The 71284-nt window shown below is 36.4% G+C and overlaps 6 protein-coding genes, 1 long non-coding RNA gene and 2 other non-coding genes across 9 annotated transcripts; 3 read left to right on the forward strand and 6 right to left on the reverse strand.

The window, feature by feature from the left end:
• Positions 1 to 677: 677 nt before the first annotated feature.
• On the reverse strand, positions 678 to 1540 carry LOC142609941 (uncharacterized). The gene is made up of 2 exons (XM_075781667.1): positions 1137 to 1540; positions 678 to 858 (listed from the first exon to the last, which is right to left on the reverse strand). Exons 1-2 carry the CDS (start codon positions 1474 to 1476, stop codon positions 842 to 844), a joined length of 357 nt encoding a protein of 118 aa, XP_075637782.1. The 5' UTR covers positions 1477 to 1540; the 3' UTR covers positions 678 to 841.
• A 2854-nt stretch (positions 1541 to 4394) lies between these two features.
• On the reverse strand, positions 4395 to 7159 carry LOC142608894 (uncharacterized). Its single transcript, XM_075780553.1, has 3 exons — positions 6731 to 7159; positions 6305 to 6565; positions 4395 to 5651 (listed from the first exon to the last, which is right to left on the reverse strand). Exons 1-3 carry the CDS (start codon positions 7157 to 7159, stop codon positions 4395 to 4397), a joined length of 1947 nt encoding a protein of 648 aa, XP_075636668.1.
• Positions 7160 to 11295: 4136 nt separating this feature from the next.
• On the reverse strand, positions 11296 to 11367 carry TRNAD-GUC (transfer RNA aspartic acid (anticodon GUC)). Its single transcript has one exon. It is a non-coding gene; the product is annotated as a tRNA-Asp (tRNA).
• A 6725-nt stretch (positions 11368 to 18092) lies between these two features.
• On the forward strand, positions 18093 to 18164 carry TRNAP-AGG (transfer RNA proline (anticodon AGG)). Its single transcript has one exon. It is a non-coding gene; the product is annotated as a tRNA-Pro (tRNA).
• A 531-nt stretch (positions 18165 to 18695) lies between these two features.
• On the reverse strand, positions 18696 to 22168 carry LOC142609939 (rop guanine nucleotide exchange factor 7-like). Its single transcript, XM_075781664.1, has 7 exons — positions 21428 to 22168; positions 21216 to 21332; positions 20905 to 21059; positions 20307 to 20381; positions 19932 to 20222; positions 19496 to 19852; positions 18696 to 19405 (listed from the first exon to the last, which is right to left on the reverse strand). The coding sequence occupies exons 1-7, from the start codon at positions 22047 to 22049 to the stop codon at positions 18905 to 18907; spliced, it is 2118 nt and encodes a 705-aa protein (XP_075637779.1). The 5' UTR covers positions 22050 to 22168; the 3' UTR covers positions 18696 to 18904.
• A 4660-nt stretch (positions 22169 to 26828) lies between these two features.
• LOC142609530 (uncharacterized) lies at positions 26829 to 30199 on the reverse strand. The gene is made up of 2 exons (XR_012839622.1): positions 29925 to 30199; positions 26829 to 27073 (listed from the first exon to the last, which is right to left on the reverse strand). It is a non-coding gene; the product is annotated as an uncharacterized LOC142609530 (long non-coding RNA).
• Positions 30200 to 30875: 676 nt separating this feature from the next.
• LOC142609529 (putative glutathione S-transferase) lies at positions 30876 to 32577 on the forward strand. The gene is made up of 2 exons (XM_075781132.1): positions 30876 to 31345; positions 31944 to 32577. Exons 1-2 carry the CDS (start codon positions 31034 to 31036, stop codon positions 32295 to 32297), a joined length of 666 nt encoding a protein of 221 aa, XP_075637247.1. The 5' UTR covers positions 30876 to 31033; the 3' UTR covers positions 32298 to 32577.
• Positions 32578 to 44701: 12124 nt separating this feature from the next.
• LOC142608895 (uncharacterized) lies at positions 44702 to 45262 on the reverse strand. The gene has a single exon (XM_075780554.1). It carries the CDS (start codon positions 45260 to 45262, stop codon positions 44702 to 44704), a length of 561 nt encoding a protein of 186 aa, XP_075636669.1.
• A 5113-nt stretch (positions 45263 to 50375) lies between these two features.
• On the forward strand, positions 50376 to 55122 carry LOC142609534 (glutathione S-transferase U8-like). Its single transcript, XM_075781135.1, has 2 exons — positions 50376 to 50811; positions 54507 to 55122. Exons 1-2 carry the CDS (start codon positions 50500 to 50502, stop codon positions 54891 to 54893), a joined length of 699 nt encoding a protein of 232 aa, XP_075637250.1. The 5' UTR covers positions 50376 to 50499; the 3' UTR covers positions 54894 to 55122.
• The last annotated feature ends 16162 nt before the right edge of the window (positions 55123 to 71284 follow it).

A 71284-nucleotide genomic window follows, 5' to 3' on the forward strand; every position in this document is an offset into this window, starting at 1 on the left:
AGATAGGACCTTGGATGCTTTCTTAAATCTCTACGTGTATCCTCAATTATCTCCCATTTGCCCTCTTTTACTACAATTATTGGACGGTGATGATTTAGACTTTAATGTTCAAACTTCAAACAAGCAATCCAATATTCCTTTTAATGGTCAAAACCTTTTAGTTGATGATGCTCTATGCAAACTTTTCTACCCTCAGAACTAAGATTTCGTTCAAGTGCCAAGCACAGCTAACTTTTAAATCATCCTTCAAAAGGTGTGGCCCAGTGAGCACAATTATCTTGCAATCTGTTTCATAGTTTTGTCTCCTAACTGTTCTCTTTATATCTTATCTGAGCTTAAGATTTTGATTGGAGGCTATTCCCTATCCAATTGTGACCCACCAATTAAAGCAGTACTTATCCGTGAGTGGTGGGACATTGCTTTTTTGGTCGTTAAGTAAGTTATGTTTGTCAAAGAGATTTTAGGTTGCAGACTGCAGACAAAAGATTTCTGCAGCCACATTTTCGCAAAGTTAAAAGCGGATTTGATGTTTGGATGCCCCGACTTTTCTGTTATATCAACTTTTTGACACTGGTATAGGTACTTGAAGTTTCTTTGTAGCAACAACTTTTGTTTGGTTCTAAATTGAGAAAAGTCTAGAAGCAACAAGCATAAGACAATCATTTTAAACCCAGATCTTACACTAAACGGATATATATCATTAGATATCGAGGCATATAAGTTGGTAGGTTTTATTGCCTAAATACACAAGCCAAAGCAACAGCCATTATTACACCAGCAGCTACCAGCTTTTTCAGTACCTTTTGCCTCAATCCGCAGTCTTCAATACCTTCTGTTCCCTTTAAGGCACTGTGTATGCTGCAATGTTACCAATAGTGATCTTAGAAGTGATTAGATAGAAGGGAAAAAAAAAAAAGGTTTGAAATAAAACTTTCATCTCTGAAATTTGGATTAAGTTTGATTTTTGTCCTCCAATATAAATAGTTGCAATTTTTAACTTCAAAAATTATACCACAAGATAGCATCTACCCTGAAATTTATTTTAGACTACTCTAACCTTTTACATGTAAATCTTTTAACAACGCAAATAGAGAGCAAAACTCAATGAAAAGTGTAAAATAATGAACTATACTCACATCCACATTTGTATCCCACTGGTCGATTAGCAATGTTGCAGCGCTTGGGGATGGTGATAGCAATCTCAGGCTTGATTCCTGCGCTTTTGGCAGTATTAGAAAGCATGACCGCACATAGACAAGCCGGGGTTTGGCCTAGTATCTTCACCTGTTGGCAGCAACTGTCAGAAACAGCTGCGTTCATATCTTGTGCCGCAGTTGCACAAGGAGCAAGTTTCATAGCCTCATTGTCTGGAGTAGATTTTCCACATGCGCCTGCCCCATCAACCCTTTCCAGACCAGCCATGCTGACAAGCACAAGCAAGCCCAGAAGGCAAATGAACTTAATTGGAGCCTCCATTCCTGCAATATATCTCACAATGTACAAGTTTTCTGCTATCTCACAATGCTGCAATGCTTTCCTTAGGGACAGGTTTTATACTGCAATTCGGTGCTTCCTCCAATCACCCACTTAGTCCTAATGGAGCTTGCACTAAAACAATTTTCTTATTGCACCACTTTCCTTTAAATAAACTAGTTTGAGCATTATCTAGAACCACTTCATTGTCTAATCAACTGAATTAAAGTTGGTGAATCCAATATCTGCATAATCCCTGCTTGACAATCCTTCCAGGAGCAACCATTAGTGATGGTAGATTACATGATAAGCCAGTTACCAGCCACCAAGGATCTGTTTGTTCGTGGTCGCCTTTCGGCAATTTTTGCACACCTAGTTTGGAAAAAGCCAAATAATGCAACCATTAGAGCACTTCTAGACAATCCTTCCAGGTGTAACCATTAGTGATGGTGGATTACATGATAAGCCAGTTACCAACCACCAAGGATCTGTTTGTTCGTGGTCGCCTGTTGGTAATGTTTGCACACCTAGTTAAGCATCAATGTTTGCACACCTAGTTTGGAAAAAGCCAAATAATGCAACCATTAGAGCACTTGCATATGTAAAACGGCATAATTGCAAAATTTAGGCCAACCAATCCAAAAAATCACGTGCATCAGTTTGTCTAAAATTATGTAAAGATATATTTTATTCATTTCTCAATTTACTTTTTCAATTGGTGTTTGTGTGTGAGTGACATGAGTGTTTTAAAAAAGTGGTTATGTGAATGAAAAAAAAATTATTGGAATAACTTTCAAACTAGATAATTTGATATGGGTGTTTTGCAAAAGTAGTCATATAAAATAGAAAAGGGTTGTGTTAATGGGCACCATAAGGTGCCCGTTAACAATACAGTTTTGGGTAATTTTTTAGTAAATTTTTCAACTTTTTAGCAGCTTTTCAGTTTTTGGCAATTATTCTGACAACTTTTTTTTCCTTTTTTTGAGTAAAACACAAAAAAAGAAATGTTAACAAACACCGGGCAGTGCTTGTTAACTTTTCCCAATAAAAAAAATAGATTCTTATGCTATAGTAGACAAATAATAATAATAATAATGAGCAAATGCTCGGTTAATAGTCCTAGGAGTTCTAGTGATAGCCCAATAGTGATACAATCCTTGTGGTAATTATAGTTTGAACCCCACCTCCCTCTTCCCACCATCTACCTATCAAAACAACAAAATGGTTAATAGTCTTTCCCGACACTATTTATTTTTTGGAAAATAACAAGAAAAGGCCCAAATTTTATATTATATTTCATATTAAGTTTTAATTTTATAATTTTGCCAATTGAAGTTCCAAATTTATGAAATCATTTCGATTTGAAGCCTTTATTCATTTTCGTTATTTTGGAGAGTAATGGATTTAGAAAAGCGAAAAATTACTGATTAAAATTTACGTTTCATCTAAAGCTTATTCATAAATCAATTTGACAGCTATTGAACAGAGAGGATAGAGATAGGAAATTCATTTGAGAAGAGAAAGCTCTGCCTTAAAAAAAGAAAGTGATTGTTAGAAATGCAACAAGTTACCTAGCTAGATGAAACACGGTTTTGTTAATGATTTCTCTATTTAGTCTACTCCATTATTGCCTAGAATTACAAAAATTAATTTCTGAAATGGACAAAGTATTCAAATTGGATTTGTTCCATAAGTTTGATTCTTTAATTGTCAACATCTAAAATCTTGAACCTAATTTTTAATTAGGGTTTAAAATTTTGGGTCTTTTATTTAATTTTTCCCTTTATTTGTTTTCTCTTTTTATTCCAATGACCCATTAAAAGGTGTATATAGAATATTAAATCTTAGTTTAACCATTTGCACTATAAGCATGACCAACTTGATACAGTTTAAGACTTCAAGTGATAACTTGAAGGTCATGTTTGGTGTTAAGAACCCGCTAATTTCTAGAGGGGATGGATGAGAAGTGTATGGAAAAGGGTGAGAATTGTATGGGATTTGACTAGACTCGAGGTAGAGGTTAAGAGGGAGAAATGCAATAAGGCTACAATTTGCAATATTATTCAATGATCCGATTACAATTAGGTATTTAAAGATGCATGAAGCTATTCTATTGTTCACATGGCCTTATCCTATTGTAACTAATTAACTAAGAGCATCCACAGCAGTGAAGCTAAAAATTTAGTTTTTTAGCTCCACCAAAAGTTACTTTATCTATTTTACCTATTCACTTTACAAAACATGCTGCAGCAGTGGATCTATTTTAGCTTTTAACACAATAAAATAATATAAACATCACAATAAAATAATATATCCACTACAATAAAATAATATATTCATTACAATAAACAACCATCACAACTACCCGCAACCACTACCATCGACTCTTCCACCGCCACCGCAATCGCTACCGCCACCGCTACCGCTGCCACCTCCGCCGCTGCTGCCACCACCGCCGCCGATTCTTCCACCACCGCAACTGCCACCGCCACCGCAGTCGCTACCGCCGCAGCCACCACCACCACTACCACCAACACCGATTCTTCCACCACCGCGGCTGCCACCGCCACCGCAGTCGCTACCGCCACAACCACCGCCACCACTACCACCAACACCGATTCTTCCACCACCGCGGCTGCCGCCGCCACCGACCCTTCCACCACCGCCCAAATTATACTTATACATTTTTTTTTTTTTACTAAAACAATTTCTCAATCATCATGATAACGTAACAATAATATTTTATTTTAACTCCAAATTATATATATACAAAACTCAAACTAAATTATGAAATAGAGGAACTTTATAATAAAACATATAAAATAAAACACATATTATAGCTGGAACAATGTAGTCCATAGATTACTCACATACATAAATCAAACTAAATTACAATAAAACTCACACACTCGCACAAGTTCCTATGACTCGCCATGCAATTGCCATAAATGTTCAACAAGGTCCTTCTGGAGTTGAAAATGAATGTCTCGGTCTCTAATGCGTCCATACCTCTCAATGCATGACAAAAATTCATCATTTTGTTCATGTAACACTTGCATAGGAGGATTATCCACTCCATCAATTTGTTCATAATCCAAATTTACCACTTCATTATCATCCCGTTCATCTTCAACAATCATGTTATGGAGAATTATACACGCTTTCATGATCTTTTGGAGTGTTTCAAGATGGAAAAAGCGTGCAGGTCCACGGACAATTGCGAAACGTGCTTGAAGCACTCCAAATGCACGCTCAACATCCTTCCTATGCGCCTCTTGGGTTGCTGCAAATAATTTTCGCTTAGGTCCTTGTGTAGATGGGATTGTTTTCACAAATGTTGCCCACTTTGGATATATGCCATCAGCAAGGTAATATCCCATTGTGTAGTCATGACCATTGATTGAGTAATGTACTGCAGGACCACGTCCTTCAGCAAGTTCATTAAATACATGAGACCGCTCTAACACATTAATATCATTATTTGACCCAGGTAACCCAAAAAATGCATGCCATATCCAAAGATCATATGATGCTACTGCCTCCAAAACAATAGTAGGCTCACGAATATGACCACAATATTGACCTTTCCATGCAGATGGACAATTTTTCCACTTCCAATGCATGCAATCAATTGAACCTAACATACCTGGAAAACCTCGGCGTTCGCCATGAGCTAACAGTCTAGCAATGTCTTCATTGTTTGGCTTTCTTAAGTATTCCTCAGAGAAAACATCAATTACCGCAGTAACAAATTTTTTCAAACTTTCTAATGCAGTAGTTTCTCCAATCCGCACATATTCATCTAGCAAATCCCCCGATACTCCATACGCAAGCATTCTAAGTGCAGCAGTTATCTTTTGTAATGAAGATAAACCAAGTTTGTTGGCACTATTTCTTTTTTGGACAAAGTAAGAGTCATGAGCTTCTACCTTAGATTGAATACGGAGAAAAAGATAACGCTTCATCCGAAATCTCCTACGAAATAAAGCGGGTGGATATACTGGCGTGGGAGCAAAGTAATCAAGAAAAAGCCTCTCATGGCCTGCCAAATGATTACGTCGAATAGAGCAACGACGTTTAGGTTGTGATGTTTCCATAACATGTTCTTCAATTACCTCATCCTCATCTGAGTCATCAAGAAGCAACTTGTACAACAAAGAGCGATTCATGGATGCAACCTTCAAGACAATTGAAAAACAATTATTACTATAGATCCAAGATTAAAAAGTCAAGTGACATATTGAATATAACAAATTTACGCATAAGCCACAACAAATTGAATATAACCAAAATACTATAAAATACTTTAAATTTTACTTGCTCTAATTTCTATCAAAGCATCAGCAGCAACAACAACAATTCAGCAAAACAACAACAACTTGCTCTCATTTCTATCAAAGCAAAACAAGATAAACAATAAATTTAAAAGTTTACTACCAAAATACTATAAATTTTAAGGCACTACAAAATACTACCAAAATACCATAAATTTAAAAGTTTACTACCAAAATACTTAAAGGCCTACAACCAAAATACTTAAAGGCTTACATAAGCCACTACAAAATACATAAAGGCCTAAGCTACATCCAAAATACAATCAAACCCATTAATTACGTGAACTTCGTTTTGCCATGATTTCCTCTTGGAGTTGTTCATAAAAAGCTTTTTGTGCTCCGGTCAAGCCACTTGTATCTTTCATCATGATTCTCTCCTCCTCTAACATATATTGCATCTCAAATTTTTTCTTCTCAATCATGACTTTTTCCTTCTCAATCTTAAGTTTTTCTTCACTTCTTTCCTTCTCAATTGTAAGTTTTTCCCTCTCAATAACCATTTTTTCCTCTTCCAATCGAGTTGCATCCTCAATAAATTTCATTTTCTTAATCAAATATTCCCCTACATCTTTTCCGGTGGCTTTGTTCCTTCGGTTGGCTTTTTCGGCCTTCTTACCAATTGGCCTCTCAAGATTGTAACCATCACCAAGTCCGGACCCACAATCCCCTTCGCCCCCTTCGCCAATAGATGTTGACTCTGGAGTTGGAGGCACGGATGCTCTTGATCTTCCATTAAGATTGGCAAACTTTGGTTGGTCCTTTAACATGAGCCAACAATGCTCAAGAAGAAAGGGTTTTTGGTGTATCTCCAAAAACAAAGCCTTCGCATTGATAATCTAAAAAAATATATATATATAACATGATTAGAATCTTCAAACTATTGATAAATGTGTATATTAACACTAATGCAATATAATTTATACCTGATCTTGTTCGGTTATACCACGTTTATGAAGTGCGTTAACTTTAGCCATGCACCCTGCAAACTTATTTGTCCTTTCACTGATCAATCCCCAACGACTTAACAAGGAGGTAATAGTACGTGTGTTATCGGATTTATTGTACTGCATGAAGTATTCCCAAACTTTTTGACGAAATGTAGCTTGTGTTTGTTCATTACTGCTTACGGGATCAACACTAGTATTAAGCCATGCTGACACTAAGAGTTGATCTTCCTCTACACTAAAGTTAGCGCCCCGTTTTCCTTTTGTAGAAGAGGCATTCTCAATTTCAGGTGGAGAATCAGAAACTGACACAGGAGTATTTTGAGATGTTCCTAAAATTTGTGAGTCAATTTCTATATCCCCATTCATGATACCCGTGTAATATAGTAGGTCCCTACATGACTCCATGTCTCTACGTGACTACATAAAATTAGACCAAAAAAAAAAATGTAAAGTTCCTTTCACACAAAAATTTTCCAATCGAATAATTATATCAAAACTTAAAATACTTAGAATCATAACAATAGAATATGATTATGCATAAATACTTAATTTGACAGTAGCTTAATCCCACTAATAAAGAAAACCACACCACAAATTCCTGCAAATAGAAAAATCCCACAACATTCCAATACAAATATATTTTGTCTATTCATAGATGCTCTGAATCAAAAGCCCAAAAAAAAAAATTTGGCTAAAATTCCCTGTACACAGACAATTCCCAATCTAAACTTAAATTCTTTATTTGAAAAAAAAATTGGCTAAAGTTCCCTGCACACAGACAATTCCCAATCTAAACTTTATATCAAAACTTAAATTCTTTTTTAGTACTAGTTGATGGACAGAGATGAAATCAGTCAACCAACATTGTACACACAGAAAATTCCATACACACAAAATTCCATGTGGTTCTTTTTACAAACTTCATTTTGGTTCTTTTTTTAGTAATATCATGGTTATGAAATCCATATGAAATCCATAAATTCCTGCAAACAGAAAAATTCCAATCCATTCAGTACACACAGAAAATTCAGTCCAATACATTCTGTACACACAGAAAATTCCATACACACATAAAATTACCCTGCACACAGAAAATTCCCAATACAGTCTGTCCAATACAAATACGTTCTGCCAATTCACAAATGTTCAACTGACTTGAATATGTACACACAGAAAATTACCCTGCACACAGAAAATTCCCAAATACATTCTGTCCCATACAAATTCGTTTTGCCAATTCACAAATGTTCAACTGACCTGAAGTGAAACAGATGGCTGATCGGCGGTGAGCTGAGAGGGCTGATCGGCGGTGAGCTGAGAGGGCTGATCGGCGTGGGTCTGAGGCCGAGAGGGTTGATCGGCGTGGGTCTCAGTTGATCGGCGGTGGAACGGTGACGTTGAAGACGGTAAGGGCCGGCGGCGGCGAGCTTGAGAGAGTTGAGAGCTTCGACAGCGTGGGCTGAGGTTGATCGGCGGTGAGCTTGAGAGAGTTGAGACGGCGTCGGCGTGGGTCAGCGGTGAGCTTCAGAGAGCGACTGTGAAGAGAAAGTGAAGGAGAGAGTGAAATGGAGAGACTTCCAGAGTGACTGAAGAGAGAAGACGGCGTCGGCGGCGGTGGCGGTGAGCTTCAGAGAGGGCTGTGAAGAGAAAGACGGCGTCGGCGGTGAGCTTCAGAGAGGGCGGTGAGCTTCAGAGAAGGAGAGACTGAAATGGATGAGCTTTCCGGAGTGACTGAAGCGAGGAGAGAGAGCGTGAAATGAAAGAGGGAGTCTGTGATATGTGTTTTTTAATCAAACCCGAATAAAATAGTTTTTTTTTTTTATAACTTTCAGCTACAGTGCTCATGTATTGATACATGAGCACTGTAGCGCAAAGCTAAAAAAATTTAGCTTTGCCTCCACTGCTGTGTATGGGATTTTGTGGTTTGAGTGAAGCTAAAATAGCAATATAGCTATTTAGCTCCACTGCTGTGAATGCTCTAATTCATCCTATCTCAACATGTGTAACTAACTAACTACTAATTGAAGGGATGAAACTATAATTATTAGGATATTAAGATAAACATTTGGCATGTGGAAAGATTATTCACGTTTAATAATTATTTGGTTATTTGGTTGTATCTTCATTATAAGGAATAATTATTCATTAGGAATAGCTATTCCTTAATTTGAGGAATGGTTATTCCTCAATTTGAGGGATGGTTATTCCTCACTAAAAGTGCTCTAATAACATTTCCTTCGTAGGTATAAAAAAAAAAAAAACTTTTGTAATTAATATATTTTCAAAAAATAAAAATTTTCTATATACATCATTTACAAAATTTTCAAGTGTAACAACTAATTTACAACTAATCAAATGAATAATAATAGTTATTCAATACAATATTTTCTGTTCCCAGTGTTTAAGATTACTATTTCTATTGTAATCTCTGTTCAGCATACAAAAATGTGCCCTAAGTGTGAGTTTTTTTATAAAAAAAATTTAAATATAAATTAAAGAATATTTATTTAACTCCATATATTATTATTTTTATTTTAAAATACATTAATCTTATTTTTTTAGATGCAAAATTGTTGATTAAGCTTTGTATTCAAGTTTTTGCTAACATTATTTTTAATCGATAATATAACTAATACACTTAGTCTTTTTGTAACATAATCAATCTTAAGTAGGATTTTTAAATTTTGAAAAAAATTCATTATTTATAAAAACATTATAACGTGTATTGTTAGTAAAATCTTATAAATGAATACATGAATTTGAAACTAAATTTAATCTTTTTATATTATAAGAAATTTTATTTAACATTTTTTAATATTAATATGCTTATATTTATTTGTTAGATTTCCATTGTATTATTTCATTCTTCATTAAATTTTTTTAACTCTTTAATTTTTTGGATTTTTTGTTCATGCGTAAGATTTCCATCTATATTTTGTAGTTTTTTTAGTACCGAATTTATGAAGAGATCTTATTTGATATTCAATTAAACTCTCTCTCTCTCTCTCTCTAAAATTCAATATTAGAAATTAGATTTTAGTTTTCAATGCATTGCCTTATCCAAGGTAAAGTAATTTAAAAAAAAGTTTTCATCTCTTTTTATTAAATTTTACACCTAAATCATATAAAATTAATTTTGGTTTGGTTACTATTGAATTTGTATTTACCTATGCATGTTTAAAGTTAATGAGTGATACCATTGCTAAAATGAAGTTGCAATAGTGTCTTTTGCTAACTTAAATTCTACTTTGTATGCTTAAAATTTTTTTTTTATTCTTTTCATATTTTAAATATATTGTAGATAGTGTTTCTTTTATTTGTAAATATTTTTAATTATACATATCTATAAGTAAATAATAATCTTTTTTTATGAGAAAGAAATAAATATCAATCTAAATGTGAAAAACTTAGAGAATTACCATTAACTAATAAATCATAAAATGTCATAATAATATCTTCATTTCACTTTATTTAGGTTTATAGACTTTTTACAATAAAACTATCCTTTAATGGAAACATCTTTTGGATGTGTCTAGCACTGCTAAAAAATGCTTTAAGAACCAACAGGACAGGTAGTCTAAAGGCCAGGCCTTGGGCCAATAAAACTTTGGTTTTGGATGTGAGTTCTCTTCTTGATTTTCACTAGTGAGCGCGTTAGTATATATCTTTTTTTATTGTTGCACTGGATGTGTAGAAGTTGCCACCCTTCCCCTTCTACACTTTCTTTCACATAAAACAAGAATAATATTAATAATAAAGAAGGAAAAAAGAAGCCGCTAAGCTGAGGCTTAAAACTGTTTTAAAGAAAATTGTTAAACGTTTGGTAAGTTCATTAAAGAGTTTTAAAAGAGCCCTTAAAGCTAAAAACAATTTTGAGGTTAAAAGTGAAATTTTGACCGTATAGGGAAAAATGTTATAATTCATTATCATAATTTATTAGTCCAAAAATTTAAATCATTATTCATTGTAATTTGCTAAACATTCAGAGACAAAATTTAAATTGCAAAAACTAATCTGGTATTGTTCTACTTACTACAGCAACACCAAATGAGAAATAACAAACTTTGGGCCTTCTAAAAATAAACTTTGGGCCAACTATTGTAGACCTCCTAGAGGCTCATACACTAGAACACTAACATACCCTACCTCCTGATAAATTGACTAACTTAAACTCTAGAAGAGAAGAGACATCTTCAAACATAACTTACATAAGTACATAACACATCCAAACAAACCATAATTAGCTGCAGTGAATTTTTACTACAAATAAACCTAGCCACCATTGCAAAATGCTGCAAGATACCATACAAGTTCTTGAGAGCCTAATCTTGCAACTCATGTCCCAGAAAAGCCATGTAGCAGATTGTGCATCTCAACAAAACTAATTAAATAAAGAGATAATTAAAGGTTAAGTTGTCTTGTAGTTGTAGGCATCGTTTTCAACCATCTGATGCCAACTAAAGACGGCCTATAACTATGAGCGAGCATGAGGTATTGAAATTACGGAAGTCTCAGCCGAATTTAATCAAAAAAAAAAAAAACGCCGTTGCCGGGGATCGAACCCGGGTCACCCGCGTGACAGGCGGGAATACTCACCACTATACTACAACGACTTGGATGTTCAATCTAGGCTTTACATCCTTGTTACCTCTTTAAACTACGCTGGACTTTATTATTATTATTTTTATTATGAAAATCATGATTATATTTCTGCTGAATATTTGACAAATATTTGATTCGGGTGCAACTCAAGTAAATGGAAACAAAAAACAAAAAGAAGTACTTACTACCAAAAGGGTGAGCTTTTATCTAGTGTGTTGAAGTAACGGTCAATGGATAGGACAAAACATGCCACTAAAATCTGGACCTTTTTATACCTTGTGTCATGTTTGTTTCGTATCTACTCCAAAACACTATATACAACCCAAAAAAATGAATTTCAAAAGTTATATATAAATAAATAAATTGAATAAGCTTTAAAAAAAGGGACTAAATATGATGATGCAAAAAATTGTCAGTGAGCCGAACGGTCCTCACGTGCTCTTGACGGAACTTGCAAAACACATACACAGAGAAGACCTTACAGAGAGTACCGGTGTTGTACCGGTCAAAGACCCTCCGAAGGTTAAGTTAAGAAGAGAATCTTTACAACTCTAGAGTGCCAGAGTTGAGGAATTATGCATACCTCCTTTTGCGAGAGACTTTAGGGTTTTTATAGTTGTGTAGAGCAGACATTTATTCCTTGGTAAGGAATGTCTTTCCTTATAGAGAAGATTTTCATTAATGCCCATATTTTATGGGATCCTTTCCTTATAGGGAATTCCAGATTTATGGCTATACGTATGGCGCAAGGTCTCTCCATATTGGGGTTCTTGGAAGCTAAGCATGTTACGTAGGCGCCACGTGGTTCTAGCTAGGCCCATTCGTCTACCCTGGGTCCATCTTCCTTAGAGTAAGAAACTCGTCCGAGTAATGAGTCCGTCTGTGTGGTAAGTCCGTCCGAGAGGTAAGCCTGTCTAAGTAGTAGCCTGTTTATTTACTTCGTGGTTAGTATATCAACTAGTCTGTTACCTTTGTTTGGCTTCGTTGACTTTGGGATTTATTCCTATCAAAACTAACCTAACCAAACCAAATCCATTGGTGGGAAAAAATCATCTAGTTGTGGGTAAAAGAAACTTTGTCACACTCATTGCAAGGCACATTTCTACTTTACTAGAATAAATTTTTTTTTAAAATTCCACCTGACTGAGGTCGATCGAACTTGATAAACAATCTTCCTCTTTGGGTTACCTGAATTGAGACGTGGCTAATGGACTCATTCATATAGTGTGTAATGGGTGGCGGTTTAGTTGGTTTAAATTGCATTTTGGGGCTTGGCCCTTGGGAGATGGGTCAACAATTGGCCCAAGAAAAGGGAATACCCCCAATTTAGAATTAGGAACAAAAGCCCAACTGATTCTTGATTACACTCTAATAAATAAAAAAAAGGAGTTTTTTTTTTTTTTTTTTCAAGGGGTGGCCTTATTTGTTTGAAAATGATGTTGAGACTCGCTCCACTTTGTGAGAGTATTAGTATTGGTGGTGCTAAAAAAATCAAGTTATTTTTAGCATCGCCCATATTAAAAAGCATGCTGCAATGGTAGAGGGAAAGTCAGAAAATTTGGCACCAAAGATGGTTGTGCACTATAGCTAAGATGGTAAAAAAAAAAACAATATTTTTTTAAAAGTTATATTATTTTATTAAAACAATACTGTGTTGTACATATTATTTTATTGTGTTGAATGTTAAAATAAAATCACTAATATTGGGTATTTTGTAAAGTGAAGTGGTAAAATAGATAAGACAGCTTTTTATGGTGCTAAATTGATAAATTTTTGGCACCATCAATGCTAATGCTCTAAGAAATGCAACTATTACTACCCAAACCTCTGCCCAAGCTTTTGGTGGTTTGCACCCTTATACTTGTGTTGTTCAAGTGTTGGAAGACTCGAGTTATGAAAATTGTTAAAATGACAGTTATGGACTCATAATTATGAAATCTGTTTATAAATGATTTTGCAAATAGAATATGAATTTCATCAAATAGTTTGGTTGGTTATATGGAAAAGGAAGACTACTAAAAACTAGTTAAATTTTGATATTTGATTGTTTGAATTCCCTACAAGAAATGTAGACTAATATTTTAATTGGATAATTTTTTCATTTTTTTTTATTTACATATTGATACTCTATATGATCATTAATTATAAAAATGTTAAAAAAACCTTTCTTATTTAATCTTGGGGGGCCTTTGTCAAGTTTAATAAACATTTTTTAATGGATTACAAAATAATTTATTTGTGTATTACATTGCGTTTATAATATTTTGTGTGTAGTAGAAACATAATTTGCAATCATATATTTAAACAAAATAGGAAAAATTATAAAAACTGTTGTAAATGTATGAAGTTATAAGAGTGTATGATGTTAATTTTATAAAGAGATGGAGTTATATTCTTTAATGCATGGCGTTGCATTCTTAAGAGTTCTCTCCATTTGATTCTTAACATGTATATATATGTGAGCTAATTACAAAGGAAGACACTTGTATTTAAGATTGACAACAATTTATGTGGATGACCACTTAAAGCATAAAGTTCATATACTATCTTCTCTATACATTTCTTTATCTTCTTAGTATTCCTTTTAATTTATAACACGTTATCAGTACGACTCTTTACCCAATTTCAAAAAGGAAGTTATATTTCTAATTTTCTTTAAACAACAAAGGTTATTTGTGTAGTTCTCTCAAGTCTCAATTAACTATGACTAGTGAAGATTTTTGTCTAGCAGACAGCAACAACTCGTACGATTCTTAAAGATAAGAAATATTTTCAAAATTTAATATTATGCAAAGCCAATGTCAATACCATATCAGGTTCATCGAACTTAATTGAAGGCTTTGGTAGAGCGATTATTATGTTGCCAAATGGTACAAAACTTTGTATTAACGATACTTTGTATTCTTCTAAATCTAGAAGAAAATTACTTAGCTTTAAGGATATATGTTATAATGGTTATAATATTAGAACCAATAATGAAGGCAATGAATAATTTTTATATATTACAATAATAGTATCTAGATAGAAACTCATATTGGGAAAACTGCATATTTTCTCTATTGGGTTATATTATACTACAATGAGAACACTCCAATGGTAAGTTGGTCACTTAATGTTAAGAAAGACCGATTTAGATCACAAGAAGATGATGAAGAAACTTTTAGTCCTAAATTACCATATTTTAGTGCAATTGGTATTTTGATATATCTTGCAAATTACACACGACCTGATATAGCATTTGCAGTTTACTTACTAGCAAGGTTGGTTCTGCACAAACTCAAAGACATTGGAATGGAATTAAGCATATATTATGTTATCTTCGTGGGACGACTAATTTGAGATTATTTTATCCAAATAGATCAAATCCACAGTTAGTTTGATATGCTGATACAGGTTATCTTTTTAATCCACACAAAGGCCAATCACAAACATGATATATATTTACTTATGGAAATATTGCTATTTCATGGAAATCTGTTAAGCAAACAATTTTTACTACTTCCTTAAATCATGCAGAGATTATTGCAATTCATGAAGCGATTTGTGAATGTGTTTGGTTGAGATCGGTAATTCAACATATTCGTGAGAATTGTGGATTATCACCAATAAAAAATAGTCTAATGATATTATACGAAAATAATACCACTTGTATCACTAAAAAATAGAGGAGGCTATATCAAGGGTGATAGAACCAAGCATATTGCACCAAAATTCTTTTATACACATGAGCTCCAAAAGAGTGGCGATATTGATGTTTTGCAGATACAATCATGTGATAATTTGACCGATATGTTCACTAAGCCATTACCAACTGTGATTTTTAAGAAGATGGTGCACAATATTGGCATGCGTTGACTTAAGGATATTTTTACCATGAACAATGAAAGTTCTATGTACTCATGAGGGAGAGTAAATTTTTTAAAGGATGTGTGCTAATTGTACTCTTCTTCCTTCGCTAAGGTTTTTTCTCACTGGATTTTTATTTGCAAGGTTTTAATGAGGCAATCCTAAGACACTCAAAGTGGCACAAGAATACTGTACTCTTTTTCTTTCGCTTTTGGTTTTTTTCCCATGGGGTTTTTCTTTGGTAAGGTTTTAATGAGGCACATTCTTAGTGAGTGGTCATCGAAGGGGGAGTGTTGTAAATGTATGAAGTTACAAGAGTGTGTGATGTTACTTTCATAAAGGGATGGAGTTATATTCTTTAATGCATGGCATTCCATCTGATTCTTTAATGCATGGCATTCCATATAATTCTTTAATGGGATGGAGTTATACTCTTAAGAGTTCTCTCCATCTGATTCTTAGCATACATACATACATACATACATACATACATATATATATATATATATATATATATATATATATATATATATAAAAGCTAATTATAAAGGAAGACACACTTATATTCAAGATTGATAATAATTTATGTGGATGACCACTTAATGAATGAAGTTCATATACTATCTTCTCTATACATTTCTTTATCTTCTTAGTATTCCTTTCAATTTATAACAAAAACTACTTAAGGTTTATTGAAACCTACACTTTGACCTTTCTATTATGAACACCTACAATTTAATTTCTATCAAATTGAGATGTCAACAAAAATTGCAACTACAAAATAGAAAGACACAAGTAACCCATGCATTTTCCAAGAGCCTTAACTCAATGACATCTCCTGGTGTTTCCAATGAAGATATCTAAGATTCAAATTTCCCCACCCCAAATATTGTCATATAAAAAATAAAAAAAATTAATCCATGCATTTTTTTTGGAAAGGGGGGAGGACGGGGAGAGTAAAGTTTAAGTCTTTTAACTTCAGGTTTACTCTTCTTTTGATTCTCTAAATAAATAAAGAAAGAAAAATTGGTTTATTCCTTTTGTTAGTTTTGCTGTTAAGTTTAACAAAATTTAGTATTAAAAAACAAATTTACCCTCTAATTTTGTTTTGGAGAAAGAGGTAAATTGTAAAATGTGTATGGTTTAGGGTGGAAAAGTGTAATTTTTTAGATAGATGTTTGGTGTCAGTTAAATACAAATTTACGGAAAACTAGACCTCACTTGGCCAGTAATTATTTGCAAAGAAATAAAAAAGTTGTCATTGGGTTATTTTAGGCAATTATCATTTGCTCCAGAATTGATTAGGTCCATATCTTGGTTCTACCACATGGAAATGTCTTGTATTTCCTTTATATTAAGTAGGAAATTTACTTCCTCCAAAAAAAAAAAAAGTAGGAAATTTAATTTCAATGCATATGTTTAATGTTAGATTATTATTATTATCATCCAATTTATTTTTAATTGCCAAAAATATGAGTTGGCTATGTTATTACTAATAATTCCATTTTTTTTTAGAAGAAAAAACTTGTTGCTTATTATTCAGGAATAGGTAAATTAGACAAAATACTAATAATTGTCAAGTGAATATAAAGAATATTACAAGCAATATTACTATCTAATGAAACTTACATTTATACTATTGAAGGTAATTTGGGATTTTTAATTAAATTATTAATTCAAAAAATAAAATAAGATATTAGTATTTTGTAATAAAAATTAAATTATTAGTTTTTCTTAGAAACAATTAAATTATTAGTTAGGTAATGGTGTAAACTAACAGTTTCTAAACGGATGGTTATTGGAAGGACTAAAGTTTAAAGAATCATATCTCTTTTTGGAAAAAAACTAATGTATTTTGAAATTACAATGACTAATGTAGTAATGTGTAAGTTTTAATAAACTGAACGAGAATTTTGTAATTTTCCCAAAAATTTAAATACGTTTTAAACTTTTAGTTTGATACTTTGAGGTAAATTATATGGACTCTACCACTCAAAGCACACAAAAAGAGGAATTATGAAAAAAATTAGGGCCTGCTCCACTATAGGCTGTTGAGGCAATTGTTTAAGGTCCCAATGAAGAAAACCCCATAAATTTTGGTCTTATGATACAATGTTATACTTAAAAAAGGAAGAAACACATATTGCATCTCAATTTTGGTCTCATGGCACAAAATTATACTTAAAAAGGAGGAAAAACATATTGCATCTCACAATATTATACTTAAAGAGGAGGAAAAATATATTGCATCTCTCTCTCTCTCTCTCTCATTCTTATCTTGAATTTATTGTCATAAGTCATATTTAAAGTAAATAATTTTATTTTATTTTTTGACTCTAAGAAAATTTATTATTATTTTATATATATTACTGTATAATTTACATACAATTGATGTGAATTTTTTTAGTGTTAATTTAAAATTGGGTAATTTAATATTCAATGAAGTCTCAATATTGCATTTGATTAATTAGATTTCATTGTTTCATGGTTTAAAATTTAGGTAAAAATGAAAATTGCACTGTTTAAGTTTGACGGAAATTCGTTTCAATCCTCTATCTTTACCTTTGTTTAATTAAGTTTTCTAAGTTTCAAATTTATTCAATTATAACTTTTTGTCCAATTTTTTATTTTATTTTTAAAGACTCAAAAATTAAAATTGGGTTTGGGTAAGGTCTAGGTATCCATGGGTACTACTTTTACTCCACCACTCTTGTCATGTAAGTAAGTTGCGGTTTTAGCATTACTCCTTAGTAAAAAAAAAAAAAAAAAGGATAAAAAAGAGGTGGTAGAAATCTGATGTTTGTGGATCTATGTAAAGAGTAAAGATTATGACAGTCAGTCATAAATGTTATGTGTTAATAATATAGTTATTTATCCGGTTGTCAAATGCGGGCATTTGGTCTAGTGGTATGATTCTCGCTTAGGGTGCGAGAGGTCCCGAGTTCAATTCTCGGAATGCCCCCATCTATTTTTTATTTACGCAGAGGACTTCTGACTTTCGTGTGGCTTCCTGTGAATATGGTAGGATTTCTTTGAGTCTGAAAAACCAAACTTGTTTTGTTCGTATGGATATCAAAAAGTCAATGTGAACTACAAAATCCTCATTTAAATGTTTTTTTGTTTTAGGCAGAGGAGCTTCAGGCCTTGAGAAAAACCACCTCCTTACTGTGCTAACATGTCAGGCTACGAAGACAAGTTACATTTTGTAGAAACGATATGTGAACTACAAAATCCTCATTCCATGTTTTTTAGTTTTAGGCAGAGGAGCTTCAGTCCTTGAGAAAAACCACCTCCTTACTGTGCTAACATGTCAGGCTACGAAGACAATTTACATTTTGTAGAAATCTATAGCACGAAGTGTCAGTGTGTCACAAAGAATTTGTCGATTTGAGTGCGTGATATACGAGTGAAAATTCATCTATTTCACCCAAAGGATCATATAGTTCAGTTATTTCTTTCTGTTTACTTTCACAGTTTGAGTTGGGTCAGTCGGGAAAAAAAAAAATTCAACTTTAGAATAATAAATGCCTATGAGAACATGAAGCATTTAACTTGTCACTATTACACATCTTGTTACTACAAGCACTAAACATAACAAACATTCCCAATATCGTATATACCTTCTTGTCTACGGAAAAAAAAACATAAAAGAGCTGGTTTACAAGCATTCAAGATTGGTTTCTAAAGGCCCAAACTCAAGTGTCATTTTTCCAAAATTGAGTCCTTTGCTGGTGGGTTTACTAGGTCTCTCATACAGCCAGCAGACTCTATTCCAGTATGAGATGCTGACACTTCTCTTATTGTGTCTGATATTGTATCTGACTTCTCAATAGCATTCTCATAGTCTTTTGTATCAATACTAAGATAATCTGTCAGAACCTTTTTCACGCCTAGCCCGCGGTGTGGAATCTTGCTGCTAGTTATGAATGGCGATCTTTCACCCTTTGCTGGGCTAACTAGCTGTGATGGTGAAAAGCTTGGCGTGGCGAAAGCTGATTTATATGGAGTGCTTGAGATGGGCACTGAAAATGATATTGGAACACTCTTGTGAGCAATCACACCAACTTTAGAGAGTGATGAGAATTGATCTGAATGCTTGGTCAAGTCATCCACATATAGCAGATCATCAATCCGTGCTACAATATTAAAGGCCAGGCTCTCCAATACTCTTGAGTAGCTCTCCAGAATTGATTTCCCAACATCCTAGATAACAGAATAAATTTTTTCAATTGAGTGTCAAATTAAAATTAAAAGTCCTTCATAAATATCAATTTTTCTAAGAAATATGTGAACCTTGTTGTATTGAATTTTGCTCATATCTAAGGCTGTCTGTGGTAGACCAGGGAATCTCTGCTTCAAGCAAAGCAGTAGGCTTTCTGCTCTCTCTGCAAGCAATTCCCTTTTTTCTGCATCAACCATCAAGTCCTTAACCATTTCCCATGATGACTTTGAATTGGATCGGGTTGTATTATTGGCAGGTTTTGAGTTGGCTCTTTTGCGAAATACAAAGATTGAGGCCTCCACTCGGTTGGCAATCTCAATAGCTTGATGTTCAGTTGATAAATCAAGGCAATCTAGTAGACATTCAGGAGAAAACTGATCTGATGAAATATATCGATATATAATATCTCCCAAGCTGGCTCTTCCATTCTGAAACCAAGTTAAAGACAATTCAACAACCATGTTTCTTTTAGTATTGTGACAAAAGAAATATGTGAACATTTTATACCTTTGGGAGAGCTTCCAAGTATGATTCAGGGACTTCCATATCTGCTATAGTTATACTGTTGATTGCCATGGCAGCTTTTAATATCTGGTTTGTGCAATCGCGTTTGTGTTGCAATTGCTTTCTTGAATTTTCATGGAGGCCACCAGGGGGAACTCGGGGCACAGGCAACCACCATTTCTCCTCTTGGCGCTGAAGTGCTCTTCGGAAAGAGGATGATCCATCACCGTCAGGGGCCAAAATCCCCTGGTCAACATACCAGAACTCTGTATTGACAAAACTATCTAATATTTCCTGCAAAAAGGAGTTAAATTAGGAATGTCCTATTGAAACTGATGTTTTTTAAAGTGAAAACTGAAAAGTCCTAGAGACTCTTACAAGAAGCATGTTATCCAGTTTACGTAGGGCGGGTAGATTAACATAAAGATCTGAGCGGGGTCTGCAAGCCATGACCTGAATTACAATGAGCCCAAAACAGTGAAAACAAGTCAAAACACTTATGCCTTGGTCTGCACTACCTATGTACCAATCAAGATTGATATGGTTATAAAAAGTAATAAACTTCTTTTAAACGTCCCTAAGATAAGCAATAAACCATTGTGATTAATATAGCATTCGAAACAACAAATCCACTATTTGCAATGCAGCCAAAAAAGGGAAGATAATGAAGTGACTAAGACAAAAGTTTACTTGAATACTTGAAATACCTCAATCTGAAAATTTTACCGATAGTTTGAGATGTTGGCTGCCATAAATAGTGGTTAATGATTCAAAATTTGTACAATTATAATAAAAGTTCACAAAAAACTGATGGGGGCAAAGTTAATTTCTGCAGGACATTCAGACTTGCCCATAAAGCAGTAGCCAATTTGCAAATGCGCATTTGTACTTAGAAATGATTCTGCCTTGACAGCATGATGGCAGATCAGAAAAAAGATTATACAGCTTTTAACTTCATAATGGAATTCGATTGTACCTCAAGTTTGCTTCCATCTGGAAATGTCTGCCAATTAGGTATCAATTCGACAATGTAATCACTAACACAAAGAAGCCAATCCATCTCCCTTCGCCACATTGCTTTCTTTTCTGGAGATAGAGGTTCCAACCTCCAAAGTTGCCCAAATAGAGTGGCTACAAATTGCAAAATTGAGTCGAGAATGAGCAATAACCATCAGAAGGAGATTCAATGTAGTAGTTATATTTAAAACATAACCAACATCTCATAAAATTGCATTGCAAACCAATCAATGTAGTAAGAACTAGAAAACATTCAGAATGATGACATACCACAAAGATTAGTAATAGCATTTGAAATAGCCAATGCTGTGCAAACCCCATTTCCACAACCAGACATATCTTCTCCAAGCAGCAATTTTGAAAACCTTTCCTTCATCAGCTCAATCTCTATCATGCCAAAAACCCAAATCAGATTAATTTGAATTTTAACATTTGTGTGTGTGTGTGGTTGTATGTGTCTCACTGTGAGAGAGAGTTAAAACCTGATATTGCTGAACCTTGTTTCTCTAAATTCCTTTCATCCAAGCGGGGTTTTTCTTCATCTGCATTAACATTAGTACTGGTGCAGTCAGGTACCTCAGCTTTCTGAACAGGCCAACCCAATGAAGGAGGTGGTGAGGATGACTCAGAGCTACTGTGACTCTGTTCCTCGAGCCCTGTCGTCTCAGAGGTCATAAAATCAGAGCTTGAACTGCTCTCACGGCGCTCTTCTTCAATCAAATCCGCAAATGTTTCAATCTCAACCCCATTTTTCTTACACCGTTCATTTTTATCTTCAATGCCTTCCTTCTTTTCAATTAAAACGTCCATTACAGCCTTCTCTTCTTCAAGAACACCAGTCGAATCACAGAAAACAGAGTTGTTCACCACCATGCCATTGTACTGAAACTGGAGCCCTTTCAAGCAAAGCCCTTTTGAGAATGTAACTTTGCTATAGAAATTTCGAAGAGATTTCGATACCCAATACGCCAAAATGCAGAACGGCTTGTGGTTATCGAAGCTTCTGAGCCTCACCAAGGGCAGACAAAGCTTGAGTTGCTGCTGATGTTGTTTTTGTTGTTGGGTTCCTCCTCTTTCTTGTTGGTGGTTGAAAGCTCTATCCATAAGGTCTCAACCATGTCTGACACTGATAGGCAAAATGGAAAGAGATTGATGGATATGTTTCTTGTGGAGGAGCTTTATACTTGGCAGTAGTAGTAGTAGACTTACATGTGAAGGGTGGTGAAGCTAGTCATGATTACTCAAGCTTGCTCAAGCACATGATTTGAAAGTGACATGAATGATTTTGAAGGCCCTCTTCATTCAACCTAGTATTATATTTTTGAGCTCTCTATAATGAACTGCACCAAAATTTTCCCTGATTTTAAGTACGAGTGCTAGTAGACAGGAAATGAGTCTAGACAAGGCATTGTTTTGCTTTGGTTTGCTTAAACAAGGCATCTAAAATCATAATATGTGTATTAATTATTCTATGGTCGTTTGAAAAATATAATAAAGAAAGGTCATGGGAATCGTGTAAGCGACGGATCTGTCAATGATGTCTCTACCAATTTTAATCTTCATGATGTTCATAACCTCTTAAAGAAGCTCTTTAAAACGAGTTAAAATGACTGGATTAACCTTAACCAGAGAATGTACATTACCAAACAACCCTTGATGACCATTGTATTACTATGTGCTTAGGTTATTATGCCTTTTCAGTACCCTTTATTATGCTTCCGCTCCACTTTGTCTGCGATAATGTATTTTGTAAGTCATCTTTATATAATGTAAAAACAAAGCATCGAAATGTGGACTGTATAGAATATATAGCTCCTCTTGTTATTTTTACTCTTTACTTGCTGAAAGGAAAAAGAAAAAGAAGATAAATGAAAGATTCTTTGATGGGAAGCAAATCTTTGTCACAAAACACACATTGACTTTATTATGTGCATGTTGTTTCACTAGTCAACACACTGTTTCTTTCCCTTCGTATATTTGTTCAGGCTAATTCTTATTAGCACCTAAATTAGAAAAGAAAAAACAGAAGAAACCCCGATGACAAAGCAAGGAAAGAAGCTAGATTTTTTATTTTTTTTTGGGATGCTACTAGAAGCTAGATTTGGTTGGCTCTGGCCTCTGAGCAACCACATTTTGATAATACTAAAGACAACCTAAAGGGGTGTTTTGTCTTTCAGCTCAGGGCAAAAGTAAGTAAATTCAAAAAATTGCAGGCCACTTTGGTGAATTGAGAGGTAGACCCTGGGCTAACACTAAAATTAGCCTCCTTAATCAGACAGGGAAACTGGGAAAGGGACACCCAAGTGCACTTAGAAACAAGGACAGTGTACTTTCATTCCTTCACAATGGTGTTCTGTGGGACATCATTTAGGGTTTTAAGGTACAATTTGTAGTCGCAAGCCGGGTCTACGCAGTATTCCTATGTTAAACATGCTCTTATATTATACAATTCATGTTATATTAACTCAAAGGAGATTATAGATTTTACCAATCATACTCCTCTTAGAGCATCTCCAATGGTATATTTAAAGGCAAAATATTGCCTATAATAGAGAATGAGACCATAAAACTAGCATCCAACAGCTTCTCTATACTTGGATTTTTTTTTTTGCTCATGAACAGTAGCTCATCAAATCTGATGGGCTACTATTCATTCTCCAAATGTTTTTTTTTCTATTATAATAATCAGATATTGAATAAAAAAAATATTGAAAGATGTGTAGTTGTTAAAAAAAGAATAAAGAATGAATGAAGAAATAATATTTAAATGAGATAGAGAATGTGATAGATAATCTGTTGGAAAGTATATTTGAAAAAGTGAGTAGGTAATAACTAAATGTCACTGTTCATTCTCCAAACAGTATAAAAATTTGGAGAATTTGCTGGAGATGCTCTTAACCTTTTTTTTTTTTTTTCCCCTCTCTATTTGTTAGTTCAGCCCATGGCCCCGTATCTCAATTTTCAAGAAAAATTCAAACGTGAAAGTTTTCGTTGAAAATATAAAAAAATACAAATAAGTTGAACTATAAAGACGTTAGGCTCTTCAAAATACTTAAGGACTGTTTGGTAGTATATTTTAAACAACAATTTTCAGTGTTTAAACAACATTACACGTATTTTTACTTATACGTATTTTCAAAAAATACAAACAACATTACCAGAACAATATTACCATACAGACTCTTAAACTGCAGTTATTTGTCATCTCCATCGCCTGCCCAAACTAAAAATATAGAAGTAGTACAATGACCAATATATGCAGGCCATAGCCCATAAGTAGTAACGAGGAACGGTTTATTCGGTGTTATCCAATGAAGAGTATCTTAGCCCATTAAAAAAATGAACGAACAAAGCATAATCATTATCAAAAAAAAAAAAAAAAAAATATTGCGAGGAAATATGACACGTTTGCGAGAAAGAGTTGCAGTTGGGATTTCATGATAATAATCTCGTCTAACATGCACTGCTTGGCCCTTTTATCTTTTGTGACTTTCCTTGCAAGACTTTATGATTTTCGAACCTCCCCTAATTCCACTTTGATTATAGTGCTGGTTGTTCCAACTGAAAAATGTAAAGAAAGGCTCCCTCCAACAGCTAGCAATTTTTGTTTTTCTTGATGTTGACTGCTAATTTGAAAAACCGTAGAGGGAAAGGTTACTCAATTTTTTTTTTTCATGCTGTTCCTGTTTGTGTTCCCAGTTATTAAAGACTACAACTGCATAGACTACTTTTTTGGTTTCGAATTGTTGCGATTGATTTCCTTTTTTTAAAGTTTATACATGTATACCTTGTGTCCCTTCCATCAACCCCGCTCCATTTCAAATTTTGAATGTTGAACCTTTAAAAGGCCAGGCCCTTTTCTTACCAATAATTAGGTATGTAGTAAATTGTGTAATTGCTTAAACTTGTGTAAAACTGGTGAAGTCTTCAATTTGCTACTTGCACAAGGCATGAAAGAAGTAAATGAGAAATGCAAGAATCACTTACTATTTTGAATTTGAACATCAGTTAACACTTAAGGCTTGACACAGAAAATTTTCAGGTTACCATGACAAATTGCATTATTACATGCCCAAGGTTAGGTATGGGATTTAGTTTTATTTATTTATTTATTTATAGTAGATAATGGGAGAGGGAGAATGTGAGGTTCAAATCATAGATATCGAATATCATAAAGAATGTCATCACCTTTAAATCATCATTTACACCTAAATTTCTCTTATTTGATATGCTAAATCAATTTATCCAAATAAAAATAAGAGATTATTTGGGAGATGCTTTTGTCCAATGAGTCCTGTGCATTAGAATCGATAGGATGCTCATAAAAGTTAATTTTTAATCACATGTCATCATCTGCACAAGACATTGGACCAAGCCAACCCACATGAAGCCCAGTTTATGAAGAAAGAGTAGGCCTTTTTCATTTAATATCCAGTGTGGGCTGAGAATGGGCATACAGTGAAGGCTTGCTTCCTTGCATTGTTGGGCTGAAAATGAGCTTACAAGGAACTCCACTAGTAATTGGGTTACAAGAAGGGCCTACTTCCTTGAATTGTAGGGTCTAAAATTGGGCTTATAAGGAACTCCACGGTGAGTCAGATACGGGTGGTGAGATAATGACTGAGCTTTGCGCCATGACATCAAAAGATTTTCAAATGGGGATTGCTAAATTGTGGTTCAGGTTTCAGGGACTAAGGCCAAAAATATGAGAAATGCTAAGTTCACAGTATTTTTTCAATAAATTCTAGATGGTAAGTTGTTATAAATTTTAATTTGAACCTGCTATTAAAATTATTTTTTTGCTTATCAGTAACCATGATTTTAAAAACCGAACCGTTCAAAGAACCGAAAAGAGGAGTGGTTCTCGGTTATTTGGTCTGACCGGGATCGAACTAAAGGACCAATCGATGACGTTATAAATAATTTAATTAATAAATTTAAAAATGAAATAAATGTATAATATTAATAACTTGTCATATTTAATATATATATATATATATATATATATATCAAATATTTAAAAGAGTTTTCAACTATTCATGCCTTTTACTAAATAGGTATAAAAAAAATTACTAAAATGATAATTATTTTATAACAATTATCCCTCTATGATCTTTTACAATATAATTGAAATTTATAGATTTAATTGGACTCCCCTCAAATAAAATTTGATATGATTTGATAAGTTTTTATTTTTATTTTTATTATTATTTTTTTTTTATAGATACTTTTATACTGTAAAATAAATGGTACACAATTAAATACTCGTGACTTATAAAGTTACAATTTAAAATGTAAATATTAGTTTATATTTCTTTTGAAAAAATAGTATTCCAGTAATGCTAGAACCACAAATTTTGCCACAATTTGTGTATATGGCAAGTTGTGAGTGATGGAGTCATAGACCCACCACTTTTACTCTACTATTTACGACTTACTACATAAACAAGTTGTGTAAAAAAATTATAGCCCTAGCATTTTCCTAATATTCCACTCTTCACCACTAATATAAATTCAAAAGTAATAATATTATATGAGTAATACTACAGACACAAACTATTTTGCAATATTTTTACAAAATGCTGATGTGGCCAACCTTTTATTGGTTTTCATCTAGGCCCACTATTAGTATCATTTTTTCATTTACCAATAATCATTTATCACATCAACAGTTTGTAAAAAATTTTATAAATTAGTTTGTATCTGTAGCATTATTTATATTATATATATGAAAAAAAAAAAAGTAAAGTCAGCAGTTGTGTCACTCACGATTTCCTACTTTCCAACACTCACCTTTGTTGCCTACCCTCTTAAACATTAATTATCCACCACTCATCTACCTCTCAAAAGAATACAACATTAATAACATAAAAAATACGTCAGTAAGTCCTCTACTCCCATTGTTTTATTTTATTTGCTTCTCAAAAAAACAATTCAGTTTAAAGATCCAATTTCTCTCTTTGCATTTTGAAGAGTGGCGGAGCCATAGAGGATTATGTCCTGAGAAATAGAAGAACATGCATTATGATTTGATCCTTTTCTTTCTCTCTCTCTCTCTCTCTCCTTACCTAAATCGTAGTTGTGGCTGTGCTCCTACCGTTTCAGAGCTAAGAAAAATGTAGCATTTTCTGCAAAAAAATTCACTGTTTCAGCCCCTCTTCAAATATTTGCAAAACCAGTTAAACCAAACTGATTTCAGGTTTCACGGTTAAACCAGCAGTTAAAGGTTTCTCCTGGTTTTTTGTTAATTTTCCGTTTTTGTGAATAACCGAACCGGATTGATGTCCAGTTCTCGATTGAACCGTCCGGTCCGATTCAGTTTTTAAAACTATGCTAGTAACAACTTGCCACTTAAATTTTTTCATAAAGTTTTTGTGTACATAGTGTTTCTCGAAATAATATATAACAAAATACTCAACATCAATGATTTTATTTTAACTTTCAACACAATAAAATAACATAAATAATAAAATAAAATAATATATCTACTTCAATAAATAATTCATTTATTTATTATTATTTTTCTCTATTCTTCACTATTTTCAAGCACTTACGGCACTACCATCACCACCACAACTAGTGTGAAACTCCTATGGGAAGAAGAACTAAAAAGCCAGCAGCCACACCCCAAATCAGCCACAACACATACACAAACACAAACCTAGCAACCCCAAACCCAGCAACCCTAAATCAGCCAAACACAGACCCACCACACCTAGCAATACAAACATAGACCCACCACACCCACAGCAGAGAAAATAAAATAGTAGAGAGAGAGAGGGCAGCAGATTGAAGTCACAAATCGTAAGCCACCTGAAAAACTAAAAGCCAACCCAGATCACCACCAGAAAACTCTAATTTCACATTTTTGCCAAAGAGATAGAGAGAGAGATAGAGAGAGAGGTGAGGTAACAGGTTGATTTGAGTGAGTGGTTGTGAGGGGGTTAGTGGTGGCTTTGCCGTGAGGCACACAACTTTGGGACATTGATCTTCCACACGCCGATCTGCTAGAGAGAGAGAGAGAGAGAGAGAGAGAGAGAGAGAGAGAATAGCGGTGACTAAAGAATGAAGATGGAAGTAATGGTGGGTTTGTTGGCGGAATGGGTGGGGAGATCGGTGAGATGGGTCGGCATCGGGGTGGGTCAGAGCTGGGCTAGCGACTGGATAACGAGATCAGGATGGTGGTTGGCGGTGGAGGAAGAAGAAAGAAGATGAGGAAAATGGAGGAAGAAGTCTGAGGAGAGAGAAAAAAAAAACAAAGGGAATTAATTAAATATTGTTAGGTTATAAGAAATTAGGAACTAATGTATTAGAACTTCAATATATATATGTTGGCAAACCATGATCAAAACTTAAAATCTAGATTTATGCTACTCAAAGTATGTGTTTATGTAAAGTTGGAATCGAGTAATTGTAGGAAATTATTATACAATTTTTGTAAGGCTCAATCGATTGAAAATTAAATTCGATTGATCGAAACTCGTGCAGATTGTTTTTCTGCATAATTTTCCAACTTAGCTCAAGCCCAGTTTGATGTGTAGGGTTTTATGTTTTATGTCTCATATAAATAGAAAACCCTAGCCATGTTTTAAAGGTTGTTGTTACAGTGTGTGTGAATCTCTTGTGAGATCTAGAGGTGTTTGTCTTTGTACATATTTAGGGTTATTAAGATCGAGATTGATGTCGAGAGCTTGGTGATTGTTTTAGTTGCTGCATAAAGAGTTTAAAGAAAAACAAGTGGTATACTTGTGGATGCTGTGGATCTAAGAAAGAAGTAGTCCGTAGACTCGAAATTGTCATGTGGTCGTGGTAGTAAATTTTCTATTCGAGGTAGCAATAGGATGTTAGTGGTTTAAATCGCTATTGTAAAACTTCAATTCTTTCATAGTAGATTTGTTTTACCTTGAGGATAGTTAGGTTAAATCTTCCCTAAGTTTTTTACAGGTTTAGTTTTCCTAAGTTATCATATCGTTGTGTTCTTTATCCATTGCTTACATAATATGATTGTTATTTTTTTAATCTAGATTTGAATAATTTACCTAAGTAATCACTTGGCTAAATAACTAGGTTAAATAACTGATGTTTTAAGGGGTCTAAAAATTTACAAATATTACTATAAGTCTAAACACAACTATAAAATAATATATATTTTTTTTACCTATGAGCTATATTGCACAATGAAAAGTAACTATGCACTAGAGTTGTGTAACCATATTTTTGTATTTGATGGTGTTAAAAATAACAATATAACTTTTTAGTACCACTAATATTAATGCTCTAAGTCATTTTTTTTTTGGGTAAATTCTACAAACCTGCCTTGGGGTTTGTGATAATACCAATTAGGTCCAAAATATTCTAAAACCTACCAATTTAGTCCTCAAAAGTGAATTTTATCCCTAACTTTCTTTCTCTCTCTCTAATCTGTCTCCATTCCTCTCCCCTTCTCTCTCTCTCTCTCTCTCTCTCTCTCTCTCTCAAAACTCACTGAAGGGTAGGGACAATCCCGGAAGGGTGCTTCTGGAGATCAACTGGTTGGCTTCCTTCCAATCTCTGTTCTGCCATTCCTTTCTTTTCTTATAAATTCTTCTTTTACCCTATCAAAACCAACACAAAATTATTCAACACCAAAACCCCATCTCTAGTCGAACCCAGAAACATACCCTATAAAACCAACAAAATTCAACACATTTACACAAACCATTCACCACCAAAAACCCATTTTTAATCAAAACCCAGAAACCTACTCTACAAACCAACAGAATTCAACACAAACAAAACATTCACCACCAAGAACCCATTTTTAAATCAAACCTAGAAACATCCACTAACTTTTCAAGAAACCAATACATATACACATGATAAAATTACTGAACAATCATCCATAAAATTATAAGATTTATTTATGTTAGCTTAGACAAAACAAAAAACTTCTCTTTCTATTCGGTGAGGTCCGATTTGAAGATTATGGATCGGGCTTACTTGGTGATTCAGCACGCGATGTCTCAACTTGAGGATGAGTTTCAGCATATTTTGATTCGGAACACTGTTCCTCTTGGCGCTAAGAGACTATACGGCTCGATCCGCCAGCGTAGCCTTTCGTTCCCGGTCAACAATGCCAAAATTATTGTCGGAGAAGATGATATGAGTGTGGTGGTCAGTGGCTTTTCTAGTGGCTGTGGGTGATATGGGTTTGTTGGGCTGTGGGTTTTGAGGGAGATAGAGAGAGAAAGAGAAGAGAGAAGGGGAGAGGAATGGAGAGAGAGAAAGTAGAAGAGGAAGATTTGTATTATCACTTAAGGGTAGGGATAAAATTGTCTTTTGAGGGTTAAATTGGTGGGTTTTAGAATGTTTTGCATTTAATTGGTATTATCAGGGTAAGTATGCGAAATTTACCCCTTATTTTATTTTTTTGAGAAATGCTTTAAGTCTATTTTAACTTCCTCTTTCCTCACTCTCATGTGTGTATTTGTAAAAAAAAAAAAAAAAAAAGGCCTATTTAAACTTAATTGTGATCTATATATATGTATATTTGCCTTGCTCATTCATACCTCTTGAGTTGAAACATTTCGATATAAACAATTTACATCCACTTTCAAGCACACAGCCATGAAAGCATTCGACAATTTGCCATTTGGGACCGCATTCAACAACATATAGTTCAAACATTGTTAAGCCCCATTTATTTCTAGAGAGCGCTTTTGATTTTTGATTTTTTTATTTTCCTTTTCTTTGAAAAGTATAAACCGTGCACTTGTGAGGTGTCTACATCACTTTGGGTAGATTTTGTAATTTATGCTCTTTGATGATTGACCGAGTATCACAACAATATTCCAAATTTCCTAAACTTGGTAATTAAGGCGGCTGACATCCTGACATCATCTCTTACCTCAGGTTTTTTTTTTTTTACCTCGGGTATCATCAATGATCTATCTACGTTAGAATTTGTAGAACGATTTGACTTGACTGAGATTTCAGATTCATCCATTTGCTATACCTCTATAAAAGGCATCAGATCCAAAAGATGGAGCCAAACATTTGAATTGCATCACGAACTTAATTGTTTAGTGCAAGGCCACAAAAGTGTCATAATGGGTGAAGAGGTAGTGTTGTTTGGTACTAGGGGGAGTCCTTATACATGCAGAATAGAAATTGCTCTGAAACTGAAGGGAGTCCAATACAAATACATTGATGAAGATTTAGCCAACAAGAGTCCTTCGCTTCTGAAATACAATCCCGTTCACAAAAAAGTTCCGGTTCTCGTTCACAACGGAAAGCCTGTGTTGGAGTCCCTTGTTATTCTTGAATACATTGATGAGACCTGGCAAGGCTATCCCATCTTGCCTGAAGATCCTTATGAAAGAGCCACTGCACGTTTCTGGGCCAAGTTCATAGACGAGAAGGCAATTTTCTCTCTTAAATAGAAATTTTGTCTTGGAAACACACTTGGTCTTAGCATTGATCAAAGGTGGCATAATTGGCTTTCTATGTTGATGCTGTTGTTCAAAAGATTATCCGAAAATGAACCACATAAATTGGCTATGTTGATTTCTATCTTCTCTCTTATTTAATTTTTGCATCAACAAATTATTTCACAAAAAATAAGAGACGACAAAGGAGAACATGAGAGTTACGTTTGGCCTAGTTGGCCTACATCCACATGATTACAATAGTCTATATTTATAATGAAGATCATATGTAAAAGTCAACTATAATTTTTTCTTATTCTTTTTTCTGACGATCAATCTCGTGATTAATTACCAATCCCATGATTTCCTTTGCAAATCAATATCCTGATTTGGTCTTCACTTTCATGGGAAATGAATTATACTTTCCAATATGTATGATAATTGATAAATGATAACAAATTTTTTTTTTAATTTATAAATATGATAAATGATATATGAATGTGTGTACCGAAGTATATGTATGTATATCTAGAAATGAAGCATAAAATATCTCACATTAAAATTTAAGTGTGTACTCTATTTCTTTTTGCAGTGTTTCCCTGCAATATTTAAATCTTGTTGGGGCGAAGAGAAAGAGCGTGAGAAGGCTGTAGAAGAAGTATCTGTGGTTCTAAAAATACTAGAAGATGAGCTAAAGGAAAAGAAGTTCTTTGGAGGAGAAAATGTTGGGCTGGTAGACATTGTTGCTGTCGTCGTAGGCTTTTCCCTTGGAGTTTATGAAGAAGCTGCGAGGGTAGAGTTGTTGAATAAAGAGAAACTTCCTAGACTATGTAACTGGATCGATGACTTTTTGAGCAACAGTTTTATCAAGGAAAGTCTACCTCCCAGAGATAAACTAATTGGCTATTTACGAAATCGCTTTAAGAGCGGCAATGCGTCCAAATAGATGAATTTACACGCTCCACTAACAGTTGGTGAATATCTACTACATAAATAATCCACCTCTGTTATATATAGGCTCCCCTAATGTGTTTTGTAATTGAGTAGTGTCTATTAAGCACACTCTAGTATACACATATATAGTATACCTAAGCTACAATTTACAAGGGAACTCATGAAGCCACAAAAGTTCAAATTGTGACTCAAAGTCATGAGTTCTCTCGTAAAACACAATTATGTACCGTAAAAGATTTCCCTTATCAATACCATAAGGTTATCACTTGAAAGATTGAGCCTTGAATGGCAAAGCAAGTTGGTTGTCTAATTAGTTAGGTTCTATATATTTAAGTATAAATGTTTAGGTTCTAAATGATTTATGTGTTGGCAAACCGAGTACATAAACTTGTCTAGGAATAGATTTTAGTGTCTATAAAGTGTTTTAGATATTGCTCAAAGTGCTACAAGTCAGAGTTCAAGAACATACAAGTGGCAAGAAAAAGAATTGAAAAGTTGAAGAGCTCAACCAATTGAGATGCGATTTGCAAATTTTAATTAAAGCCCGTTAGACCATTAAACGTTTAAGGTTTTAGTTTAGACCTATTTGGTAAATAAAGAAAACCCTAAAGCACATTTTTCAAGTCTTGAAAAGCTACTCTTTTGAGATTTGAGAAGTTTTGTGCTATTTACTCTTTCAAGCATCTACCGGAGATCATTCTCATACTACAAAACCAATGGAATAAAGTTGCAACTCATGCCTCGGATATCAAGAACACTAAAGACCAAAGGGATGAAGTAGAGGTTTATGTTGGAACAGGTTTACGTTAAAGAAGTCTGAGGGTTTCATTTCTAGGTTTGATAATCGTAGTTAAGTTTACTACGAATTATATGTTCATGACTGTAAACTTCTATTTGATATAGTGGATTGCTTTCTTGGGGTAGTTCCCTCGCAAGTTTTTTACCTTGAAAATGGTTTGTTTCATTGGTTTTCTTAGGTTATCATATCTAAAATGCATTTAATTTTCTACTACATGATATTTGTGATGAATGCTTAATCTAGATCTACATAATTGGCTTATGTATTAACTTGGCAATAAACTTAGGTTAAACAGACTTTGTTAATAGGGGTCTAAAAACTAACATAATTGACATGAAATACAATTAAAAATAAACCAAAAGAAACTTATCCTAGCTAAAAATTATATAATACCCCAAAAATATAATAATGTTGAATTCCTTCATTTCGCATCATTGATAATGACATTAATGAGTCTCATTATGAATTTAGTTAATAGAACTTACTATCATATGATAGTCGGGAATATAATATTATTTGTAATTTTAAAAAGTATTGTATAATCAATATTTTAGAATATGAGAAGAGAAACTATAATATGAGTTTTACTAACATATGCCCTAAGGGTATATGTTAGTAAACAATTTTAGGAAACTTTTTTTATTGAAAAATGAAAAAATAATTAACTAATTTTACGGCTTATTCAATTTTTCATAATTTTTTTTTATTATGGATAGTTGATGTATGCCGTTCGTCCAACCTACACGAAAGACGTAACGATTTGGACATTGTCTTGAAGAGAGACTCGGTGAAATAGACATGTATATGAACACGCTAATTACTTGCATCCGGACAAAAAGACCCTATGAAGCTTCACTATTCCTTGGGACTAGCTTTGGGCCTTTCTTGCGCAGCTTAGGTTGAGGGTGAAGAAGGCCCCCTTCCGCTAGGGGGGGAGCCGTCAGTGAGATACCACTCTGGAAGAGATAGAATTCTAACCTTGTGTCAAGGCTTACAGACCAAGGGACAGTCTTAGGTAGACAGTTTCTATGGGGTGTAAGCCTTCCACTCAGCACTGTCGGATCACTAAGGTTGACTTTTGTCCCTACTTGACGGGTGGGTCTGGCAGTTAAGCTCCCTTCTGCCTTTGCACTCATGGGCCAATTTCCGCCTAGTTCGAGGAAACCTTTGCATGCCGGCATTCATTAACCGAACTCATGTAATATTATTGTACTTTTAAAGGATTGTATAATTATTGTCCTTTCAAAGGATTGTATAATTAGTACCGTAATCATTCAATTTCTGTGGTGTAGGCTCCGTTTATGCCAAGGAAGTCAATGTCGTATCGGAGACTGTACCATTTTGACTAGCGGTACGATATATTTCGGGTATCGGTCAATACCGATGTACCGTTTCGGGTTTACCGCTATATTATATTTTATATATATATATAATTTATAATTTATATCTTTGCTAGATAATTTTTCTAAAACTTTAAACTTATAAATTTTCTTTGCTTTTATATATATATATATATATATATATTAGTCGAAGCATATATAGTAGCCGAAGTTAGTATCACTGTATCTTAAGTTATATTATCACTACCACAGTACCACGGTACCACCCCCAAGTTAGTATCACTGTATCAGTGCTTTAGCAAAAAGAAAAAAAAAGTACTAGTGCAATGTGCTTGGATATTAGATCTCAAAGACGACTAGGCGGGTGAGTTTTGGTGAAGATATCAGCAGGTTGGTCGGCAGAGGAGATGGAGAATAACTGGAGATTGCCTTTCTTGAGATGCTGGCGTGTGATGTGGCAGTTGATCTCAATGTGCTTGGTGCATTCATAGAAGACATCGTTATGAGCAATGAAGATAGCACTACGATTATCACAATAAAGAGGAGTAGCAATGGGCTATGGAGCATCCATGTCAGCCAAGAGCCATCGAAGCTAGACAAGCTCGCTGGTGGTGTCAGCAAGAGCACAATACTCAGCCTCAGCCTCAGCATGGGAATGGGAAACCGCATCCTGCTTCTTGCTACGCCATGGGACAAGAGAAGTACCCCACAAGAAACAAAAACCTGTGATGGAGTATCGATTAGTTAGATCACCTGCCCAATCCGTGTTTGAATAAGCATGGAGCTTGAGAGAAGATTGAAAGGAGTAGTGAAGACCATGATAAAGTGTGCCCTTGACATATTGGAGAATCCGAAGAATAGCAGCATAATAGACAAAATGAGGGGGGTCCATGAACTTACTAACCATACTCACGGCATGTGAAATATCCGAGCAAGTGACAGTGAGATAGATTAGACTACCAACTAGCTGACAAGAACGAGTAGCATCTGATATAGGTTTACCATCCAAGGGTGTGAGCTTGGCATTGTATTCCAAGGGAGTGGAAACAGTCTTGTTGTCTGTGATACCAGCCTTGGAAAGAAGGTCAGAAGCATATTTAGCTTGGGAAAGATAGTATCCATCAGAGGATGAGGTAACCTCAAGCCCAAGAAAATAGCTGAGAGTGCCCAAATCTTATATTTCAAAAAGCTGACTAAGGAAGTGCTGAAGAGAGCGGTACCTGCAGAATCATCTCCAATAATAATCATGTCATCAACATAAATAAGAACAAGAGTGATACCAACAAAGGATCTTCGAATGAAGAGAGCAGTGTCATGAGCTAAACATTTCAAACCAAGCCAGAGGAGCCTACTTGAGGCCATAAAGAGCACGATGAAGGCGACAAACTTGACGGCCTGAGTTAGTATAGCTAGGCGGTGGTTGCATGTACACTTCTTCTTGGAGGTTTCCATTGAGGAAAGAATTCTTCACATCCATCTGATAAAGAGGCCAACAGCGAATGACAGCCACAACAATGAGACATCTAACAGATGTAAGGCGAGCAAAAGGAGTAAAAGTTTCATCATAGTCAATGCCATATTCCTAAGTAAAGCCTTTGGCAACAAGGTGAGCCTTGTATCATTTAACAGATCATCAGCCTTGGTCTTGATCTTGTATACCCACCTACAACCTACTACAAATTAACTAGGAGGCAAATCAACCATAGCCTAAGTGTGATTTCTGTGAAGGGCATCTAGTTCTTCAAATATAGCTTGCTTCCAAAGAGGGTCAGTATAGGCCTTACGATGGGTGTGAGGCTCATAGAGGGTGGCAAAAGCAAAAGAGCAGTGATAATCAGTGAGACAAGGAGGAGGAACGCTTACTCGAGTAGAGTGACGAAGGTCAGGACCAACAAGAGACTCAGGGGACGATGGTGCCACAGGATCCAAGATAGGTGGGTCATGTGTCGGGGAAAAAACTAGAGATAAGTCTTCTGGAGAGGTAGCCGATGTTGAAGAATCCTCCACAAATTTAGGATAATGAGGAAGGAAAAGATCAGTAAAAATGGGAGAGTCTAAGGAAGAGGACACAAGAAACTACTGAAGACTCGTGAAAGGACAATGTTCCCAAAACTCAACATGACGGGAGACACGAAGGCGATGAGTGATGGGGTCATATAGAGAAAACCCTTTTGGGATACACCATAACCAAGGAAGCAATAGAGACGAGCACGAGGCTGGAGCTTTGTTCGTTCATGAGAAGGAAGAGAGACAAAACAAGCACAACCAAAAACCCGAAGAGATGAGTAGTCAGGGGTTTGACCATAAAGGAGCTCAAATGGTGACCTGTTGTGTATGGTCGATGATGGAACACGATTAGTGGTGTAAACAGCAGTGAGTGTTGCCTCACCCTAAAAACGCTCAGGAATAGAGGCAGAAATGAGAAGGGTGCGGACAACATCAAGAATGTGGCGGTGTTTTCGTTTTGCACGACCATTTTGTTAAGAGGTGTAAGGACAAGACCGGTGGGCGAGAGTACCTTTGCTATCTAGAAAGGACAAGAAGAATTTATCATTATATTTTTGAGCATTATCTAACCGAAATATCTTAACGGTGCTATTAAACTGTGTTTCAATCATTCTATGAAATGTTTGGTAAATGGACACAAGTTCAGACCTATGGTGAAGCAGATAAATCCAAGTATATCGAGAAAAATTATCCACAAATATGACAAAATATCGAGATCCCCCCTTAGTGGGTACTGGTGCCAGATCCCAAATATTAGAATGTATAAGATCAAAAGGCGTTGAAGAAAAAGAGTCACTATTATTAAAGGGCAATTTTGTTTGTTTGCCAAAATGACAGGAAGTACAATCAAATTTTGGAAACTGAATTGAACCTAAATGACCTTAAGAAGCTAACAACTAAAGACGAGATAAAGATATTTTTATAAATAAATTTATGCTTTAAATGCTCTTAATTAAAATTAATGGCACATGACAAAAGGTTAATATTAAAAGGAAAATAAATTAGAGAACAATAAATTAAAGATTATTTGTACTTTTTTATAATAAAAAAATGAAATGGACCATTATCAAAATTTTATTCAAAATTTTGACATTAAAATAGAGGGACCCCCCCCCCCCCCAGTTGTATTATCAAATTCCTCATTGAAAATATGACTAGGACTCTCCCAAAGTAGGAGCAATTGCCTCTATAGATTTTTTTTGTTTTTTGTTTCATAAAGAATGAGACTCAATAGAGAGATCAACAAAAGATTGAAATTGTGGAATAGGGAAGGTATGGATAATCTTATGTTTACATAAGACAATATGACAAAAGACTAAGTTATTTGGTTATAAGTTGTGACATTTATACATTTTCTTTGTTCAAGATTGTAACCTAGACAGCAACATATACTGAGAGTGTGATTGTAATTTATTGCACTCGTGAAGTTGAAGGACGAAAAACTAGGCACAATTAGAGTCTCTAAGCTAACTATAGTTAGGAGAAGTGCCAAATAGGTATTCATAGGGTGTTGATTCAGCAAAAGGGATGATGAAGGAAAAGTTCGTCAGTCATTATGAGGTCGTCCAAATAGGGCCGGTCACACTTCTGTGTCAGGACGGAAACAAGAGCTCATTCAAATGGTCATCGGTGTGGTGCCTGCCACAACGTCTCCGATGCCAAAGTCAATGTGAAAGAAGGTTTATAACAATAAAACAAAATAACTCAGTATATCTTCTGACTATGTGTGTACCTTGTATTGGCGTTGTGAGGGCTTTATATATCCCTCTGGATTCTAGCCGTTGTGGATGGTACTGTGGTGTTAATATCTTTCTTGATAACGTCTCCAACGGAGTAATGGAATTCAATACGTTTCCAACAGCTTGTCCAGCTGGTTTCATAACCGTTCGGGACATTATTGGCAGCATTGAATAGTCTTAACATCCTTGTCAATGATGCGGATACTCGGTCAGGTTCGTCTGTGGAGGCGATCTCGTCTGTGTTTGACTTCATCAGTCCCATCAGCTGCCCCCAAGTTCTATGGTCATCATGACGTGTCCTGACAATCGTAGAAGATGAAAGGTTTTTTTTTTTTTTGCAGGCGACTTTTGGGATTTTGCCCCGCATTGAATGCGTAGTGACGGCGTTATGCTAGTCGTGGCCATGTGGCATGTTACGATTGGAGAGGGCTTATGTCCTCATTGTATGGCCCTTGGATTTCCCGCTGATTTTCAGTTTGCCTTGATCTCTCTTTTAAACTTCTCTTCTCCTTATGGTACCTTTCATTTTCTCTAAAATTTTAGTTGTGTCTCTGAGTGCTTTCTCCTCTCAATTTTTCTTTGTTGTTTTTCTTTTTAAGTTGGTGCGCGGTTGGTGTTGAGCTTCTCGCCTTTTCTTTTCTGAGGTACGCTTTTCTTTCTCTTTTCTTTCTTATTCTCCCTCTTTGGTGATTGTAAATATCTGATTTTTCTTTTCTTTTGGCTTCTGCTTTCAGTTTTCGGGAATTTTAGTATTTTCTTATTTTTCTGCATTTTTCTTTGGGTGTTCATGGTCAGTAATTCTGAGGTTAGGATAGCTTGTCCCTCAATTTCCTTTCTTTTTATGCATGCTTAGGGGGGTCTTTGGGTGTTTTCCCAAACCTTGAGAGCTTCATTTTCGAGGGTAATAGCTTGGGTGTTGTTTTGGGTGAGTTGTTTCCCTTGCTTCGTCAGTCAGTCAATTGGTTTGAGGGTTTGGTGAGGGAGCAAGGCTCAATGTCTGAGGTTAGGTCCAGTGATCTCGAGACTGGGCTATCGTCTAGTGGTGAGTAGGTAGAGGGGAATACGACCCTCTTGACCCTTAGAGAGGTTAGGGCCTTTCATGCCCTCGTGGAGGTGTGTGGGCTGGATGCTAACACCGTGGGTAGATTTAGGGATAGGTTTCAAGTTCCAGAACGGGTTCGTGTTCGTAGGCCCAATGATGAGGAGAGGGCGTGCCAATTTTTTCCCGGTGAAGTGCGCTTCTATGAGGCCGCTTTCACTTGTGGACTTAGGCTCCCTGTTCATCCATTTATAATGGAGCTTTTGGATCATTTTGGTATTGATCCCGGGCAACTCATGCCCAATTCATGGAGGATAGTGGTCAATTGTATGGAAATATGGTTGGCCACTAACGGAGATATGACCAAGATGAGTGAACTCGTCTATCTGTATCGTTTAAAAGAGTCTAAAGAGTATGGATACTATGAGTTGGTACCCTGGGAGAGGAGAGGCAGGATTGTCAAGGGTTTACCTTCGTCCTTCAAGTACTGGAAGTCTAGATTTTTCTTTGTGTCCGGGGACAATTTTGAGACTCCCTCTTGCCGGGATTGGGGTGATGTCCCAAGGTTGCTTCGTTGGTGGGGGACCCCGACTTTAGGGGCGTCAGTATCCTTTCCTATCATCTTTACCTTTGTTGGATCCACTGTTATCGTCATTAAACCCTTTGCCTTCTTTGCAGTTAAGAGGAGGCCCAAGCTTAAAAGCAGGCACAAGGACCGTGTTGAAAAGGCAATTGAGTACGCCCAGACCATCGAAAACTGGGACGACCTAGTAGACCCGCGGATGCTTGCCTTTTACCATCTTGGCCCTAACCCGTTCCCTTACGTTCTGCGGAGTATTGACATCGAAGGAAAAAAGCATAGGCTTTGAGTTCATCAGTCTCGGTCTTTCCATCTGCATTTGATTCTTTTGTCCTTTTACAAGTGTTTCCTTCTTGCAGAAATGACGACAAAGTTTAACAAGGGTATGTACGAGAAGATGAGGTCCAAGAAGGACGAACCACTGTCTAGTATTGGAAATAAGGTGGTCTGTGTCAAGGGGAAGGTTTCCTCCGTCACTCTGACTGCTTCCGCAACTCCAATTTTTTTTGGCGCTGAGACGACGAGGATGGCTTCTCCTGCCACCTCGGTTGAAGAGATCCCGACTCCCGCCTCAAAAAGGCCACGCACGTCTGATAAGGGGAGAGACAATGGTTGCTCGTCTACTATCTGGGATGATGAGAGGCTAGCTGTGGACAGGGCTCATGGAGTCGTGATTGCAGAGGATTTGCAGGTGTTCTCGGGTTTGCCTCCAAATGAGCTGGTGGGTCGTCACCTCCATAAGCTCGTCCAGGTAATGTGCTTGAGCGAAGTTTTCCTTTTCACTATCTATGTTGGTGTTCTGAGGTTAAATTTCTTTGCTCGTTTCCTTCTTGTTGTTGTTATTATTTTTTTTAGGTGTTGAGGGAGAGCATCCATCTTTCCTCGGAGTATCTCGCTCAGGGGGCTAAGGTCGATTCCGCGATCTCTCGGATAAAGGTCCTGGAGGCAGAGAACTCGAAGTTGAAGAGGGATTTGATAGTTTTGATGGAGGACGTCAACCACGCCAAGGAGGAGGTCAAGAGATTAAGAGGTGAGCTTAAGGTTGAGCAGCAGTTGGTTTTGGAGAAGGACGAGTAGCTTGCAGCGGCTAAGGAGAAAATCAAAGTCGTTACTTCTAGGGTTGTTGAGGGTTTCCAGCAGACCGAGGAGTACAACTCCGTGCTTTTCAGCTGTTATTTCAAAGGGTTTAAGCTTTTGAGGAGATATTGTATCAAACACCCTTCCAGAGTGAATTTTGAGACGCTGGACATGGAGGAAGTGGACAAGGAGATTGCTGCTGACGAGGCTGCTCAATCAATGGCCACTGGGACTGACGCTACCAGAGAAGCTTCTGCCATTGACGCCCCAGTCGTTGAAGCCCATGCCATTGATGCCCCCACTGGTGACGATGCTGCGACGGACGTTTGAACCTGATACTTGGGAAAAATTGCTTTTTCCTTTTCTTCCTTTTTTTTTTTTGGGTGCCCGCTATGTTTTGGGTTCACATTCCAGAACAATTTTAATTGGCTTTTAAGAAGAATATTTTTTGGCCCGGTTTTCATGGGCTTTTAGATGTAAAACAAAGGTAATTGCATACGTGGTACTTGTCCGTATTTTTGGTATGGGCTTTACTTTTTCCTCGTGATCGTTTCCTTACGATCTTCGGAAATCGTCAACTTCTTTGACTCGTCAGTAACTTGTATCTGTCAAGCCTGAATCTTGCCACTTCATTTTGTTTAGATAATCTTTTTGGTTCAGCCAGTAACGTACATCCATCTAGGCAGAATCTTATTACTTTAGCACTCTCTTTTTTTCGCCTTCGTCGGTAATGTACATCCGTCTACGTGGAATCTTATTACCTAGGCATTTTTTTTTTGCCTTCGTCGGTAATGTACATCCGTCTACGCAGAATCTTATTACCTAGGCTTCCGCCTAGTCCCGAGCAAAAGTCTTTGAAGCCCTGGCTGTCCAATTGTCGCCCGTTATCTGATATAATCGTCCTTGGAATCCCGAACTTGCAAATTATATTTTTCCACACGAAGCTACGGATCCTTGCCTCTGTGATAGCTCCTATTGCTTCTGCTTCGACCCACTTTGTGAAGTAGTCAATAGCGACAAGTAGGAATTTTACTTGTCTTTTTCCTAAGGGCAATGGGCCAACAATATCGATTCCCCATTGCCCGAATGGCCACGGGGAAGCTATCGTCGTCAGTTTCTCTGCCAGTAGTCACTGGACATTCCCGAACCTCTAACACTTATCACATCTCTTGACGAGCTCCACTGCATCTACTTGTATGGTTGGCCAGAAATAACCTGTTCGAATGACTTTGCTTACCAGAGATCTAGAGCCAGCGTGGTCTCCACAAACTCCTTCGTGGACTTCTTGAAGGATGTACTTGGCTTCTTCTTCATTGACACACTTCAAGTAAGGTATGGAGAAACCCCTCTTGTATAAAGTGTCATTCAAGATCGTAAATCTAGCTGCCCTCTTTTTGATCCTCTTGGCCTCCATGGAGTCATGAGGGAGGTGCCCATCTTGGATAAAAGACACGATCGATGTCATCTAGCTGTTTACGCTTTGAATGGAAAATGTTGGAGCTTCTTCGATGTTGTCTAATTCCACGCTCGTCGTTCCTTCTTCTGACGAGGCCATCTTCGCGACCTTATCTGCCGCCATGTTTTGCTCTCTTGGGATCCAACTGAACTCCAATTTGTCAAATTCTCGGGCTAGGTATTTCGTCAGCTTAAGGTACTTCTGCATTCTTTCCTCCTTTGCCTCATACTCTTCCCTGATCTGCCCTAAACCAATTTCTAGTCGCTCTGGATGAGCAGGTTCTTAGCCCCAAGTGCTTTCCCTAGTCTCAATCCCGTCAGTATTCCTTCGTACTCGGCCTCGTTGTTGGTTGCCGGGAACTTTAGTTGAACTCCATATCTGAGTTTTTCTCCGTCGGGGGTGTTTATGATGACCCCTACTCCCCCCTCCTTTTAGCTGACGAACCATCAGTCTGGATCGTCCACAGTTCACTCTCATTGTTAGGGTTGTCATCTTCTGGAAGGGTGAATTCACCAATGAAGTCCACCAAAGCTTGCGCCTTGATGGCTGTTCTGGGGTGGTACTCGATGTCGAACTGGCTGAGCTCGACTGCCCACTGCACCATTCTCCCTGCCGCCTCAGGTTTGTTCATGGACTTCCTGATGGGTTAGTCTGTCATTACCATGATTGGGTTCGCCTCGAAATACAGGCGCAGCTTGCGCGAGGCCACTATTAAGGCGAACATGATCTTTTCAATCCTAGGGTATCGCACTTCTGCTCCTTGGAAAGCTTGGCTAACGTAATAGACCAGCAATTGCTTCCCGTCCTCTTCTCGAATCAAGGCTGCACTTACGGCCGAGGGTGATGCCGCCAGGTACAAATACAAATTTTCTCCCTCCTTAGCTGGACTTAAGAGGGGTGGGTTGCTCAGGTAACGTTTAAGTTCTTGAAATGCCGCCTCACATTCTTCAATCCATGCAAAAGCTTGCTTCAATGTCTTGAAGAAGGGCAGGCATGTATCCGTAGCTCTAGAGACGAATCTGTTGAGGGCTGCGATCCTTCCCGTCAGTTTTTGGACTTCCTTGACAGTTTTGGGTGATGCCATGCCTAGGATGGCTTGAACTTTCTCCGAGTTGGCCTCTATACCTCTCTGGGACACCATGAATCCCAAGAACTGCCCTGAAGCTACGCCGAAGACACACTTGCCAGGATTCAGTTTCATTCTGTATTCCCTGAGGGTAGTAATTGTTTCCTTCAAGTCCTCCACGTGCGTCAGTTCCTCCTTACTCTTGACGAGCATATCGTCCACGTAAACCTTCATGTTTCTGCCAATCAGCTTACTGAACATCTTGTTTACTAACCTTTGGTATGTTGCTCCTGCATTCTTCAGTCCGAATGGCATCACCCGATAACAATAGAGCCCTTGACTTGTGATGAAAGCAGTCTTTTCTTGGTCTTCCTCAACCATCCTTATCTGGTTGTATCCTGAAAATGCATCCATGAACGTTAATAGCTTATGCCCAGCCGTAGAATCCACCAGCTGGTCTATCCTCGGTAGAGGGAAACTATCCTTCAGGCAAGCCTTGTTCAGGTCCGTGAAATCCACACACATTCTCCATTTCTCATTTGATTTCTTTACCAGTACGACATTGGCCAGCCACTCAGGATAGTAAACCTCCCGAATGAAACCAGCTTGCAATAGCTTGTTGACTTCGTCAGTGATCGCTTGGTTTCGTTCAGGGGCAAAAACTCGTCATCTTTGTTGGATGGGCCTTTTTTCTGGGTCTACATTCAACTTATGCTGGACGACTTCAGGGGATATACCGGGCATATCCTCGTGACTCCATGCGAAAACATCCATATTTTCCCTAGCTGAATGAGTTTTATCTTCATCTTGGGGCTTAAGGTCATTCTTATCCTCCTCATCTTAGTTGTTTCGCCTTCAATCAGTTCCACTGCTTCTAGAGTTTCTACTTTGTCTTCTTTTTCCTCCTCAATTGTCCACGTGTGGTTTTCCTTTGCAGCCAGAATAGCCTGGTAGCATTCCCTGGCTAAGACCTGATCTCCTTTCACTTCACCGACACCATCTTCGGTGGGGAATTTCACCTTTAAGTAGTAGGTGGACGTAGCTGCCTTCCACCGATTAAGTGTAGGCCTTCCAATAATTACATTATAGGAGGAAGGGCAATCCACTACCAGGAAGTCCAACTGACGGGTCAACTGCTTCGGGTAGGTCCCCACCATGACCTTCAATGTCGCTATGCCTTTAGGGTATACCCTGTCTCCACTGAGGCTAACAAGGGGGGATTCAAACGGGCGCAGTCTCCCAGGATCTAGCTTCAGCTGCTGGAAGGCTGGTAAATACATGATGTCCGCAGAGCTACCGTTGTCTACCAGGATCCTCAATTGTGAGCGTTATAACCAAGGGGTCATTATATGGCTGCTTCACTCCCCTAGCATCCTCCTCGTTGAAAGACATGTCTTGGTTCGTCCATCTCTGTTTGAAAAGGGGTATCACATGGACGCTATTCACCTGCCTCTGGCAGGCTTTCTCAAGGGATTTGAATGATCCCCCCATGGACGGGCCCCCTACGATCGTGCTTATCTCCCTGATCACGTCCTGGGGTGGTTGGGATGGATGATTCTCATTTTTGGATGAGGATCCGCGCTGGCTCCTATTGCTGTCCCCGAACCTGCTGGACTCTCCCTTCTTCACATACTTCTGCAATTTCCCTTTCTGTATCAGTTCTTCTATTTGTCCTTTCATGTCTCGAAAATCCTCCGTGTAGTGGCCATGATCCTTCTGGAACCGGCAGTATTTATTCTTGTCACGCACATTAGGAGACGAATGTAAAGGTCTCGGCGACTGGAGGTAGTGCTCGTCCTTAATCTGCGTCAAGATTTTGTCAACAGGCATAATTAGAAGGGTGAATTTTACCATTTGCGGAGCTTTTTCTTCCTTCCGTTTGTCTCCTTCACTTCCTCAACAACCTGTGCGCTCCCTCTTTTGCCCCCTGCGTTCATCCTCCTTCTTTCCCTCTTTTCTTGGCCTTCCTTCGTCCACTATGGCTACCAGTGCGTCCTCGGCATTCGTGTACTTTTGAGCCTTCAGGAGCATTTCTGCCATTGTCCGAGGCGGATTCTTTGCCAGCGAGACTACAAACTCTCTAGACTTAAGCCCCACTTTAAATGTCGTCAGCTGTACTTTGTCGTCTGCATCGTCCACTTCTAGGGTTTCTCGAGTGAAGCGCTTCACATATGACCGCAAGGTCTCCCTCTCCCCTTGCTTAATAGTGAGTAGGTGATCCGCTGGTCTCTTGGGACGTTGCCCTCCAACGAAATGGCGCAAAAAGGTGTTACTCAACTGTTCGAAGCTGTCAATGGATGTGGTGGGCAATCTCGTGAACCACTTTCTTGCAACTCCCTTAAGCGTGGTAGGGAAGGAATGACACATTATTTCATTAGAGGGCTATTGAAAGCCCAGTGTCGTTTTGAAGGTATTAAGGTGATCTTAGGGATCCTTAAGCCCATTGAAAGGTTTAAGCTGAGGCAACCGAAACTTCGCTGGCACTGGTCGCTCCAAGACTGCCATGGTAAAAGGGGAATCCGTTGCCTTGACCATTCTATCTAGACTCCGATCCGTCTTCTCCTTGATGGCATTTCTCAACTCGTCCATCTCCTTTCTCATTTCCTAGAGGAGATCAGAATGTTGTTCCTCTGGAGTAGTGGTCCTTCGTCGGTCACTTCTCCCGTGGCTGTCTCCTTCATCCTCCTGGACAGCTCTGGATCGGTTCTCCTCCTGCTGAAGCCTTTGTCTCATCTCCTGATTCTGTTTGGTGAGTTCTTCAACGGTGGCCGCAAGAGCTTAGACTTGCTGAGCTAAGGCCGTCGAATCCTGGTTGGATTCCATCTGGATATCGAAGTTGGTAGGAACTACGTTTTCAAACCGTAGTACGAGAATGTCGTCCCCACAGACGGCGCCAAATTGATGAAGGAAAAGTTCGTCAGTCGTTATGAGTTCGTCTAGATAGGGCCGGTCACACTTCTACGTTATGACGGAAACAAGAGCTCATTCAAATGGTCACCGGTGTGGTGCCTGCCACAACGTATTCGATGCCAAAGTCAGTGCGAAAGAAGGTTTATAACAATAAAACAAAATAACTCAGTATATCTTCTGACTATGTGTGTACCTCGTATTGGCGTTGTGAGGGCTTTATATATCCCTCTGGATTCTAGCCGTTGTGGATGGAACTGTGGTGTTAATGTCTTTCTTGATAACGTCTCCAACGAAGTAATGGGATTCAATACGTTTCCAATGGCTTGTCCAGCTTGTTTCGTAACTGTCCAGGACATTATTGGCAGCATTGAATGGTCTTAACATTCTCGTCAGTGATGCGGATACTCGGTCAGGTTCGTCTGTGGAGGCGATCTCGTCTGTGTTTGACTTCGTCAGTCCCATCAAGGGACAAGGATAATCAATAATTGGTTTGAGAAACAGTGAGATCTGTTTTCCTCAAAAAGAGTTACGAACATATGAAAATTTAACAAAATTTAGTGTCCAAAAACATATCAAAATTTGCTTTATGCTCAACCATGATGTTGTGAATCAATGTTGCTAGGGGAGGTGGGATTCAAACACAAACATGAGACAATATAAACTAGTATAAAGCATGCCAATACTATTGGGTTATCATCTAAACCTCAAGAGGTAAAGCAAAATTTTTTTGTCCAATTAACATGAAATTCAATCAAATAAACTATACGAAACTTATCCTAGCAATAAAATTACACATTACTCAAGAGTAGAATAATGTTATAATATTCTCTCATCTCAAATGATTAATGAGTCTCACCATAAATTTTTATTAGTGTGACTCATTATTATATGAGAAGAGAGGGTATAACATTATTGTATTCTCAAAATATTCTTTACTCAACCTAACAAACCCCTTAGTCATTAAATTTATCGTGCTTAGGCTTTAGTCCACACCATACATAGCAAGTTTGCCTGTTTTAATTTTTCACCCTTGTTTTTTTTATTTATTTAATGTATTTGATAAGATTTTTCTCCTGCGTAAGAGTTTTAAGTAAAGAATTTGAGAGCACCTGTACTAGCCCAGCAGGCTGTTGACTTTGCTAGTATTAAAGCATCCACATCAGTGGGTGGAAACTCTTCTAAAATACAAAAACTCTCTCATTTTACACATTTTGGGCAAAAAAACACCCACATCAGTGGGTGTAAACTAGTGTAAAGTTGTGCAAATATTTTCATGAGCTACAGTAACCGTGTATATATACACGGTTACTGTAGCTGTTCTATACATTATTATAATAATTTCTAATTTCGCTCCTTTTTTCTCTCTCCTCTCCAACTGCAAAACGATCTCCCTCATGATCTGCTTCTCCCTCTGATACACACACTCCCACAGACAAAATCAAAAATCAACCACAAAATCAACAACAAAATCAACTAGAGACACCACAAAACCAAACACACCCACAGACGGACACACCAACGGAGACAGAGAGAGTGGATTGGCGTTGTGGCGGATCGGCGTTCTTCTCGTTGTGCTTGGATCGGAGTTTCAGATCGGAGTGCTTGGATCGGAGTGTTTGGATCGGCGTGCTTGGATTGGCGTTCTTGGATCGGTGTGCTTCTCGCTGTGCTTGGATCACCGTGCTTGGATCGGCGTGCTTCTCGCCGTGCTCCTACTTGGATCAAAATTTCAGAGGAGGGTTTGGATAGAGATGAGTTTCAGAAAGGAGTGAAAATGAAGACTAGAATATTCTGAGTGGAGTGAGTGGGATAGGGGAAAGTGAGGAAGATATTAAGTGGGGTAGGTGGGAAATAATAAAAAAATGAGAAAAAATATTATTTTAATAAAAAAGTGTGTATAATAGATAAACTGATGTGAGTGTTTTGTAAAAGTGATGGTGTAAAATAGAAAAAGAAGGGTTTTAGTGTAAAATAGATAGAAAATTTTAAATGAGCTGGTGTGGATGCTCTAAATAGTTTAGTACTTTAGTCCATTGCTCTTGAGTCTAGAGCCTTCCGAAAGAGCTACGGGCTGAAATGAATCCTTCAGCACAACCCTTACTGAGATCATCAATGAGCTATGGGCTGAAATGAATCCTGAATGTTCGAAGCATTTTCCATTATTCAACCACGATCTATAACGGCATTAAGAAATCTGAAATAAATAACCACGATCAATTGGGTTTTTTGCTCTTTAAATAATAACCTACATTAAATAATAAGAACAAAGTTTCTCTCCAAACTAGTTTGGAGAGAAACCCTTCAAACTTATCATATATCTTTTTTTTAAGTGTGAATTTTGAAAATCTAACCGTTGAATTTCATGTTCCTTATGTTCTTAACATGCATATCAAATTTCATTCAAATCGGATTTTATTTACTATTTGATCAATGAGCTTATTTTTTATACACAATTTTAGATTACAAAAACTTGAAATTTTAACATATGTTTGATGACATAGCAATTGATTTTTGATTTTTTTGAAATTTTGCAAGCATGAATAATATAATAAGAACATGCAATCCAACGGTTAGATTTTCAAATTTCACACTCAATATAAAAATATTTGATAAGTTTGAAGGGTTTCTCTCCAAACTAGTTTGGAGGGAAACTTTTTCCAAATAATAATATGGATTTACTTGCTTCTCAAAAAAAAAAAAAAAAAAAAAACCTGCATTTGACCGATTCGTTAATTGTGCAGCTTCTTCCCCAAGTCTTTTTTTTTTGACGAGTCCCCAAGTCTATTACTTTGACGAGTCTTCAACCACCCCGATGAAAGAAAAAAAAAAAAAAAAAGTCTTCAACCACCACCTTGTCCCACATTTTTAGAACTTATCGACCAAGAAACAAAAAATAATACAAACAGCCAAAGGCTTAGCCACTTCATAACCATTGTGCCTAGAGTAGAATAATGTTGTAATATTTTGTCCAATTAACACGAAATTCAATAAAATAAACTATAAGAAACTTATCCTAGTAAGAAAATTACACATTACTCTAGAGTACAATAATATTATAATATTTTCTAGTCTTACACAATTAGTGAGTCTCACCATAAATTTTTATTAGTGTGACTCATTATTATATGAGAAGAGAGGGTTTAACATTATTGTATTATCAAATTATTGTTTACTCAGCCTAACAAACCCCTTAGTCATTAAATTTATCGTGCATAGGCTTTAGTCCACACAATACATAGCAAGTTTGCCTGTTTTAATTTTTCCCCCTTGTTTTTTTATTTTTATTTTTATTTTTATGTATTTGATAAGATTTTTCTCCTGCTTAAGATTTTTAAGTAAAGAATTTGAGACGACCTGTACTAGCCCAGCAGGCTGTTGACTTTGCTAGTATTATAGTTTAGTACTTTAGTCTGTTGCTCGAGTCTAGAGCCTTCTGAAAGACATTAGGTCTGTTTGGATAGAACTTATTTTGTTGAAATTGAAAACTGAAAACTGAAAATACTGTAGCAAAATAATTTTTAAATGTGTAAATAGTGCCGTGGGACCCATTTTTAATGAAAAAATTGCTGAAAAGTGAAATTTGTGGGACCCATGAACAGTGCATTCATGCACTGTTCACTGCTGAAAAGTCAAAACATGCGGCTGGGTAAAAAAAAAAAAAAAAAAAAGGAAAAAACATGGATGTGGATGCGCAAATGCGCAATCCAAACGCCCTCTGTATATTAATATTCTGGCTGAGGTCATCCTTCAGCTCAGCCCTTGCTGAGATCATCAATGAGCTATGGGCTCAAATGAATCCTGAATGTTCCTAGGATTTTCCATTATTTAACCACGATATATAACAGCATAAAGAAATCTGAATTAAATAAATAAGGAGAGATAGACGAATATCAATTGGGTTTTTTGCTCTTTAAATAATAACCTGCATTTGAACGACCCGTTAATTGTGCGGCTTCTTCCCCAAGTCTATCACTGTAAGTCTTCAACCACCACCTTGTCCCACATTCTAGAACTTATTGATCAAGAAACAAAAAAAAAAAAAATACAAACAGCCAAGGGCTTAACCACTACGTAACCATTTTGCCTAGGCTCTATAAAAAGGGCATCAGACCCAGAAGGTAGAGCCAAGCCTTTGAATCTCATTACAGACTCTGTAAAGTGCAGGAACAAAGAGTGTCATTATGGCCGAAGAAGTATTGGTGTTTGGTGCGTGGGGAAGCCCTTTTAGTCGCAGAGTAGAGATGGCTCTGAAACTGAAAGGAATTGAGTACAAATACATTGAAGAAGATCTGACCAACAAGAGCCCTTCCCTCCTCAAATACAACCCAGTTCACAAAAAGATTCCCGTGCTCGTACACAATGGAAAGCCTGTGGCTGAGTCACTCGTTATTCTAGAATACATTGATGAAACCTGGAAAGACCACCCCATCTTGCCCAAAGATCCTTATGAGAGAGCCAATGCCCGATTCTGGGCCAAGTTCATAGACGAGAAGGTAAAATATCATTTACTTTTAAACTTCTTCAAATTGTAAATTTATGATGTAATAAACAAACTCAGCGCGGTTCTAGTCGTTTTTGTTTTTGTTTTTAAAGTTTTGAGGCGTCATTGTTTTTATATATCCGGTAAAAATACCATTTTGGTTTGCACATTTTGTGGTCTTTGACAATTTCAACATTACATTTTGGTCCGTATTATTTTAATTTGGATTAAATTTATGTATTTTTTTTTAAATTTTTTTAGTAGATATTAGGAAAGAGGGAATATCAAATAACTAGGCACCACATAGTATGTTATTATGAACCTAATTACCTGCTGAGTAACGTATAATTCTGTAGGCATGACTTTTCAGGTTTTTTTTATTTTATTTTTATTTTTATTTTTTAAGGGGGGTGGGGGGGGGGTTAGTTCTTGAAAATCATAGTGACCTTCACTGATGAAGCACGGGTTCGTCAGTTGTAGTGAGGTCGTCCAGACGGGACCAGACTAATGAATCACGAGTTCGTCAGTCGTAGTGAGGTCGTCCAGACGGGACTAGAGGTCTGCTTGTGTCGCGACGGAAGAAGAAATTCTCCAGAATGGTCACCGGTGTGGTGCCTGCCACAACGTCTCCGATGCCAAAGTTAGTACAAGGGAGTTTATAATAATAGACTATAAAAATGATTAGGGATATCTTGTAACTGTGTTCATACCTTCTGTTGGCAATGCGTGGGCTTTATATATGTTGTTCCAGATTCTAGCCGTTGTGGCAGTTATTGTGGCTTTAATGCCTCTTTCAGTAACGCTTCTTGCTGAGTAATGGGGTTTTAATATGCCTTCAACGGTTCGTCCAGCTGGTTCTGTAACCGTCCGGGGTATTATTGGTGGCATTGAATGATCCTGATATCCTCGTCAGTGACGTGTATACTTGTTTAAGCTCGTCTCAGAGAGTGGTCTCGTCAGTCCCATCAGATACCTTTAGTCTCGTCGGTAGTTAATCTCGTCAGTCCCATCAGATGCCCCCGGATTCTGTGGTCGTCATGATGTTCCATGACGACCATAGAAGATGAAAGGTTTTTTTTTTTTTTTTTTTATAATAATATTTTGGCTACGTCAGTAGTATACATCCATCTAGGCAGAATCTTATCACGAGGCTTCGTCAGTAATGTACATCCGTCTAGGCGGAATCTTATTACTTACTTCGTCGGAAATGTACATCCGTCAAGGCGGAATCTTATTACCTACTTCGTCGATAATGTACATCCGTCAAGGCGGAATCTTATTACCTAGCCATTCTCGATGATCTTTTGGCTTCGTCGATAATGTACATCCGTCAAGGCGGAATCTTATTACCTAGCCATTTTTTATGATCTTTTGGCTTCGTCAGTAATGTACATCCGTCAAGGCGGAATCTTATTACTTACTTCGTCGGTAACGTACATCCGTCAAGGCGGAATCTTATTACCTAGCCATTTTCGATGATCTTTTGGCTTCGTCAGTAATGTACATCCGTCAAGGCGGAATCTTATTACCTAGCCATTTTCGATGATCTTTTGGCTTCGTCAGTAACGTACATCCGTCAAGGCGGAATCTTATTACCTAGCCATTTTCGATGATCTTTTGGCTTCGTCAGTAACGTACATCCGTCAAGGCGGAATCTTATTACCTAGCCATTTTCGATGATCTTTTGGCTTCGTCAGTAATGTACATCCGTCAAGGCGGAATCTTATTACCTAGCCATTTTTGATGATCTTTTGTCTTCGTCAGTAAACCGACGATCTGGATGCTCCCTCTTTCGTCCTTTACGTTCGTCCTCCCTCTTTCCCCTTTCTTCTGTTTTCTCCATATCTTTAATGGCGGCTAGCGCATCCTCAGCATTCATGTACTTTTGCGCCTTTAAGAGCATTTCTGCCATCGTCTTAGGTGGATTTTTTGCCAGCGAAACCACAAACTCTCTAGACTTCAGCCCTGCTTTAAAGGTCGTCAGTTGTACTTTGTCATCAGCGTCGTCCACTTCCAGGGTTTCTCGGGTAAAGCGTTTCACGTATGACCGCAAGGTTTCTTTCTCCCGTTGCTTAACAGTGAGTAGGTGGTCCGCTGGTCTCTTAGGACGTTGCCCTCCGACGAAATGGCGCAGAAAGGCGCTACTCAACTGTTCGAAGCTATCAATGGATGAGGTGGGCAACTTTATGAACCACTCTCTTGCAGCTCCCTTAAGTGTGGTAGGGAAGGAACGACACATTATTTCATCAGGGGGCTGTTGGAGGCCTAATGTCGTCTTGAAGGTATTAAGGTGATCTTGGGGGTCCTTAAGCCCGTTAAAATGCTCAAGCTGAGGCAACCGAAACTTCGCCGGCACTGGTCGTTCCAAGACTGCCACGGTGAAAGGAGAATCTGTTGCCCTGACCATTCTATCTAGGCTCTGATCTGTCTTCTCCTTAATAGCATTTCTCAGTTCGTCCATCTCTTTCCTCATCTCTTGAAGAAGATCAGAATTTTGTTCGTCTGGAGTAGTGGTCCTTCGTCGGTCGCTTCTCCCATGGCTGTCTCCTTCATCCTCCTGTACAACTCTAGACCGATTCTCCTTATGCTGAAGCTGTTGTCTCATCTCCTGATTTTGCCTGGTGAGTTCTTCAACGGTGGCCGCAAGAGCTTTGACTTGCTGGGCTAAGGCCACTGAATCTTGGTTGGACTCCATCTGAATATTGAAGTTGGTAGAAACTACGCTTTCGAACCTTTAGTACGAAAATGTCGTTCCCACAGACGGCGCCAAACTGATGAAGCACGGGTTCGTCAGTTGTAGTGAGGTCGTCCAGACGGGACCAGACTAATGAATCACGAGTTCGTCAGTCGTAGTGAGGTCGTCCAGACGGGACTAGAGGTCTGCTTGTGTCGCGACGGAAGAAGAAATTCTCCAGAATGGTCACCGGTGTGGTGCCTGCCACAACGTCTCCGATGCCAAAGTTAGTACAAGGGAGTTTATAATAATAGACTATAAAAATGATTAGGGATATCTTGTAACTGTGTTCCTACCTTCTGTTGGCAATGCGTGGGCTTTATATATGTTGTTCCAGATTCTAGCCGTTGTGGCAGTTATTGTGGCTTTAATGCCTCTTTCAGTAACGCTTCTTGCTGAGTAATGGGGTTTTAATATGCCTTCAACGGTTCGTCCAGCTGGTTCTGTAACCGTCCGGGGTATTATTGGTGGCATTGAATGATCCTGATATCCTCGTCAGTGACGTGTATACTTGTTTAGGCTCGTCTCAGAGAGTGGTCTCGTCAGTCCCATCAGATACCTTTAGTCTCGTCGGTAGTTAATCTCGTCAGTCCCATCATTCACAATTATAAATGGCAACATCATTCTAATACTCCTCTCACGTGTGGGCCAAGAGGTGGGTTTTTTATTTTTATTTTTTTAAATAGAAGGTAGGGTATAAACAAAGTTCAAGCTCATGATTATCTTCATTGATATTTGATACCATGATATATTACAAATTATTTCAAAAATTTTAGATGTTAGGAAATGATTAATTTAATTATTTAACCATTATTCTAATAACATATCCAAAAAGATCTAATGATAAGCCATTTATAACGAATTATCTATTTGTGTTTTTTGCATACTCACTCGTTAGAGATACAATTTATCAACCTAGAGAAATACACTGCAAGTCATACTAGATTTTGAATTTTCTCTATTTCTTTTTTTAGTGCTTGTCTGCAATATTTAAAGCTTGCTGGGGAGCTTGCTGGGGTGAAGAGAAAGAGCATGAGAAGGCAGAGATAGAGCATGAGAAGGCTGTGAAAGAAGTATCTGAACTTCTACAATTTCTAGAAAATGAGCTCAAGGAAAAGAGGTATTTTGGTGGAGAGACTGTTGGACTGCTAGACATTGCTGCTAACACCATAGGCTACTGGCTTGGAGTTTTTGAAGAAGCTTCGGGGGTAGAGTTGTTGACAAGGGAGAAATTTTCCAAACTTTGCAATTGGGCTAATGAGTTTGTGTGCGTCACTGCCATTAAGGAAAATCTACCTCCTAGAGACAAACTCATTGCCTATTTTCGAAATCGCTTTGGGGCTGGTAATGCTTCCAAATAGGTGAACTTACATACGCCACTCACAGTTGGTGCATGTTATTGCATAATAAAATTGACCGCTTTGTCATCAATCGGGTTCATACGTAATTTGTAATTTCTTATAATTCGTGTTTGTAATAGGTTTATGTTTTTGTTTGAGCCATTGAGCCCTGTACTTGCTTACCTTGTTGTAGTTTTTCTATAAAGTGTTCTCCACTCTTGGTTATTTTATCAAATAAAATTTTTGTAAACTAACGTTCTTCACATGCGTCTAGAAAATATCAAAATGACAAGAAGTGACAACTGTAATAAGAGTGTAATAAGAGTGTGAACAAAGGATAAATCAGCAACGGAGACAAACATTTTCTCATAGTCAATATCTAATTGCAAAGTTAAACATTTGGCTTTGGCTACAAGGGAAGCCTTGTAGCCCTAAAAGAATTTATCTCTACAAGTTTTGGTCTTGTATACACCTAATAAGTAATAACTCCCTTGAGGTAGATCACCAAGTCCTATGTCTAAGTTTTAGCATGTGTATCCAATTATTCTTTCATTCCTTGTTACCACAAAGGGTTAATGAGGCGGCGCAGAATGTGTGAGATTCGTGTAAGGTTGCTAATGCCAGATATTGTTGGAAAATCTGGTTTTGTATCTCATACAAAACACACAGTAGAAGCAACAAACATGAATCAATTTCATTCATGATTGATAACATACACAATGTAAATTTCAGATTTTAAGAACAAGATAGCGTACCTTGGTGCAGTAAAATTAAAAAAAAAAAAAGATTAGAAGTACTTAGAAACACTTTTAATCTTCACCCCAATTCCACTTTATGCCCAAGAAGTGTGGTCTCTCAATCAGTTTTGTCTCTCAATCAGTTTCCAAGGGAGAATAATTGAGTAGCTTCACTCACACATACACTTTCACACAATGATGTCTCTCTTTTTCTAATAAAAAATTTTGTATGTTTCTCTCTTTATAACTAACTGATTATTTAATTGAGTTAGCCTATTGGGCCTTTCCAATTGGGCTTTAGTGTGTGGCTTGGAGTGGGATCAAAAGAGACCAATAAGACACTAGCTCCAATGAGCTTTAGGCTTTTCTGTCAACTTTTGACAAGTCCAAAGTTATCATTAATTATATTTAATACTACTATATGAATATAATTTCACTCTAGTCCTTATTAATAAATTATATCCCAAGACTCTAATAATATCATTTAACCCCTCCATGAAATATCCATTGACCCCTCCATGAAATATCCATAGTAAACAAAGTCATAATAAACTGTCACTTTGTAAACAACTATTTTATCATTGAGTACCCGGTTTAATCTTTTAGTTATTCACATTTATTGAAATCCAATTTCAATACATATAAGGTTTAGTAACTCTTTACTAAAGTGGGCGCTTTGAATAACCAGTTCTCATTAAACTTATCTCAAGGGGATATTTCGTGTCTCTATAAAAAGAGATTATGGATTCCATCTTGAGAACATGTGTTCCCTCAACACTACGTGTGGTTACCCAACATACTGAGGTTTTGACCGTGAATATTAGATCTCACTCCTGATATATCAAAGTAACCTACATTTCATGATCGGGTTCACTATCCTCTCAGGATCAAGAGTCTATGAAATTAGAAGTTGTAAGATTAATTATTCAGGTGACAGTTGTTGATTGAATAATTAATCTTACAGTGGTCCAATTCAATATGTCTTAACTCTTAAGACACATCAACACATCAACACATTAACTAGAAGTCTCCACTTCCATGATCAAGAGAAATCATCTTAATTGATGTGTTATAGTCTTCGCAGATGAAACGCCCAATTTCATCACCGACTACGAACTACATTTTGAGTTTACAAGAAACTTGTGATTTACATCTTCTTTGACTAAATCACATAAATCACATATAATGCATCTCATGAACTATATTAATGTCCCATTAGTTCATTTATAAATAGTTTCATATAATTAAACAATTTAATTATTTATGACATGCCAATAAATTAGATTTTTAGGGCATAAACCCCAACAGATATGTTGATAACAATTTAAATAATGAATGTGGGATGTGGAGCTCTTACCTACCAGAACTGACGAAGGTCTGAAGTAGTTGTATTATCAGATTCCTCATATTGGAAAGATGACTAGGACTCTCCCAAAGTAGGACCACTTGCCTCTACAGATTTTTTTTATTATTATAAAGAATTAGACTCAATAAAGAGATCAAAAAAAGATTGTGTTAAGGACATATTTTATATAATTGGCTAATCTTTTGACAAAACGCACTTTACTTGTATTTAGATAGATCTAGGATGTGTTTAATACTTCAAAGAATAAGAGTTCAAGTTTAGTATTGAAGTCATGCAAATCTATTCAAGAAACAAGTGAAGAAGTGCTGATTTAGTAAAGCTCGATAGCTGCTTGACAGATAGCTATCTATTGAGGTCTTGACAGCTATCTCGACAGCTGTATCTATCGAGTTTTACGAAATTCAAATTTTCAGATCTGATTTTCAGCCCATGTTGACATGTATGTATAGGGTTTCTTTTCTCACAACCCTGGACATATATAAGGCTTATTTTAAAGACCATCACATATGAGAATACAAGGAGAACACATGAAAAAAGGTGACCGAAGCCTTATTCTCTCTAAAAGAAGCTACTGTATTTTTGCGCCATAGGGTTTTGTAACTAAGTACTTGATCTTTATTGTTGATGAAGTGAGGAACTTTGCAGACAACATTCTTCTTCCTCAATTTGGTGAGTGAGTCACGTACTGGGATCCGTGCATCCAAGGGTGGCGTTCATATATTGAAGAGTTCAGAGGTTCTGAAGCGGTAGAAGGTTTCTGCTGTAAGTTCATCTACGGGGATTGTAGAATCTACGGGGATTGTAGAGTCTAGGGACAAAGGTTTTGTACTAGATCTGAAACTTCTCTTTACTATAGTAAATTGCTTTTCGGGAAGGTTTCCTCCCAGGTTTTTTTTTACTGTGAAACTAGTTTATTTCTTTGGTTTTTCTGGGTCATCATATCTTGTCTTATTTATTTTTTCGCTGCATTATTTGTGACATGATATTGATGTTTGTTTGTTTTAACAAGTTTTATTCATAATAAATCTAATTAACAACTTGGGTTTAAAATTTGTTAGTTCTATCAACCGGGGTCTAAATTTCCCAACAAGTGGTATCAGAGCAGACACACTCTGATTAGGGTTAATCTTTGTGTGTGATCCATTAACCCCCGTTTGTCATGAGTAGAGGACAATCTTTGATTATACCTCCTTTATTTGATGACACTAATTATGTGTACTGGAAAGTTCGTATGGAAGTCTTTTTGCAGGCTCTAGGTGAATAGGTATGGCAAGTTATTGAAGTTGGCTAGATTAAGCCAAAGAAAGCGCCAGTGGATTGGGATGATGCAACAATCACAGCAGAAAATTTCAACAGTAGGGCCTTGAATACTTTGTTTTGTGGGGTGACCAATGAGGAATTCAAGAAAATATCATCCATGGAAGTTGCCAAGGAAGCATGGATCACTCTTGAGACCACCTATGAAGGTACCAAGGTAGTAAAAACTGTGAAGTTTCAAAGACTCACTAGTAGTTTTGAAGAAATAAGGATGGAGGGGGATGAGACCTTTGATGAGTTCTATGCTAAATTCGAGGATATTGTGAATTCTGCCTTCAATATTGGAGAATCTATAACAGAATCCAAAATTGTTAAGAAAATTCTTAGATCCTTACTTGAAAGATTCCATGCCAAGATCACTACCATTGAAGAAGTCAAGGACATTGATCAAATTCCTTTGACTGAGCTTGTAGGGAACCTTCAAACCTATGAGATAGGATTAGGCTTAATGGGAATAGGTGGAAAGAGTAAAAACTTAGCTCTTAGAGGTATAGAGAAAGAGATGAAGGACTCTGAAGATGAAGATGAAAGTGAAGATGAAGAGGAAGATGATGATGAGGATGAGGATGAGGATCTAACCTTCATAACTGATGAGATTGTCAAGCTTCTTCAGTTTAGGAAAAAGGATAAGGGCAAACCTCCTAGAAAATCTAAATCCTTTAGGAAATGTAAGAATGAGAAACCCCTCATCCAATGCTATGAGTGCAAGGGTTTTGGTCATATGAGGATAGAGTGCCCAAACTATTTTAAGCTCAATTGAATAAAAACCCCAAATCGAGTAGTTTCAAGCCTTAGAAAATTAAAATTTTCCCAATTCAACAAATTGATCAAATTAATTCACATAGATCAGTTTTATATAGTCCCACAACAAAAACCCATTGATCAATTTCCAAGGAAAAGGCTTAAATCAACAAAAACCCCAATATTCATTAGGTTCGAAATATGCCCAATATGCATGACAAAAATGCATTAAACATGAAAATAAGTGAAAAAGGAGGGGCAAAAAGGTCTTACCAGCCGTAGAAGACAAAAACCTTGCAAAAAATTCGAGGGAAAACGACAAAAATTTGAATTGACTCCTTGACCGATCGAAGAGAGAAAAAAACTTTTGAAAAAGTGATGAACACGTGAAATGCTAAAGGTTTAAAAAAACTCTCCATGCAATTTTCAATTGATCGAAAATTACATTCGATCGATCCAGCATCAATTGAGAATCGATCGAGCAGAAAAAATTTTAATCGCATTTTTGATTGATCGAAAAACACACTCGATCGATCAAAAATCTGGAAAAAATAATTTTTTGAAAAACAGAGCAGTTTTTATGCAGAAACTCCACAAAGCATAGTATTTTATGAATAAAATGCATGAGTATGAGATGAAATGCTTTTCAAAAACACTTATATTGAACCCAAATCTCCCAAAATTAAGATTTTCAATCAATTTTCCTTAAATTCTCAAACTTCAAACACATTTTTCATTTGAACTCAAGGAAGTTTCAATCTTAGATGGCCAAAACAAAATCACACACAATAACTTGTACAAAGTTTAGCAAAGAGTAACTTGTGTAGTGTGTGCAACTAGCAAAAGCTTGATATACATGTGAGGTGATATGTGAATAGTAATCAAGCACAATTTCTACAAAATCCATCACATAAATTTAAAAGAGACTATCCCTGAAAGAGTTACATCATATAACTCTCACATCTCCTAGAATAAAAGTTTGCAATCATGTAAGTTTCTTGATTTGCCTCATAATGTACACACCAATTTTAACATTCAAACCGAGGCGACACCTATGTTTTTTTTGTGCATATGCTACATTTTCTTGAGCACAAAATTTTACAATATGCATTAAGGTATTCATGATTGGCTAGTAAACAGTGGTGAGATAGTTATTTATGCCTTTCTCATTAAGATCAAGCCCGACAATCAAAGGCATGTGACTTCAAGATCAAGCTAAAGTGATCAAAAACTATAAACGTCTTCCCACACAACATGCACTACAAAGTTCAAACTAGTAAAGTGAAATAGAATAAGCTCATCCAAGCTAAACAAGGTACATAAACATGTTATGTAAAAATAAATTGGCCAACCTTGATTTCAAATACAAGAAAAATAATGCAAAACACATTTTGCTTCCCTTTTCCTTTTTTTTTTTTTTTTAATTTTTTTTTAAAGAAATAACAAAAACAACCTATAATGAAATGCATCAATGTTATGCAATGCAAATCCTAGATAAATAAAGAAAAGAAAAGCAACAAAGGAGAATGGTCACAAAGAGAAGAGCGATGAAGCACAAGGACCATGTCATAAAAACTCAATTAGATTGAGCCTTTTGCATCTAAAGTTTTTTAGATGCAACTTTAGCATTGGAGTTATTATTCAAATTAGAATTCTAAGCAACTCTAGGATTGGAATAAAGGTTTAAAGCCTTTACCAACTCACCAATAAGTACCATATGATCTTGTACTTGAGGCACAGGTACTTTTGGTTTATTTGCTTGCTTAGCATCTTGCAATTTGAAACAGTATGGGCGTATGTGCCTAGACTTTCCACAAAAAAGAAAAATCCATGCAGGTTTATCATGCAACTTGCTCTTAGAAGAATTAGAAGTCTTAGAAGTCTTAGGTTTAGACTCTTGAAGATCAACCCTAATCTTCCTAGGAGGTGTAACAGGTTTGACAACCTCACTCATAGGGGGCTCAGAAGAAGGAACAAAGTTTGTGGAATGTGTTTCAGGAACAGAGATGCTTTCTATAAAACCTAAGCTAGTTTTGTCTAAATGAGACTTTTGAACACTCAGCATATGATCAAGTTTGGAACTAGCAGACCTTTTAGTTTGTTCTCTAACAACAGATAATTCATGTTTCAAATTCTTAACTTTATCAAGCAAAAGCTGTTAGGATTTGTGCCCTTAAATCCTATTGTATGATGCTATGTATGATATTATGTATGACATTATGTATGACGTGATGTATGACTTAATATTGTGATTGATAAAGTTATTTTATTATTATCTAAAATAATGGTGACATGAATATGAGACATTATCATATAGTCCATGAGATGCATTGTATGTGATTTATGTGAAAAGTCACAGAAGATGTAAATCACAAGTTCTTTGTAAATTCAGAATTTATAGTTCGTAGTCGGTGATGAAATTGGGCATTTCATCTGCGAAGACTATAACGTGTCAACTAAGATGATTTGTCTTGATCAGGAAGTGGAGACTTCTAGTTGATATGTTGATATGTTTTAAGAGTTAAAACATATTGAACAGGACCACTGTGAGATTTATTATTCTCCTAATGACTGTCAAATGAATAATAAATCTCACGACTTCTATTTGCATGAACTCTTAATCCTGAGAGAATAATGAACCTGATCATGAGGTGTAGGTTGCTTTGATATATCAGGAGTGAGATCTAAAGTGATGGTCAAAACCTCAGTATGTTGGGCAGCCACATTTAGTGTTGATGGAACATATATTCTCAAGATTGAATTCATAGTCTCTTGATAGAGATATAAAATATTCTCTTGAGATAAGTTTAATGGTTTCAGTTATTCAGAAAGTTAGGCCTAACCACTTTAGTAAGAAATTACTAAAGTATATATTTATGAAATTAGATTTAAAGAATTAAACCGGGTACTCAAGGATAAGATGTAGTAATTTACAAAGTGGCAGTCTACATTTATGTCTTTGTGTTACTGCGAATATTTTATGAAGGGGTTACGTGTATAATAAAGTCTTGGGATATAATTTATTAATAAGACCTAGAGTGCAATTATATTTATGTAGTGGCATTAAATATAATTAATGGTAACTTTGGACTTGTCAAGATTTGACGGAAAAGCCCAAGGCCCATTGGAGCTAGTGTCTTATTGGTCCCTTTTGGTCCCACTCCGAGCCACACACTAAAGCCCAATTGGAAAGGCCCAATAAGCCAGCCCAATTAGATAATCAGTTAGTTATAAAGGGAGAAACATTCAGAATTTTTTTTAAGTTAGTGAAAAAGTGAAATAAGAAACGGTGTGTGAGAGAGTGTGAGACATACTTTCATTTTCCCTTGAAAACTGATTGAGAGACCACACATCTTGGGCGTAAAGTGGAATTGGAGTGAAGATTAAAAGTGTTCCCAAGTGCTTCTAATCTTTGTTTTGAATTTCTCCACACCAAGGTACGCTATCTTGTTCTTAAATTCTGAAATTTACATTGTGCACGTTATCAATCATGAATGAAATAGATCCTTGTTTGTTGCTTCCGCTATGTGTTTTGTATGAGATACAAAACCAAAATTTTTTCCTTCAAAAGCATGTTCTCAATCTTCACATTATTCAACAATTCATTAGCATCATACAGTTTCACAAGAAAATTTTTCTTATCAAGTTCAAGAGATGCAATTTTCTTTAAGCCTAGATCAACACTCATAGCGTCCTTTGCAGCAACTTTGCAAAGCTTATTTTAGGCTTCTTGTAAATCTGCATCCTCAGAGAGTTCCCCATCAGAAGGGTTCTCCTCAACAACACTTTCATCAACTATAGCAGTAGCAGTGAAAGCAATGAAGTTTTCATCCTCATCACTACCAGACTCATTGTCAGAAACTTCATCATCACTAAGGGTTATAGCCATAGCCTTACTCTTGGACCTCAAGAATGTTGGACATTTAGATTTCACATGACCACACCCTTGACAACCAAAACATTGTTGACCCATAAAATTATTAGAAGATTGACCTACTTTTTCTTTACATTTCTCATTATTGTTCACCTTAGTGGGTTCATTCCTCCTAAAATTTCTAGGTTCAACATTATTTTTACTTCTTGCTCTTCTGTTGTTGTTCTTAAGAAAGTTTCTAAAGTGTTTGGCAAGATAGAAAATCTCTGTAGCAGAGAGCTCATCATCAAATCCACTTACATCAACATCATCAAGAGACTTAAGAGCCAGTGATTTGGATTTGCTAGTCTTAGGTAGATCCAACTCATAGGACTGAAGAGATCCTACAAGTTCATCAATAGGGATGGAGTCCACATCCTTCCTTTCAGTGATGACAGTTACTTTGGGTCTAAAATCTTTAGTTAAAGATCTAAGTATCTTCCAAAAAATTTTAGGTTGATTAAGATTTTACCCAAATTATAAGCAGAATTAACAATATCATTAAGCTTAGCATAGAATTCAGCAAAAGTTTCTTCATCAGACATCCTAATGCTTTCAAATCTAGTTGTTAACTACTGCAACTTATTGATCTTAATTGCCTTTGTGTCTTCATGCACAGTTTGGAGAATATTCCATGCAGTGTGAGCAACTTCAACATTAGAGATTCTCTTGAATTCTTCCGTAGAAACAGCATTAAAAATAGCATTCATAACTTTGCTATTAAAAGCGGTTGCTTCTTTTTGAGAAGTTTGCCAATCACTCACTAGAGTAGTAGGCTTTTCCCTACTTTGATACTACTTGTACGTTTTTAGAACCCTTAAACACAACCAGATTAACCTAGTTAATTAGCCAAGTGATTACTTAGTCAAATTAAACAGATCTAGGTTAACACAAATATATCGTATCATTATAAAGTGCGAAAAATAAAGAACACAACAATATGATAACCCAGGAAAACCAAACAGGTAAAAAACCTAGGGAGGATTTAACCTAGCTATCCTCAAGGTAAAACAAATCCACTATGAAAGAATTGAAGTTTACACAACAGCGACTTAGACCACTAACATCCTATTGCTACCTCGAGTAGGAAACTTACTACCACGACCACATGACAACTTCGAGTCCACGAACTACTTCTTTCTTAGATTCCCAGCAAGCACAAGCACTCTCGCTTGTATATCTTTAAGCTCTTGAATTTGCAACTAAATTGATCACCAAGCTCTTGACATCAATCTAGATCTTGATAACCCTAAGTGTATGTGAAGGCAAACACCTCTAGATCTCATAAAGATTCACACACACAGCATAAAGAGCAACGTTAAAATGTGGCTAAGGTTTTCCCTTTTATACTTAAGACAAAACATAAAACCCTACACGTCAAACGGGCTTGGACTGAGTTGAAAAATTCTACAGAAAAACAATCTGCATGAGCTTCAATCGATCGAGTCTAATTTTCGATCGATCAAGCTAGGCAGATTTACACAGTAAATCCTGCAGTACATTCGATTCCAACTTTACACTTAAACATAATTTGAGTAAGTCTAAAAGAAGACTAAATATTTTGATCATGGTTTGCCAACATTACAAAATGAAGTTCTAATACATTTAAACCTAAAGTCTTAGAACCCAACACAATGCATGAACATGATGAAATATTCCTGAAATACATGTTCAAATGCCTTATGGGGCCAACAAAAACATCAACAACCAAAATGAGACTAAGCCCAATTAACAAAATTGAAAGAATTTTGCACAAAATAAGTTTTTCCCAACTCCCATTCAAAATAAACTCAGCCCTAGGTTTTAAGGAATCTAAGACTTAAACTAAGGATTTGAAAGATGAAATAGGTTAGAAATTACCTTAGTGAAGTCAAAGAGGCAAAATCCAAGCAAAATAGATTGAGGTTTGAAGAAATTTTGAGTTTTGGGGAGAGGGGGTCGCGAGGAGCAAAAAGAAAAAATATTTGAAAAACTGACAATTCAAGCCCTTTAAAAAACTATCTTTTCGCATATTTTGCGAGTTAGTGACTTGCCAGCCACTCATGAGTTACTTGCGAAATGTGCAAGTGCACAGGGCAAAGTTTCATAGTTTAGGTCTGAATCGCGAAGTACTTGCGAATGAGTCGCGAAGCTCTATCTGAATTTGTGAAGGAACTGAAATTTCCTCAAAAATTCTCACGGCTTGATTCCACTCACAAAGGCAGTCGTGAAATGGCTAAACGCCAAGTTTTTCAACACAAAATTTTTGACATTTTAAGAAAAACTTTCAAAACACAAGTGACAAAAATCACTTCCAAAATCAAATAAAATACTCAAAAGTCTTTTTGGGTTTGATCATCAAGCAATTAAGCATACACACATCACATTTAAACACGTACAATCACACAAATGAAATAAATATCCATTGAACATTAGACTTGTGTGTTGTGTGTGAGTATCAAGGATGAATTAGTCCATAGTCTAGTATGAAGTTTCAATGATCAATTCAATCAAGTCATACACAAATAGCACGAAGTCAAGTGACTTATCTCACTAGTAGAAATGAACATATATGATTCCTCAGCAAAACATGTTACCCCTTGTGTATGTAACATGCATATTCAATTTGAAGATATTCTATGGCTACAATGGAAGATAATGGCCAATGGTGGCACTGCTTGGTTTAAATTTGCAATTTGAAAGCCAATTGGGGGGGGGGGGGGGAGTAGGGAACAGTAATTATACAATAAGTACAGCCACTAGATAAATTTTAAAGTTTAGAACTTGTAGGCACAAAAAGTCCTTGTAACTTTGGTCTTGAACTCTTGCAAGTTCCAAATAATTCGATTGCTTGAGAAGAGGATTTGAGCAACATTATAAAATTAAAGTGATATGGTGGTGTATTCTTGATGCATTGCTTTTTAAGCCAGTATTAAGACATTGCTTTTTATTATTGCGATTATACTGAATTTTGTTCCAATATAAGGTGTTTTGCTTCTGGGGGTTTGATGGTTATTAGTTTTTGTTGCATTTGTTGTGTAATACCACACAGCTTTGGCTCTTTTTGTCTTTCGTTTTACAATTGCTCCCTTTCCAATGCTGCGTCTGTCAAGGTGTGTGCTTGCTTCAACTCTTCATTAACAACTTCCACTGCATGCTCCAATCGCTTGAATTTGGCTATAACTATAGGTGATGTTGTTGCGTCACGTGTACAACAAATGTTGGTGTCTAATTACTTGAAGAACTTGTATGCACGGTTATCATCCTTCACAATAAAATACAACACATAAACAGGAATACAATGAATTGGTTCTTTAATGCACAACACAAATATTTTGCCAATTCTTGGATATGGTACTTACCGGCGACCAATAGTGACAACTATAAATTCTCCTACCAAAAGTATGAAGTTTTAGGAACATCCTAATGACGCAGTTGTCAATGTCACAGAAATGGCCATCAAAAATGGAGAGATAGTTACTCGTTTCTGACATTGGTAGGAACTGGCAATAGATAGTACGTTGGCTTGGACTAGTGAACAGTCAACAAACTCACTCTACACCATCATGTAAACAGGTTTGCATGACCCCCAAGAATTACACATTAGAATTATCTTTGTTTGATCTAATAATCTATACTGTTAATCCAAACGTTTCTATTATAAAAAAAAGTACTTGTAAAAGTAAACAAACAAAAAGAAGTGAGAAATTAACTATTTTTTATGATTGAAAGATAAATTAAACACATTGAGGGTATCATATCATAAGTTGAGCATGTTTACACAATAATGACCTATGAAACACCAATATATTTACTGATCTCTAAAGATTTGAAAACAAAAATCTTCTTTAAACTATAGTGCAAGAGGCATATATAAGACTTGAAACTATTTCACTAATATCATTTGGACTGTCCCTGAGGTTGGAAAATTACAATAAAATATCATTTTTTAGATCACAAGAACTTAGAAAATAGGGAAAAAAACAAGAAGACGTTGGGGGGGGGGGGGGGAGGGGGGGGAGGGATGACTTTAGAAAGAGGTTGTTGTAGTCCCATACTTGTGCTTTTGGATATAAGAAAGATTTACGATGATTGATTCACAAAAATGGTCCAACAATTCATACAATGCCACTATGCTTTCATCTTTAATGAGCTGCTCAACCTAAAAAAGCAGAAAAATGATCACATAAGCAGGCCTACTAAAACAAATTCCTGAAGCTATAAGTAAAATTTGCAATAAAAATTTGGTAACTATAATAGAAACCAATTCCACAAACAAGAAAGCAAATACAATCCTAGCATTGGTAAGTGCAGGATGCTATATAGATATTCCACAATTGAATTCCTTCAATTAAATACAAGAAAAAAAAATAGAGCAAAAGATGGCATATCAGCTGAAAAAGTCATGATTTCATACCCACGTTACCTCAAACCCTAGAATTTCACAATTGTTAGCTCTCAAGTTTTACCAATCACTTAAGAAAAACAAAGAAATCATTTGAAGCTCTATGTTATTACCTTTATAACATATTTTGATTATCTTTCACAAGAGATTGCAGGCACTTTTGCTAAGTAATTGTGCAATTAACACCATTTTCTAGGTATAACTTCTACATTTCCGACTCTTCAAAACCAAACCAGGCATAAATTTCAATTATCAATCAAATTGAAGTTGGAGTTGATATTATTTAAGTCCTATTATTGTTGTATGCATGAATGGGACCACATCCTCAATCATAATTTCCAAACTGGCTAAGAACACAATTAATTTTGTGCACTCTATAACTTTTTCTTTCCTATTTCTAAGTTTCTCTTTATCTCAATCTTTGTGTGATTCAACACTTTATCATCAATGATTAAACTTATCATGAATGCTTGGTTAACTTTATAACCACAAAATAGGACCAAAGATTGCAAATCAAGTTATCATGGAAACTTGGTTTATAGTACTTTATTCAAATCCTATAGAAACTTTTAGGCAAGCAATAAAACTTAAAAATAGAGAAATTCTATAGTCAACAAAGAAAATAGAGGAAACAACAGAGGAGTCCTTGAATAAACTCATAGTGGAGAATTCATTAGAATACCCGGGTGAAGGTAATTTGTTCATGCCTAGTTTTGATCAGTTGAGCCACTTCTCCACGTATATTCCTCACAATTGAATTCCTCTTATAAGCTAGTTCCATTTATGCAGAACAAGAAATAGACAAAAAATAAACCCATGTAAACTCTCCACAAAACATAGAGGAACCGACAAGAAAAACTCAACCATTAATTTTTTTTGAAAATCAAGTCAAAAATTAAAAAAACAGTTAAAAAAGAAAACTTGGGATGTCTTAGAATGAAACTAGAAAAACAAAGAAGATAATTTGCTACAAGTCATATACATGCATGCACATAACAAGAACAAAAAAATCAACAAAAAATGCACTGTAAATCTATGTAACAATAAACATAAAAAAATTGGTGTTAGGGTGGGAAAGAAGTGAAATTGGAAGAGGGGTGAAATGAGTTTATTGCTGAACCTTAACCCGATCTTTGCCGGCGTTGGATTGAGAGCTCTTCCTAATGGATTTCTCTTCTGGGCATGGACTTGGATTGTGTTCTCGAAGACGGGCGTTAGGGTGGGAGAGGAGTGAAATTGGAAGAGGGGTGAAATGGGTTTATGGAAGGAAGAGTACTCTCTGCTGAACCTCAACCCGATCTTCACTAGCATCGGACTAGGAGCTCTTCCTCGTGGATTTCTCTTCTGGCATGGACTTGGACTCTTTTCTCGAAGACGGGCATTAGGGTGGGAGAGGAGTGAAATTGGAAGAGGGGTGAAATGGGTTTATGGAAGGAAGAGTACTCTCTGCTGAACCTCAACCCGATCTTCGTTGGCGTCGAACTAGTAGCTCTTCCTCGTGGATTTCTCTTCTAGGCATGGACTTGGATTGTGTTCTCGAAGACAGATGTTAGGTTGGGAGAGGAGTGAAATTAAAAAAAAAAAAAAAAAAAAAAAAAAAAAACAAAAACGCTACAGTACATTTAGCTGAAGCTACAGTGTTTCAACCCCAAAAAATCAGCTAGCCTTTAAAATTATTTGCTACAATGCTTTTAGTTTTCAGTTTTCAGCAAAATAAGCGGTATCCAAACAGTCTCTTATTTAATTCGGATTTCTTACTGCCGTTATAGATCGTGGTTAAATAATGGAAAATCCTTTGAACATTCAGGCTTCGCTTCTGCCCATAGCTCATTGATGATCTTAGCAAGGGCTGAGCTGAAGGATGACCTCAGCCAGAATATATAGTCTTTCGGAAGGCTCTAGACTCAAGAGCAATAGACTAAAGTACAAAACTATAATACTGGCAAAGCCTGAGTATGGTGTGGACTAAAGCCTATGCATGATAAATTCAATGACTGAGGGGTTTGTTAGGTTCAGTAAAGAATATCTTGATAATACAATAACGTTATACCCTCTCTTCTTTAGGTTCCTCTTTTAAGATTTTGCCATGTGTATTTTTTCTCATGGGATGGAAGTGTATTTTTTAGTTAAGTAGCCACATGGTTGAATCTTAAGAGAGGAACTTAAGGAAAAGCACCTAAAGTAGTGTACCTATCTTTTATTGTCTCATATAATAATGAGGCACACTAATAAAAATTTATGGTGAGACGCACTAATAATGTGAGACTAGAAAATATTATAACATTAATTTACTCTAGAGTAATGTGTAATTTTCCTGCTAGGATAAGTTTCTTATAGTTTATGTTATTGAATTTCATGTTAATTGGACAAAAAATTTTTGCTTTACCTCTTGAGGTTTAGATGATAACTCAATAGTATTGGCATACTTTATACTAGTTTATGTCTCATATTTTTGTTTGAATCCCACTTCCCCCTAGGTACATCAATTCACGACATCTGGGTTGAGCATAACAATAAATTTTGTTAAATTTTCATATGTTCATAACTCCATTGGTAACAGGAGCTCAGAGGGCTCAAGTATATGGAGTAGACTAGGCTTGGAGGAGCTTTTGTTATTCGTCTACTCCAAGTTTATTCTCTAGTGGATCGATTTCGACTTGGAGGGTTGCGGAGAGGATTTTTGTCGAGTTCTTCGGTTTCCTCTTCAATAACACTTCTCGGTGTTATCTTGTGCTTGCATCTCTCTTTCCTACTCTTTAAGCTTTCATTTTATTGTTGATGATGGATGAATATAGCTTTGGGTAGTGTTATCGGTTCATTGCGCTTATTTACTCTTGTTTCGCACTTAGTTTAAGTTAGAGTAAAAACAATCTAGCTGTAATTTTTAATCGGGTCTGAACAAGCTCTTGTGGTTTAGCACAAATCCGAACTTTCAATTGGTATTAGAGCGGGTACACTTGTCGTATTTCAATATCTTACTGTAATCCTGGACCCTGTGTGAGATGGATAGATCTCAATCCCTTAATGCACCTCCCTACTTTGATGGGAGTAATTATGCTTTTTGGTGTTGGAAAATCTGGTTTTATATCTTATACAAAATATATAGCAGAAGCAACAACAAGGATCTATTTCATTCATGATTGACAACATGCACTGTGTAAATTTCAGAATTTAAGAACAAGATAGCGTACCTTGGTGTGGTGAAATTCAAAACAAAAGATTAGAAGTACTTGGGAACACTTTTAATCTTTACTCCAATTCCACTTTACGCCCAAGAAGTGTGGTCCCTCAATCAATTTCCAAGGGAGAATAATCGAGTGGCTTCACTCGCACATACACACCATTTTAAAATGATATCTCTCTTTTTCTTTTCTTCTAATAAAAAATTCTGTATGTTTCTCCCTTTATAACTAACTGATTATCGAATTGGGCTGGCCTATTAGGCCTTTCCAATTGGGCTTTAGTGTGTAGCTTGGAGTGGGACCAAAAAGGACCAATAAGACACTAACTCTAATGGGCCTTGGGCTTTTCTGTCAACTCTTGACAAGTCCAAAGTTACCATTAATTATATTTAATACCACTATATAAATATGTTGGGAAATTTAGACCCCGGTTAATAGAATTAACAAGTTTTAAACCCAAGTTGTTAATTAGATTTATTATGCATAAAACTTGTTAAAACAAACAAACATCAATATCATGTCAAAACTAAGTGCAGCGAAAAAATAAATAAGACAAGATATGATGACCCAAGAAAACCAATGAAACGAACCAGTTTTACAGTAAAAAACTTAGGGGGAAACCTTCCCAAAAAACAATTCACTATAGTAAAGAGAAGTTTCAGATCTAGTACAAAACATTTGTCCCTAGACTCTACAATCCCCGTAGATGAACTCGCAGTAGAAACTTTCTACTGCTTCAAAACCTCTGAACTCTTCAATATATGAACGTCAT

The sequence above is a fragment of the Castanea sativa genome, chromosome 9 (genome assembly GCF_040712315.1).
Source record: "Castanea sativa cultivar Marrone di Chiusa Pesio chromosome 9, ASM4071231v1".
Lineage (NCBI taxonomy): Eukaryota > Viridiplantae > Streptophyta > Magnoliopsida > Fagales > Fagaceae > Castanea > Castanea sativa.

Excerpts from the sequence above, each read along its gene's own strand:
- LOC142608894 (XM_075780553.1), bottom strand. The coding sequence starts at position 7,159 with ATGGAGTCATGTAGGGACCTACTATATTACACGGGTATCATGAATGGG. Across the intron at positions 6,566-6,730 it reads GTATAACCGAACAAGATCAG|GACCAACCAAAGTTTGCCAA; the intron begins GTATAAATTATA and ends CTCATGTTAAAG. Across the intron at positions 5,652-6,304 it reads GATTGGAAGAGGAAAAAATG|GTTGCATCCATGAATCGCTC; the intron begins GTTATTGAGAGG and ends ATTGTCTTGAAG.
- LOC142609939 (XM_075781664.1), bottom strand. The coding sequence starts at position 22,049 with ATGGATAGAGCTTTCAACCACCAACAAGAAAGAGGAGGAACCCAACAA. Across the intron at positions 21,060-21,215 it reads TGCTATTACTAATCTTTGTG|CCACTCTATTTGGGCAACTT; the intron begins GTATGTCATCAT and ends TGCAATTTGTAG. Across the intron at positions 20,223-20,306 it reads AACTGGATAACATGCTTCTT|GAAATATTAGATAGTTTTGT; the intron begins GTAAGAGTCTCT and ends TCCTTTTTGCAG.
- LOC142608895 (XM_075780554.1), bottom strand. The coding sequence starts at position 45,262 with ATGGTAAAATTCACCCTTCTAATTATGCCTGTTGACAAAATCTTGACG.
- LOC142609941 (XM_075781667.1), bottom strand. The coding sequence starts at position 1,476 with ATGGAGGCTCCAATTAAGTTCATTTGCCTTCTGGGCTTGCTTGTGCTT.
- LOC142609534 (XM_075781135.1), top strand. The coding sequence starts at position 50,500 with ATGGCCGAAGAAGTATTGGTGTTTGGTGCGTGGGGAAGCCCTTTTAGT. Across the intron at positions 50,812-54,506 it reads CCAAGTTCATAGACGAGAAG|TGCTTGTCTGCAATATTTAA; the intron begins GTAAAATATCAT and ends TTCTTTTTTTAG.
- LOC142609529 (XM_075781132.1), top strand. The coding sequence starts at position 31,034 with ATGGGTGAAGAGGTAGTGTTGTTTGGTACTAGGGGGAGTCCTTATACA. Across the intron at positions 31,346-31,943 it reads CCAAGTTCATAGACGAGAAG|TGTTTCCCTGCAATATTTAA; the intron begins GCAATTTTCTCT and ends TTCTTTTTGCAG.